This window comes from Aythya fuligula, chromosome Z, assembly GCF_009819795.1.
Source record: "Aythya fuligula isolate bAytFul2 chromosome Z, bAytFul2.pri, whole genome shotgun sequence".
NCBI classification, from domain to species: Eukaryota; Metazoa; Chordata; class Aves; order Anseriformes; family Anatidae; genus Aythya; species Aythya fuligula.
This window is the reverse complement of record NC_045593.1, coordinates 39,611,582-39,677,690: the sequence shown is the minus strand read 5'-3', so window position 1 is coordinate 39,677,690 and position 66,109 is coordinate 39,611,582. Positions and strand designations below refer to the sequence as shown.

The 66,109-nt window shown below is 39.2% G+C and overlaps 1 protein-coding gene across 1 annotated transcript; it reads left to right on the top strand.

Moving 5' to 3' along the window:
• Positions 1–38,044: 38,044 nt before the first annotated feature.
• On the top strand, positions 38,045–65,623 carry GDA (guanine deaminase). The gene is made up of 14 exons (XM_032206618.1): positions 38,045–38,243; positions 42,556–42,644; positions 44,338–44,509; positions 47,960–48,047; positions 49,333–49,438; positions 52,234–52,261; positions 53,675–53,782; positions 54,863–54,970; positions 55,863–55,960; positions 56,912–56,979; positions 57,372–57,518; positions 62,135–62,253; positions 63,620–63,647; positions 64,354–65,623. The coding sequence occupies exons 1-14, from the start codon at positions 38,121–38,123 to the stop codon at positions 64,422–64,424; spliced, it is 1,353 nt and encodes a 450-aa protein (XP_032062509.1). The 5' UTR covers positions 38,045–38,120; the 3' UTR covers positions 64,425–65,623.
• Positions 65,624–66,109: the final 486 nt, after the last annotated feature.

Sequence of the window (66,109 nt, the reverse complement as noted above, 5' to 3'; positions counted from 1 at the left end):
CATACAATGGTGGTTGTGAGCTCACAGAACTCCGAACGAGAGTTTGCATGCATTTGCTATGACAGGAATAAAGAAGTGTCTTTTACTGAATATACTTCTAGCAGGGGAATAAAAGGAAAAATCTTAGCTTTTTTTGTTGTTGTTGTTGTTTGTTTTGTTTTGTTTTGTTTTTGTTGGAACATCTTTGGAATATCACTAAGATTATTTTTATAAGACTTAAGTAACAGTTCTGAATTTCATTTTTTTACTTTTATTTTTTTTCGTGAAGCACTTAACTGAACAGGATTTTTTAGGGGCAGAACCTCCTTTAAGTACTGACCTTTGATAAAATATTTTAATGAGAAAATCAAAGGAAAGATCAAAAGTCACAAGAGATTTCTGAAACAATCTTTAGGGTAGATACACAACAGAAATAATATTTAGATTAAAAAAAGAGATTTTATATTTTGAAAGATTTCTACTTCTTTTACCAAAAAAAAAAAAAAATGTAATCTTTGAAAGACGGGAAATAATATCACCATTAGTGCAGTATATTGAGATGTAGTTTAAGTGATCTGATGACTGGGGGATTTCAGGATTTTAACTGAACCTTGTGGGTGCTTACCTAATGCATTACTGAAGAAGAGAACGATGGATGTTAATAATTAGTAATCTGACAAATAAAGGAAATGCAGTGATGCTGCTGACACAGTTGGATTCCTGTTAACTGATTGTGCTTATGAGTGTTATCAATTCTCATTTAGTGTGACTTAGCGCTGACAGTAATTAATTAGATAATGGACTGTCAGCCTGTCTAAGTAATGCATGCAAGATGATTCTCACTTCACAAGAGGAAATGCTTATCATAGGCTTGAGCTGTCAGAACTTGTCATTGTTGACTTCATCAGGTTTTGGGAAAACAAAATTCCCATATATAAAGATTTCTTAGGACAATCTGAATTCATTGCAGCATAAGAGTCCAGTATGGACACAGTGCTGCTTCCTATCACAATTCCCTAACTATCTTCTTTGTCAAAGTTTGCAGGTATCTCAGACACATACTATATTCAAATCTTTTAAAGTATAAACTGATGCAAAAATCATTGCCAATGATTTACTTCTAGCTATGCGTGGGGCTGGGCTGTTCCTTTTTCGTTTTGGCTGCTGACTAATCTGTATTCCTCTGGAGTATATAATACCAGCCTCTGTAGGCTTATAGGACTACTGGTTAATTAAGAAAAGGATGGGTAGTTTTCTCCCTATAATGGGCATGTACTTGTATGCCGAGATGCAAATCATAGCATTAGCAAGGAAAATAGAGGAAAAAAGTAGCAGGTAGTCAAATATGAGCCACCTAGCAACCCTCTAGCCCTTCAATTATATGTCTTCTTTATTCAGGAGTTCTCACAAATAAATGGACTCTGGTAGAAAATGCAAAGCTACCTCTGCTTACAGGAAGCATCTGGCTGACTTACACAGCTAATGAGGAGGTATTTGTAAGTAGCATGAGGAGACATTCTTAATAATGAGACATTTAGGGAGCTGGTCATGCACACTGTCAGCATCTGTTTCACTTCATTCCTCTGCCTGCCTTTTATTTGAAAGCTATAAAGATCAAAAAGCTATGTATGAAAAAGAAAGTACATGTTCTGCTGTATATGTTCTGCTCTCATCAGATAGAGCGAGTATGGATGTATGGGTCTTGCCCTCAAAACAGTTGAAAACACTCCAGTATTTGAAGTGAGGTTGATCTGTCCAGGGACTGATAATGTATTCTCAGACAAACCACCTGTAGTAGGCTAGAAATGAAATACTTGCCATATTTCAGGTTCCATATTTTGTTGCTGGAACTTCTAAAACAGGATGATAGGTGTTTTTTTGTTTGTTTGTTTGTTTGTTTGTTCCTACAGAAGTCAGTGAGAAAACTACTTTGTAAGTTGAACTCAAAATTCAGTTATTGATAAAAAGTTTGTATTTTAAGACTTGAAAAGAGGGACTGAAGACCATATCCAGCATATTAGGATTTGACCTGAATTTCAGATACATAGCATCTGTACTTTCATTTACCTTTGGCATGGATCTAGAAACCCAAGTTAGAAGGGTCTGGTATAGTCACATAACTAAAAGTGCTTTAAAAGAAGTACCAAATTGTTTTATTATTTATTTATATATTTTTACAACTGCAACACAAGCCATGTTTTTGTACAAAATCATATTAACCCATATGGGTTATGTATGCTGTGAATAGTAGCACTCACTTTAAGCCTCTCTTTTTAGGACAGATTGCATTTCTGAGACTCCAGTTCATCACACCTATGTTTCTATCCCTTGGCTTTCTCTTTCCTAAATACTATGTGAACAAGTGTGGCATAATGTATGAAAAGAGTCCATGAAGAGCAGATACAGTTTACATGTTAATGTACATAGCAATAGTGAAACTTCTAGCATTTATTAAAGCAATAACTGCAAGCTACAAGATAGTTTGAATTGCTTTTTCTCATAAATCTTATGAGTCTCCTGACTATTTTTTCCTTTATCCCACAGTCTGGTTCTGCACTGTGGAAGTTGCTAGTTTGAGTGACATCTGATACAGCCTTTGACTGAGAATAACAATACATTTACTCCAGATTACTCACAGTAACAGCAACAGAGTTGATGCTAGAACCATAAAGCAAACTACTTCCTTCAAAATAGTGATACTTGTGAGATGTATGTGAAGTGAAATGAAGTCACAGGTCTTGCAAAGGAAATAAAAGGACTTACAATGCTCTGTGTGATAGTAGAGAAATGCAGAATAACCCTAAACCTTTCATTTCCCAGGAAAAATAAACCCCATAAAAGAAGACAATATCTGTTCTTTCACCAACAGCAGATTTACTCTTACTTACATGACAATTTTTTTTTTTAAGTCTTTCTCTGGGAATAACATATCTCATGCTCAAAGGTTAATAACTCTTCATCAGTGGCTCAGTCTTCCTTACAATCTAGTGATGAATCCTCCCAGAATGGAACAAGCTTGTACATGCATTATTTGGAGAAAAGACACAATATATCCTTTATGTTATAAAACTGTAACCCTATGCCCTGAAAAGACCAAACCAATGAGGAATTTGGCATAAATATCTAGAATTATCAAGACCTCATACCATTATGCCAAAATGTTCCTCCTTTGGGAAAATGTAACAGGAATGATTAAGTCATCTCAAAGTTATGCAGTGAATAGAAACTTGAAGATACTCTTTTTAATGTGTTTCAGGGAAAAATAAAAATAAAATCTTACACTCTACAGTCTTTATATTAGCTTGGGTTGCATTGGGGTATAATTAGTAGTGACATTACGATCTCTCAACAGCAAGACAATTTCGTATTGGATTGCCACATTCAGCTAGCTGTTCAATTCGCATACTCATTGCTCAGCTTTTCTCTAAGGTCTGTGGAAGCCAAACAACAGTGATGGCTGTCTATGTACGTTACTTCAGAAAATCCCATTAGCAGCAGACTGGCTGTGACTCAAAAAGGGCTGCAGTGCTCACCCAGACAATTTCAGAAATGTGTCCCATTGGGCATTCTTGTCTCCTGCCACTCCAAGCATGCAGCAGCCCAGACCTCTCTCTTCTATAGAGGTTAGAATTAAAAGTGTGTATTGTTCCCTCTCTGAGTGGGGAAGTTTGGCTTGCCATTAATGAGAATGCAGTGCGTGAATCAAAAGAAAGGATAATGTATATGCCTCTAACATGTAAATGGAGAAAAGGGTCTCCATCAAAAATCTGAAGGTGTCAGGCAGGGTGCCCAAGCCAGGTCTGTCCAAGAGCCATTTAGAGGCCAGAGAGAGAGAGAGAGAGAGGGGACACTAACTGAAATATGCACAGCACCAAGCTCGTGAGTATGGAAAAAAACAGAGGTTCACACAGCCTGCAACTGCCTCTCTTCAGCTTTAAAGACTCCAGCTGTCATTGTAATGTGCATGGAAATTAATCTAAATAACAAACCTACCTCTTTAGCATAATTAGTCTGACAACAAGTTAGTGTTTATTGCCCCCTAGCATGCTTAATGAGATTTGCAAGCAGGCTCCAAGGAATGAAATACCTTGTTGCTCTTTGAATTCTTTATTTTAGGTGAAAATGAAAGCACATTTGTAATGGACAGAAACTATTCTGTAATGTAGCTGTTCTCCTGGGGTTTAAGTGGAAATTACCTAGCGGTAATAATTCAGATTAAGAATCCAGTTCCTGAAGTTGAAACTATGAATTTACAGTGACAAAATATAGAGTTATCGCTGTAATTTGATGCCTTTTTTTTTTTTCATTACTTTCCCCTTTCCCTCTCTCTCCCCTGCCCTCATTGAAGCTATCATTAATGTTATTTACACTATTGAGCAAAGTTCTGTTGATCTGCTGTGTTTGCTTCATAAACAATCCCACTAAGCCATGTTATTTTCCAGCTGGGATTGTCTTGTCCCTTCCTAAAGGTAAGTTGTGTGACAAGAGAGCTTGATTTACTGATTTTTAATAGACAATATTGTTGGTTAAAAATATCTTTCCTAATGAATTTAGCATCAAGTTACCAGGCCTTTCTCTTGCTTTCACATTTCTTTCTTGAGGAATCATAGAACCACAGAATGGGGCTGAAATCCACCTTCAGGGATGGGGCATCCACAGCTTCTCTGGGCAACCTGCCCCCCTGCCCTCATAGTGAAGAACTTCTGCCTTACATCTAATCTAAATCTCTAATCTAAATCTATCATTTTTTAGTTTAAAGCCATTACCCCTTGTCCTATCACTACACTCCCTGACAAAGTCCGTCCCCACCTTTCCTGTAGGCACCCTTGGGAACTAATAAGGTCTCCTTGAAGCTTTCATTCTCCAGCCTGAACAACCCCTGCTCCCTCAGCCTGTAGCTTAAGGAGAGGTGCTTCAGTACTCTGAGCAACTTCTTGGCAGAAACTCTCTTACAACACTAGGTGTCACTATAACAAAGTGAAAAAGTCGGCTTGGAAGCTTAATTCACATCATGCGATGATACGAGCTTTTAAAGCCACTGGGGACCTCAGGGCTCCAGGCTATGTGTCCTGAAAGTGCTTTGTTTTCACATGCTGGAGCTCGTTGACCACATTTTGCCTCACAAGGATACATCTCTCCCTGATCTGTGCAACAGGTTAAGGTTATTCTGCACTTCTAGTGAGTGCTTACAGCTGCTTAGGTGAGGGCTGCTGACGCTTAAACTAGGAAATTCTGCTTTTAGTTTTGAATTTGCTTTAAGGGAAAGCTTAAAATGCCATTCCTCCCAGCCTGGCCTCCACACTGGTATCTGCAATATTGTACATAAGCAAATAGAGAATTTTCAAAAGGCAGGGTTAAAGTCCTTATGTAGTACTCTGGCCTGCTGTCATGTGAATTAAAATAAATAAATAAAGATATCAGTCCACAAACCACCTAAAAATCACACCTAGAAAAAAGGACTAGACATTGTTGTTAACCTCAGCTTATGATTTTTTTCAGTAGTCTTAGAAAACTGGCAGAGAGTGGTTGAGAACCTGAAAATGAAGTCTGAAAACGTGAGAATGAAAAGTGTTTCTACCAAACAACATTTGACTGGGAGTATGTATTTTCAGCAGCAGCTTTTCAGGATTACTTTCAAGCTGCTAGTAGGCAGGGCCTAAAGCATGTGTGTGTCAGGACAAAAAAAATAAATATATATATATATATATACAAAAAAAAAAAAAAAAAAAAAAAAGTTCCTCTGACAGCCAAGAACAAGACCATATGAAAAAAGTGAGGCTGACTTCCCATGCTAAACTTTACCTAAATAAGTACTTGCCTATTTATCATGGTGGGTCTGCCTTGGCTAACAGCTGAATGCCCACACAGCTGCTTGTTTCATTTCCCCTCCTGCAGGATGGGAAGAAAGTAGAAGGAAGTGGAGAAGACCTGTGGATTGAGATAAGAAAAGCTTAACAGGGAAAGCAAAAGCTTCACGTGAAAGCTGAGGAAAATGATGAATTAATTTGCTTCTTCTCATTGGCAGACAGGTGTTTAGCAAGTCCTTGGAAAGCCAGGCTCAATCAAGCATTCTAGTTGCTTGAGAAGACAAACATCTTCAAACATCCCCCTCTTCCCTCTCATTTCCTTGAGCTTTTGCTGAGCTTTGTGTCATACGGTGTGGGATATCCCTTTGGTTCATTTGGGTCAGCTGTGTCCCCTCCCACCCCCTTGCCCATCCCCAGCCTATTTCTTGAAGGGTGACAGAATAGGAAAGAAAGCAGGCCTTGTTGCTGTGCAATTACTGTCCAAAACATCACCGTGTTATCAATACTGTGTGGTCACAAATCCAAAGCACAGCAATATATGGGCTGCTATGAAGACAATTAATACCATCCCAGCCAGACTCAATATATTTATATGCCATTTCTTTTCTGAATGGCCTCTAAGTTACACCAATCTCAGTTCTGACTACCAAAAACATAAATATTTATAACATTGTTAATATGTAATTTTTAGGGTATCCACATATATCAAACAGGTGAAATGTTTTTCTTTCACTATAAGTTAGTTGATATATTCATTAAAAGGTAAAATGCATGATAAGCAAATCCTTTCCTGAAAGAAAGATCTTAAAAATAGCAACAAGAACAACAACAACAACAAAAAATCACACATTAGTTAGGTGTTTGAAGGCTCTAGAAAAATAATTATCCATAAAGTGCTGCATGCTTATGATTTTAATATTTGAAATCAAAGGATGATATTTGAGTTTGCAGAGGAGAGATGGTTTGTATTTTCTTCATTTCATGGAAATCTGTCTTCTAGAGAAATCTGAACACAACGATGGTCATGAGCAGGACAAGTTAGAACCATAAATCCTTGGGGCTAGAAATCTATGAATCTATGATGAATAGAAACTATTCATCAGCCATTCCTGAAAACTAAGTTCTTTTTATATTCCTTTCACAATTAATTTTGTACTCTGATCAGTAATCTCTAAAAGTTAGCCGTATGTGTAAGAGCATCCACATCCACACTTATGTGTTGTTTTAATTAGTATTAAAGATCTGTATGGTACTTCATAGAGCAGCACAGCATATTTTTTGTTCTGGGAAGTACTGATGTGTTTTCTGAGAATGACATAATCATTCGTTTACCTTTGGGCATGTCCAGACTATGTAAAAATCAACATGAGTTTGCCTACTAAATCTAATGGTCTGTGGAGCTTGCATTTTCAAATTTGTATTGTGCTAGTGATTATTGCTGCAGAAGTCTGAACACTCAGAAAGAGTAGATTTTTGTGTAAATCTCTTTCCCACCCAACAATTTGATATAACTGCTACTCAATTCTGAAACAAATTCTCTGAGCCAAATCACAGGAGCTGAAGGACATGTCTTCTGATTGTGAAAGACCTGGGAGCAGAGTGGAGTTGGGTGTTTCTGCTTTTTTAGCCATGTTTTTTTTTTTTTTTTCCTTCTATCATTTTCTCAGGGTGTGGCAGCCACAAAGATTTCCAAGAGGGAGGATGTCTCTCTTGTTGCTGACTGGACTTCCACCCCACCCCTGCATGCTGTCCAGTGGCCAAAGTCTGTACAACTTCCCATTGTCCTGACAATCTCTACTTCCCCTTTTTGTGTGGTTTTAATACAAGGAGGCTTGACTATTTTCCTGCTGAGAGTATCTCATACACTGAAAGCAATTTAGATTAAATTTAACAGCATCAGTTAAATTTCCTCTTAATTCCCCAATAATTTTTTTATTTTTTTTTTGTTGTTGTGAACTTAAACCATCTCTATGGTAACTGCAGAACAGTATTTCTATATTTGTAACATCACACTGGGGGTGGGCATCAGTGCTCTTCTCTGTTGAAAGGTGTTTTAAATTGAACCTTTATAGTTATAGTCTAAGACTTGCTTAAAACAAAAGATAGGCTTTTTTTTGTTGTTGTTGTTTTGTTTTGTTTTCCAGAGGAGATGCAGGAGACAAAAAAAAAATAATTTTTGTTCACAGTTTCACTCATGAATCACTTGCCTTAACTGTAATTAATGTAGTGACTGGGTTAGCTACACCAGCAATGATTTAGCTGTCAAAAACTCTTCCTTTATATAGTCAAAAGCATAAAAGTATGACAATCAAATGTCTGGTCGAAATCATAACTGATGATGTCATCATGTTTGTGCCATGAATTATGATGCAAGCAAACATTTATAATTAAGGAACAAACTAAAAGCATGAAAAGAAAGTGTGTGTGAAACCTAAAACATTCACAATGCAGTTTTCTTTTAGTGCTGATATTAATATCAAATATACATTTTAATATATATATTACAATTAAGTAAAATTAACATCTGTTATCACAGAATAAATCTGATGATTATATTCTTTGTGTATATTTTATGTGCTTTTTAAAATCGTTTCCCTCAGGAAGTTCTTCCTGGTTTACATAAAATAACATGTCACAAGAAGACTCCTTTTGCTTTTCAAATAACAAACATTTGTATTTGTCAATTTCTAAATTTTTTAAATAAAAGATAATATATCCCTCTATAGACCTAGACATATTTTAGCCTTGAATCCTGTTGCCACTAGTGCAAAATGTATTGCCTACATATTTCCAATGTAGTCTCACAGAAAATGGTTTATCTGATATAACTGATCAGGCAGGAAATAGTAAAAGAAAACTGTGTTCTCCTTTGTCAATTGTTTCTTTATTAAGTAAGAAAACATATAGCAAGGCGATTATGTTATTTAGTACTATATTTCAGAAGTTTATAACAGCAAGGTATTGAAAAAGCATGCAAATAAACTAATGATGCAATTGCAATATGGAGTTATTGCTACTTGCATTAGTTGGTTCAAACTTTCAGTGAAGAGTTAATTTTTGGACAAGTATTTCTCAGTCAATTAAGCACCTATTAATGAATTGAAGTCAAGGAATTTCTTAAATTCAAGTAGAATAAAGATGGAAAAAACTTCCTTTCCAAGAATCACCAGCTCTTTTTCATCCTAATTAGGAGTGTGTTGATGAATTTGAGAAAGTGACAATAAATAAATAAATAAAAATAAAAATAAAAATAAAAATAAAAATAAAAATAAAAATAAAAATAAAAATAAAAATAAAAATAGTACTTCCTTTGGCTGGTAAATATAAATAAAAAGAAATATTGTTTTCATGGACACTCTCTTAATCATAATTTTAAGACCTTAATTTCTCTCCTAGAATATTTTTTCTGACATGGAAGGCAGCTACAAGAAGAAGCTGCCTCAATATCAATGCAGAAGGCCTAGAAAACATCCCATGCAGAATAAGCTACTCATTTTTCAAGCTTAAATAATCCTCTTGGCCTTGTGTAGAAAGTCTGATGGAATCATTTCACCTTATGAAAAAGAAATCTTATAAATCCATTGTCAACTTAAAAAACAAACAAACAAACAAACAAACCTTGACCTGGTTGTTTCATTTTCTTTTGCTTATGTTATCAGTTCCTACCTTTGGCATTTGTTGTTTTCCAGACTTCAGGAGCACTCTGATTAATTTCTATGTTTTATCACATCTAAAGCAGTTGAATTCATTTGAACAATTTTACTGAGTTGGGGCTAACCCCAAATATAACATAGTTTCAATGGGGTGGGCCACTTTCAGGAAAAAAAGAAAAAAAGAAAAAAGAAAAAACAGCAAAACAAATGGAAAAAAAAAAAAAAAAAAAGTATGTTCCCTCCCTGTTTCTGGTTTAGAGGTTTAGAGGTAAGTAACCATGGTGACAGCAAAAGCTTAACTTCTGCACAAACCCTGTGATTGCCATCATTCACAGCTTTGTTCCCACCTTAACACCACCCCTAAACAACCACCTTGCTGAAATAATTCCATTGCTTTGTAACCTGATGCTGACTGCAAAGCTTGTTATAATTTATCCTTGTTATAATTTATTCTTAAACTGCAGCTATTGTACCATGCAGCAGATTATCTCTAATCTCATATCTATATGGCAATTCTTCTGTTAAACTGAAAAAAGCTGACCACACAAGTCCAAAGAACATTCTCCACAGGCAAGATAAGATGTTGAAAACACTTAAATGACTAGTGAGTCCAAACTCCTTTCCCAGGCTGTGCTGGTGCCTCCACATAAGAAGTTCACTGGTATGACCCTTCAGGTTGCCAATTCACTTTTGATGGGAGTCTGGGGTTTGTGGGTGCTCAGATGTGTGTACCTGCTGAGAAATGTTACATGAGAAATGTCTCTGCTGTGCTGGGAGGCCCCATGTGTAAAGGCCAGGAGGAAGGTGATGCCCAGATTATTGCTGGATGGGGACATAGGGGCAGCAGAAGGAGCCCACCACTTCTCAGCCCTGCCAGCTCTGTGGATGCACAGTGCAGCCACCACCTTCAACAAGGGAACCACCTTCAACAAGGGACACCAGCATGCTGCATGCGTTTGGAGATGCATATTGGTTCTTCTTGTCCAGCGAGGAATAAAGCCTAACACTGACAATTAATCCCCCCAAAGTTGTTTTTCTGTCCTCCAAATCTTTATAATATCTGTGTTGACACAAACACGTTTTGCATGGTGGCTTAAGTGTACCATGCATATTCACTCTATGGAAGATCAGATAGATTTCCATGTATTGTCCCCGTTAGTAGGAGTACAAAGAGTGGGTTATCTGATCTACAAATGACCTTTAGAATCTTTAATGCATATCTCTATAAATGGACCTTACAATAAAGGGAGGCCTACCTGTAAAATGTTCTGCTTACAAAAAGTGCACCCAGATGTATCAGATTATGTGGCTCCAGCAAAACCAGAGCAGCAACCATTCACCTGGTTGGCTGGTCTAGCATTATTATGATGGCTGAGATCAGATTCTGGGAAAATATCTTCTTTTTTTTTTTTTTTTTTTTTTTTTTTTTTTTTTTTTTTTTTTCCTCCAGTGGTTTGTATACCTCTTGGAAGAGTTAAAACAAAAAACAAAAAACAAAAAACAAAAAACAAACAAAAAAAAACCGAACAAACAAACAAACAAACAAAAACACTTAAGAACAGGATTAGAATAAAGGTTCCCTAGTGATTTTGTTGTATATTTGTGCACAACACATTTTTGTCAAACAATTTCAGTACAGTGTTTTTTTAAAAGGACAGAAATTCACCCCAGACTAAACTTCATTGAGCAAAGTCTAAGACAAGCATGAGCTTGCATTTAAACATGCGTTGAACTGAAAAGAGGAAACTGAGGCCTCTTGTTGTTGAAAACCAGCTTTCATTTTAACAGTGAAAGAGTTCATCTCTGTAGGGATGTGACTGCATTAACACCAGCAGCAGAGTGCCACATTACTAGATTTTGGTGCAAGATGACAAATGAACAAAGGATTCTGATAGCTACAATAGTTTTTCCTAAAGCAGCTATAAACCCCACACAGTGCATGCAGACTTACAGACATTATCTGGAGCATTGATAAAATTGTATTTTATTTTTCTAAGTAACAGGAACACAGTATACTATCCTTCCTTCATTACTGGAAATTACGTTTTGTGGCTGTGGAAGAAAGGTCAGTGTGGCTTTGGGAGCCTAAGAAGGCTTTTTGGGGTCCTGTCTGGATAAAGAGAAAGATTCTCCCTGCTTCCCCATGTGTGTTGTGAACACAGTGCTGGCTGGGCTGGGGACAGCTGAGCAGGAGCGTGGGCAGGGAGCAGGAAGAGGTCAGACTAGGTGATCACTTCCCTTTGCCTATGCTCAAAACCACTGTGGAGTAAAACTGGAGATGCATGTGTGATGATAAAAATAGGGGATATAAATTGAGCTCTCATTCTTTTGGGAGTATGCCAAACCCTACCAGCTGAAGATAATCTCTCCAAATACTTTCTGCTGCCTGATGGTTCATTTCTTAACTTCAGCTAAGCCTTCTCCTGCAGCACTTGTCACTGAGCTTTAACACAATTTAAATTACCAGGTGAGAAAGGCCATCTGTCTGGAAAGCCAGTTCCTTGTTTAGTTTCTAATGCAAGGACTGCTTTGGAGATGACAATGTTGTTTTATTTCTTGCATTTCACAAGCACACTGTAATAGAAAACATACATGTCATCGAGCATTTCTGTTGTATGCTCTCTGTCAAAAACATCTAAACCATTTTTTTTAATTTAGAAAGATGTTAAAGTGCTTGACATTTTAAATCCCCTAGCCTGTATGTGTACCAGTCATTTAGTGTAGAAAACAAATACGTGTTTGATTCAAGTATACTGAAGTAATTTTTGAGAAGTAGAAAAAAAAATTCTAAGCTGTGAAAACTTTATTTTTTACTACACTTCCTGAGTAACAAAGAAGAAAAATGGTATCTTAAAAAGAAGGAAGGAAGGAAGGAAGGAAGGAAGGAAGGAAGGAAGGAAGGAAGGAAGGAAGGAAGGAAGGAAGGAAGGAAGGAAGGAAGGAAGGAAGGAAGGAAGGAAGGAAGGAAGGAAGGAAGGAAGGAAGGAAGGAAGGAAGGAAGGAAGGAAGGAAGGAAGGAAAAATGTACCAGTCTTTGAATTAATTAGGGTATTTTATTCTCCACAAAACATGCATGGCTGGTTGATGCAGAGACTTAAAAGGAGGAGTCAGAGAAAAAAAGATGTGAACACAGAAAATCTGTGCTAAATTCTGAGTGTACTCTGTATGTTCCTGTTCCACTTACCACTTCATCTAGCCCTTCTGAAATTAGGGTGTGGAAGATTTCTGGGGGGAAGTGTTTTTGTGGGAGGGAGGGCTTTTATTCTTTCCTTTTCTGTGGAATATTGATCATCAAGTAAACTTCAGATTAGAGCCTTACTTTTTCTCAGGTCGGATCTGGACTGATTTGAAATTATTTCTAGTCTGTCTTACTTCAGCACAGCAGAAGCATCTACATGGCTCAACATGCTTTATTAATGAAATGAAACACTATTCTCACTTGTAGCATCTGGACCTGTTAGTGACTTTGATCTGTTTGCCTCGCAGGCAGACATACCACAAGACTGAGTGATGCAAGGCAAGCAGTGATGGATTTTGTAATATTTGTTTGTTAGTTGCATAAAAACAGTAGAACTAAGACAAGGACATTCATTGCATGACTGTTAGAGGAATTCAGAAAACTGATGCCTAATTTGTCCTTCTGGCAAACCAATAACACACACATTCCACATGGTGGAAGAGACACAATGGACTGCTTTTCATCTCTATAAATAAATAGATAAATAAATAAACAAATAAATAAAGGGAGGGGGGGGGTGAGAGAGAGGGAGGATTTCTTTTCAGATCAAAACAACCAAATTTGCTTATTTTTTTCATCAAAGAGGTCTTGAGCTGGGCCATCTTGATCTCAAGAGACATAAAGCAAGCAAAGACTGTGAACACCAAAGCCAGTAAAGAAGCACGTGGCATGGCATTTGTAAGAATTGACAAGCATATTTGATTAGTGCTTGATTTTCCTCTGTTAACAGCTCTCTTAATAGCTGAACATTAGCAAAAGCATAGAAGAAGTTTTGAGGTTTGTCTGATCCCATCATGTCAATCCACTCCCACCTAATATTATCAGTTGCATGTACTGGGTTTAGTAGTGCGGGGACTGCAGGGACAGCCTCTGTAAGCAGAGCCCAGCAGTTGCCCCATGTCAGGTCAGAGGCAGCTCCAGCTGGCTCCCAGTGGACCTGCTGCTGGCCAGAGCTGAGCCAAAAAACCTGCTGCACAACAACAGCAGGGAAAGTGAGGGGTGAAAAGCCGCCAGGCAACCCCCAAGGTGAGTGCAGCAGGAGGTGCTCCAGGCAGGCAGCAGCAGTTCCCCTGCAAGCTGTGCAGGGAGAGGACCCCGGTGGAGCAGGCTGTCCCCCTGCAGCCCATGGGTCCCACATGGAGCAGATCTCCACGCTGCAGCCCCCCCATGGGTGGAGGAGCCCCCAGTGGAGCAGGTGGATGTGGCCTGGAGGAGGCTGTGGCCCATGGAGAGCCCCCGCAGGAGCAGGCCCCGGGCCGGAGCTGCAGCTCGTGGAGAGGAGCCCACGCAGGAGCAGGGGTCTGCGGGGAGCTGCCGCCCACCCGTGGGGGACCCGTGCTGGAGCAGTTTGCTCCTGGGGGATGGATGGACACCATGGTATGGAGCCGTGTGGGAGCAGTGCTTGAGGAGCTGCTGCCTGTGGGCAGCCCCCGCAGGATCAAATTGGGAAGGACGGCATCCTGTGGGAGGGAACCCACGTGGAGCAGAGTGACCATGAAGGAGCAGCAGAGATGAAGCGTCAGGGACTGACCACAGTCCCCATTTCCCTGTTCCCCTTCACAAACCAGGGGGAGGAGGTAGAAGAGGGTGAGTAGGGGAAAGGTGTTTTTAGTTTGCTTTTAGTTTCTCAGTGTGCTGCTCAGCTAGTGATAGGTATTAAATTATATTAATCTCCCTATGCTGTTTTACCCATGACAATAATTGTTGAGTGATCTCCCTGTCCTTATCTCAGTCCTTGAGCCCTTCCCGTTGCATTTTCTCACTTTTTTTTTCTTGCAGGAGGAGGAGTGAGAGCAGTTGTGGTGGAGTTCAGCTGTGTAGCAGGGTGAAACCACCATGTTGCAACACCACCAAAATGCACACTGTATGGTGGTTACTGTATAGTGGTTAACCACTGTATCTGCCTGTTGTTTATGTCCCTACAATGTTCTTTACGCTTTAATACAGCAGGGACCTGAGATAAATATTACCACAGGGAATATCTGAGGAACAAATGCTCCTCCCACAAATAATGTCTTTTAAAGTTGGTTTTATCAATCCTCGCATATTTATTTTCCAGTGTTATGCACACTAATATTCAAATCTTTCATAGAATTAACGGAATATAATCATTATCATGATTACTATGGTTACATTATTATTACAATTTAACCTTGCAGATGGCTTTTGAAAATGTTGGCATCAGAAGTGCTGCTAATCAGCCCAAGTGGTCTAACTGTAGCTTTTTCTAAATAATAAAACTATGCTTACAGTTCACTCTTGTACAGCAAGACTACAAATCTTCTGATTTATTGGGACTACATTTCTCTTACTGTGTTTCCAAAAACCAAAAAATAAGTCAAAAGTTACCTTATGGAGCCTGCAGGCTGCTGATGTGGGATGACCTGGCATCCCAGCCCATTTGCTAGAGACCTCATCATACACCACATCATCATCATCATGGCACAGCTCTTAACAAAGACCCTGCATCCTGCTGCACCCCTACTGTGACCAACCTCGTGGCCCTCTGAGATGTGGCCTTGGAACCAGTGGGACATTATGCTCAGCCTCATTTGTGGGCAAGGAGGAATCTTATCTCATACAGGTAATGCCTAAATATACTTGTTAGGCTGATGAAAATCTTAGCAGTCTAATTCAAAATTGTTAGTCTTCTAGATCTAGTTATTACAGAAAAGGAAACGATAATATCACAGTTAGAAACTTCTGCATTGAACATTCTCAGTAATAATACAATTGAAATTTTAACACACACTTAGTAGCTACTATTATACTGGGTGTGGTGGGGATGGAGTTAACTTTCCCTGCAGTGGCCCATATAGTGCTGTGCTCTGCACTTGTAGCTAGAACACCACTGGTATCACACCAGAGTCTTGTCTTTTGCTGAGCACTGCTGGCACAGCATCAAGATCCCCTCCAACCTCCCCAAAGCCAGTAGGCTGGGGGTGGGTGAGAGGTGGGGAGGGGACATCATCAGAACATCTGACCCAAACCTACCAAAGGGATATTCCATACCATGTGGTGTGACACTCAGCAATAAAAGGTGGGAAAGAAGAAGAAGGGGAGGTCATGTTATGAAGATGTCTGTCCTCCTATATAACTGCCACGTGTATTAAAGCCCAGCTTCCCAGGACATGGCTGAACATTACTTGTTAATGGGAACTAGAGAATAATTATGTTTTTCTCTCTCTATGCTTCTCTGCAGCCTTTGGTTGTTTTTTCCCTCTTCCTTTTCTCTTTAATCAAATTATCTCAACCTGTGAGCCTTTGAGCCCTGGAGAGAACAATACCAGCAGCTGTTAGCCTCCAGAGTCCTTTTGGGAAGAAAATGACGTCTATGTTGCTCATTGCTTCTTTCTCTCCACTTGAGGTCATTTGCGTATTTGCTAATGTGTTTTAACATCTATCTCCAGTGGTCTGTAGCACCATGCTACATCCAAATTTATCACTTATGATGCTTTTTGCTTATGCTTTTACTATTTCTTTGTTCTCTTTTTTATCCCTAAAGCCACTTCTGGCAGTCTCTGGTCTGTACTTCTTTAACTGATCATGGGTGAGCTTTTCATAGCTTTAGGGTCTCCAGTGCCAAGCCTGTGCCCTATCACTTATCATCCCATGCCTGTACTCCTCTGAACTACATCCTGTGCCTCACTTCTCAAAGCTTCTGCTGACATGCCAGGCCTGATTTACTCTTTGCTGTGCCATTGTGTTAGAGCTGAAAATATCTCATTCTACATGGAAAAACAGCTTGTTACTTCTACCTGTACAAAGCTATGGTTGTACTGTGCAAAAGTAAAACAAATTAATTATTGACATTTGGTCAGTTAAAGAAATTGCTTCTGTGGTCAGGTAAAACAAAGCTGTAGGTCATGAAAATATCAGACAATGTAAGCCTGACAAGCCTCAGCCATGAGGCTTCCAAAGTCAGTACAAAGCGTGAGGCCTGTGACCAGCAAAATCAAGGCTGCATCATAGGGCTGCATGTTCTGACAACTCCTGTGACCATGTCTGATGTCTCTGTTTGCTCTCTCCTGGACACTGTGTTAATGCTGACTTTTAAGACATCTTCTGGACAGGTGACAGCTGAAGCTGCTTAACAGTCCCCGGATGACAACCAAGTACAGACAAAAAAGGGACAAAATCACAGCTTTTGAAGTGAAGACATTTAGCTTAGTCTCAAGAAGCAACAATGGTATATATCTATATACATGCCAGGTCTGCATCAAGGAAAAGAAACAGAACCTGAGATAATAGAAATGATCTTTGGCACATACAACTTCATGATTACAAGTATAAAACAAGCTCTGTGAATGGCTATGCAACATTTTCCTTTGGGGAAGAAAAAAAAATAAATAATAATAAATATATATATATATATTATAATTCTCAGCCTTGTCCTGTCTAAAGTTTTCAGTGTGATTCCAAATTAACTTTAGAAAATGCTCATGTGATAAAGGAGTGTTCCTGTTTTACATTAAGTCATGCTCAGTAAAGAAATAGGAAAAACAGGAAAACAATATTTTTAAGATGAGTGTCTTTTTCCAATACTATAAATCTAGTGAACTCTATGTGGCTGTGCAACTCCTGACATGTACATACAAATGAACAAATAGAAATAGCAAGTGGCTCAGTGATTTTGCTTTACGTTTATATGTTCAGGATTAAAATAGAAAACACAACCCTCTATTGTGTTAAAATAAAACGAGGGAGGAAAATGTCAAGCTGACAAATTGTGTGTGTTCAATGTGTCTTATTCAGTTCTGGTAAATTAGTATTATCTAAGCAGTGGCTATATCACTTCAAACCTTCTAGAAAGCGTGAAGCACAGATTTATTTCCTAGACAAACTTAGTTGAGATAATAGTAGAAAATTAGTTGGTTGGCTGTTTCACAGAAATTTCTTGTGGAGGAAAAATGCATGTGCTTATATTTTCCAGTTTGATTTTAGGTAGTGATTGTGCTTAATGCTCTGTATAACCCTTTTTCACACTGCAAATTGGACAGATTTTATAAGGGGGGAGGAGGAGGGGAGGAGGAAGAGGGCAGAAAGAACAAACAAAATAATTCTTAAGAAACAAAGTGTGTTCTCCTTTTTTTCCAGGAACTGAAAATTGCAAAGCTAAGTACTTTGAAGACAGCATTCTTTTGGCATTTTGGCATTATAACTGGTCGAGCTCTTAAATAGTGCTCAAATGCCTGTCTGACATTAATAGCACTTTTTTTCCCATATGCATGAAGGTAAACAGCCGGGCACAGACCTTGGGCATCAAGCACAAAAACGTTGCTTTATTTAGGGAACTTGTATGTAGGATCCTATAGGAGACAGCTTTGAAGGATAAAGGAGCCCAGAAATGCTGGTTGGCCCTTCCGGACTGCATACTCCAAGTGCAAGAATGGTCCATCCTCAAGAGAACAAGATGTCTCAGCAGGCCAGCTTGGCTAAGAAAGAAAGTCACAGTACAGTTCCAATGCAAAAAGGCATCATACAAGATGGGAAGCAAGGAGAGGCTACAAAAGTGAAGTAAAGAAACACAGCAAGAAAATACAGGCATATAGGGACAGTGTCAGGGAACCCAAAATTCAGCAGGATCTGCAAGAAATGAACTTTTGCTGCTACATTAGTCATAAAAAGCTGATCAAAAAAAAAAAAAAAAAATAATGGGGTGCATTGCAGGGTGTAATTTAATGTGAGAAGACAGATAAGGCACAGGTTCTCACTATCTTCTTTGTCATCACCAGCAAAGTCTGCCAGGCTTCAGTACTTTGTGACAAGCTCAAGGAAGAGAGGAGCTTGCAGTTGTTGGTCAAGCCAGGGATTGCTTTGGACCGCTGAATCCACACACATGTCCCTGGGACCCATTGGGCTGCACCCCAGGGTGCTGATGGAGATGGCTGATGCCCTTGTACAGCTGCTCTCCATCACCTCTGAAAGGATCATGGAGATAGCTGGAACTGCAGGCCGGCTGGCCTCCCTTCAGTCCTGGGTGAGATCATGGAGTGAGTCCTCCTAGAGCCCATGTCTGGGCACATGAGGGAGAAGGCAGTGACCAGGAACAGTCAGTGAGAGCTCACCAAGGATAAATCATGCCTGTCCCACCTGACTGCCCTCTGTGGGTTAAACCCTGGGGATGAGAGGAGAGCCGGGGATGCCATTTACATCACTCCAGCTGGGCACCAGGCACAGCTCCCCAGTGCCTTGTGTCTGGGCTGGGATGCTGCAGTCCAAGGGGAGGACACCCACAAACAGGCAGGAGGGAGGGGAGGCACCAAGGCGGTGGTGCTGGAGGCCTTGCCCTGCATGGTGAGGCTGCGAAGTGGGGCCGGTTCAGCCAGGAGAAGGGGCAGATGGAGGGGATGGAGGAGACACAGCTGGGCTCTGCCCAGCGGTGCCTGGCAGGAAGGTGGAAGGCAGAGCATGGGATGAGGCTCAAGCTCATGATGGAGACAAGGAGTAGCTTTTTCCCCACCAGGACAGCCCAGCCATGGAGCTGGGGCCCAGGCAGGTCTGATAAAGTCTGATCTTGTTCCTGTCCCTGCTTTGAACAGGAGGTTGGACACGAGAACTGAGGCCTCTTCCATTTGAATCTCCCAAGATCCTGTCATCCTGTGTTGTGTGCAGATTCTGTGTTCGGAGAAATGCCCCCTCCCATGGTTAATATTTTAACTGCTGTGTTAACACAAAAGCCCCAAACATGAGCCTGCAGTCCTTCCCACAAAAGCAACAAAAGCAAAAGCACATAGTCTTGCAAGGAAGACTTCCCTATTTTCTTTTTTTTTTTTTCTTTTTTTTTTTTTTTTTCCATTCTTTCAAATGCGTTCTGTCACACAGTGCTTTCAGCACATTCAGTTTCATACAACCAGTACAATAGTTAAAAATCCTCAAGAAGAAACTTGGGAGTACTTGTTTGGGTAGGACCTTGCCAGGGCCTGGTGGACACCTGGATCACAATGAGCACAGGCACGGGTCAGCTAAAGCAGACAGCAGTGCTAAAAATCATTGTTCTACATCTGAGCAATCAGGTAATTTCAAGGCCGGTAATGCAGGCTGAACTGTTTATTTCAGGAAAAACTAGATAGCATGCTGGGCATTTACAAAACTGGGCTATCATTGCAGTGACAGCAGGGGCAGATTTTGACATTGGTCTGACGCTGCAGATGGCTCACACTGTGCACAACTGTTCTCCAGAAGGTATGAGACTCAGACTTCTGTGGAAATCATAGTAGCTGGGGCAATATGGAAGATATCCCAGTGGAGAAATCGTGGGAGAAAACAGTCTGTACTGATTAACATGAGCACGACCATTTATAAATATGATTTCAACTCCATTTTGTCCATTATCTCCTTTCTCAGCCCCATAACCACTTCTTATCATTCAAGCATCCCTTTACTATGATGGATAAATAAGAATGATAAACTGTGAAAAAGTTTGCCACAGACTGACAAGCATCACTATACATCAACAAAAGGGAATTACTGTTGTGAACCTGAAGGTTATTAAGTGCCCAGTCAGACCCCTGAGCAACTCTTCAGACCACAAACTGTGTTTGAACTGCCTGTATCCAAGAAGGTAGATCTGTGCACATCAAGAAAATGGAACTCTTTGGGGAACATTAGTAATTTTTCCTTAGACAATTATTTAGATATGTCCTTGTGAGAACTATTTCTTTAAATCTGACTGGTTTACCTCGGGTTTTATTCATTTTTTATCACCATGGAAACCCACACTGCTGATCAAACAAAATGCCTCTATGTCTATTCAGCTTCTATGTTTGTTTATTATGTTAGCAGTTGTAACTATTTGTCCTTCTAGCTATTAAACAAATGAAAAGAAGACCTGTTTTTGCGCCTTCAGCCTTAATACAAGTCAGAAGGAGAAAACAGATGGAAAGTCTGTCGCATATCTGCAACCACAGAACTGCACTTCTAAGGGCAGCAGCATAAAACAGTGCAGTCTCTGAAGGCACGATCTGATAGTATGCTCTTTTCATGCTAACAGGCCTTACTAGTTTTCATCTAGCCTCTAAGTTTCAGTATGTAAGAAACTTAGGAAAAAAAAAAAAAAAAAGAAAAACAAACAAACAAACAAAAAACAGTGAACAATTTTCTCCCCCTTCTTTCCAGAAGTAGAACTCATCTACTCCACAAAATTTTAAGAAAATATGGATGGCTGTGGTGGTTTTACTCAAGTGGGCAGCTGAGCTCCACCACAACTGCTCTCTCACTCCCCCTCTCCTCAAAGAGGAAAGGGAAGAAAATACAACACAGAGAACTCAATGTTTGAGATGAGAAAGGTTTAATAAAAGGGAAAGGTAATGGGGAGAAAAAGAAACAAAAGAAACAATAAGTCCGCATGGAAGCACAGAGAGAAGGAAAAAAAATTATTCTCTACTTTCCATTAACGAGCGATGTTCGGCCACATCCTGGGAAGCAGGGCCTCAAAATGTGTAGTGGTTGTTCAGAAGGAACAGCCCCCTCCCCCACGAGAGCCCCCCTTTTTATTGCTGAGTGTGACATCAGGTGTTATGGAATATCCCTTTGATTGGTTTAGGTCAGCTGCCCTGGAGATGTCCCCTCCCCATCACTTGCCCACCCCCAGCCTGCTGGCTCTTGGGGGCTTGGAAGGAGTCCTGATGCTGTGCCGGCACTACACAGCAATAGACACAACACTGAAGTGATATCAGTGCTGTTCCAGCTACGAGTGCAGAGCACAGCACTGTGTGGGCTGCTGCGGGGAAAGGTGACTGCATCCCAGACAGACCCAACACAATGGCTTACCGACAAAATCTAAGATGAATAAATATATAGTACATATAGGCAGAGCCGAACTGGCACTGTTCTTTCACAGTCCACAAATCTCCTACTATTTCTTGACCAGTAGCAGGAGAAGTTCATCTACACAGCCTTTTACTGCAGCCTCTTGAGTGGTGACATTATATAGCATCTGTAATCATGGAGACTGAGCTCTAAAATTCCCATTCGACCCTGCACTATGCTTTTTTCTGTGAGTGCTCTTAAGAGCCTAGTACTGAGTTACAGAGGCTCTGTGTCCTCGTACCATGTTTTGGGAACATTTAGATCTATGTTACTCTTTCCTTTGTAATAACTAAAGAAAATAAAATTGTGTGAATTTTGATAGAAATGTCTAAATTTGGAAATGTATAAAAAGCAAATATCAATGCAGTAATAATAGCTGAGACACCTAACTACAGTTTTTGTGTTGCATGAATTGAAAAAAACAGACAAGCAAAAAAAAGAACAAAACAAACCCACAACAGAGAAATATAAATCAAATATTTTAATTAAATGTTAACAGAAATTATTGAGATTTCAAACCTGTTAGTGCATGGAAAGATTTGTATATGAAATATATTCTGTATATGAAGAATTTTACTTAATTCATAAACTAAGAGACTTTGCTCACTTGACCTAAGAGATGTCTTTGAATACATTTGGGCTAGAAATCAGAAGAATCCTTTCCCTTGGAGAAATAAGGTCTTGGGACATCTGCCACTTCACAGGAGTCAGGACAGAAATCCTACCTAGTTTTAAGATGGAAATTGATATTACAGGGATTTATTGGACTTCATGAGGTGGTATCTGGTGGCTGATCTCAGTGATTGAGGATGTCCTTCCTACTGCTATGTTACAATAGAAATAATATTTCTTTAAGTGATTATAGAATTAAATCTGAGACAATAATAGTTTTAGATATGTTGGAAAGAAGGTTACTGTTTCCACCTAAAAATTAGTACACAGATATTCAAGGATGTAACAAACAACAGGAAGTATCTGTCTTTAAGCACTTAACAGAGATTTTTCATCGATGATTAAGTATGATGATGCTACTAACTTTTTGAGCTAATTCCTCCTCCTGTTCCTTAATAATGACATGAGCTGTTCTGCTTTCCCCTATGCTGTTTGATTTACCTTTCTGCATGGGGCTGGTGAGGCCATACTTGGAGTATTGGGTCCAGGTCTGGGCTCCCCAGCAGAAAAGAGATGAGGAACTGCTGTAGAGTCCAAGGAAGGACCACAAACATAACTGAGGGACTGGAGCACCTCTCCTATAAAGAAAGTCTGAGAGAGCTGGAACTGTGCAACCTGGAGAAGAGAAGGCTCAGGAGAGATCTTATCAATGTCTGTAAGTTGATAGGGAGGGTGTAGAAAGGATGGAGCCAGGCACAATCTTTTCAGTGGTGTCCACTGAGAGGACAGGAGGCAATGGTCACAAACAGGAACACAGGAGGTTCCTTCTGAACATCAGGAAGCACTTCTTTACTGTGCAAGTGACAGAGCACTGCCACAGGTTGCCCAGACAGGCTGTGGAGTCTCTCTCATTTGAGATCTTCAAAAGCTGCCTGGACACAGTCCTGGGCAACCTGCTCAAGGCGTCCCTGTTTGAGCAGGGGGGTTGGACCAGCTGGCCTCCAAAGCTCCCTTCCCAACTCAAGTGATTCTGTGTAAGAGTCATATTGAAAGGAGACTTTCACATATCAAGTCTCCTACTGGTTTGAACAGTTACCAAAATATGTCTAAGCCAGCCATACAAACGCAGCAGAGTCAGATCTGCCTTTCAGTATAGGTCAGTGGTTGAACAACTCAAAAGTAGTCACATATAAATCTTGTGCAGAAATAAATAAGGTATCCTACTGAAGTAAACACACAGTTAGATATATAATGTTTAATTCTGCTGTAATACTTAAGTTATTTATTTATTTATTTATTTAATTAGAGATTGCGTGACTGGAAGCTATAAACCACTGTCCATTTCTTGTAACTCCCAAGACTAGACATTAGATCACCTGTCTCTGACTTTTGTTTTTTTTGTATTCAACAGATTTTTTTATTATTATTTTTTTTTTCTGCATTTTATTCTTTTGTATGCAGACTGTGCTATGTGGGTTGCTGAAACACTTGCATAGTGTATGAATGCTTAGGGTTCACATTATGCAGAATGTCTCTTTTGCTACTTTCTACTGAGTTTCCCTGGATACAATGAATGAGTGTTCAATGGAATAGTCAATATATACCATCCCAGTAGCACTAACCATTCTCATTTCTACTTACAGACAGTAAGAGGCAAAGTGGATTTCCATTCTTTCTTTCTATTGAATAAGAACTGCAAACTCATGATTCAATAAAAGATATTGTTTTTATAACAAAGACAAAGACTGAATTAAAATCTATTTATGCTTCAAAATAGTTAGCAAAATAAAATAAAATAAACAACAACAAACACCTAAAATAATGATACTGTGAAACAGAAGAAAGGTACGGAGATACCATTTAATGGAAATTACATATTCAGTAATTAGAGGGTGATTTGTTATTGCAGGAAGCAACAGCTTACATATCAAGTAGTGTTTGCTCAAATATCTACCTCTTCATATATAGAAGTTAGATGGGGAAGAAAGAAGAAATAGTTTTATCTGGATTTCCGAGAAAGAAAGAAAGAAAGAAAAGAAAGAAAGAAAGAAAGAAAGAAAGAAAGAAAGAAAGAAAGAAAGAAAGAAAGAAAGAAAGAAAGAAAGAAAGAAAGAAAGAAAGAAAGAAAGAAAGAAAGAAAGAAAAAGAAAGAAAAAGAATGAACAAACTTTAATAAAGAAAGCTTGCCTTCCATGTCTTCAAGGACATAGGGATGATTTTTCCAGAAAAATATAGCCAGATTGTTTATTTAGTCCTTCTTCATTGTAGTATTCATCATGCTGTTCACAGATCCTATAAACACAGTCTTAATCAAACAACTCTTACTGTCATTGCTACAGGTGCATGACATGTGAGAGAATTGCATTGCAACCTTTGTATATGAGACTTTTAATGGGAAACAAGGCATTTATTTGGCATGTGGAAAACAAGGATAGCTTTTTCTCTTCTTTCTTCCCCTCTTCTCGAGTTAGTGAAAAAGCAGAATCTTAAGCCAAAGTTCACCCGATGGCAGATTGTTGTAATTAGGGCCTTGAAATCACTTAGGGAACAAACATGTGATCTGAAGCCAGATCTTGACATGGCAGAAATTGCTGTAGCTTTTGAGTCCAAGGGAACATAATGATTATGAAAGAACAACTTATTAGCTGAAAGAACTAGCTGAAAGAACAACTAATTGTGGAGACCACTCCATTATACGGGGCAGGGTGACCTTGGTTTGTCTTCCTACACAGTCCTTAAACTCTCTTGCTAAGGCAAAACTGAAACTCAAATTCTTAAGCAGAAACCTCATAAATCCTTTAATAAAATGCTTCAGTGGCAGGAATCACAGGGCTAGTATAGTAAAGTGTTTTACATCTTCCTTATTGAAATCACATCTCTGTAACTTTTATATGTCTATTGCTAAGCAAAAAAATATTAAAACTATATAAATATATATATATATATTGGTGAAAGCTAGCAGCCAATGAATGTTGGACAGAGCCAACAAAATGAATTACTGCTATGAGAAACGTGTAATTAGAGGAGTTTAAATCAGAATGTATATAAGGAAAAAAAAAAAAAAAAAAAGAAGAAAAAAAAATAGAAATAATAAGCATCCCAGAAAACATAAATTAGTTTTGCATGTGCAAGCTTGGCTATGCCCTTTGTGAAATTAGAAATTTTGTTAGCAGACAGACTTCTACTGTAAAAATGTATAATGCATTATAGCTCTTAGAATAAAATAGATATAAAATATTTATAAAATAGAAAACCTTAAGGCTATTTAAGCTGGTGCATCTGAGCATGATTTCAAGGAATGAGTTAAGAACAGAGTGGGAGGCTGCATGTGGGAAGTGAATGAAAGTATTTGGGGGTGAGAAGTTAAAGAATATTTGTGTATTGTTATTTTTGTTTAAGGGATGTGGACTGAGGCTGGTGTTAGTATTAATATAATCTTCAACTGGTCAATTGCTTAATCTTTAACTACTGCAGGTTGTTAGAAAATGTCTCTGCTCAACCTCAAAACTATTTCAATTAAGTTTCTTGGAATATGAAATACAAGCTGACTTTTCTGATTAGGACCTTCACTCTACAAAATCATTTGACAGTACAAACATTCTGTATGAGTCTTTTCCTTGGAGAAATAAGCTGGTGTCTATCCATAAAATAATATATATATATATATATATATTTTTTTTTTTAATTGAACACACATAGAATCTTGTACCTCTCTTCTACTGTCATTCACCCCAAAAGTATAGATACATGTAACCTTCCCCAGTTTCATTTAGTGATTAAAAACATCCTCAGTTGACCATTTCCTCTTCTTTTGTAGCTTGCTAGCAGCAACGTACTGGCTTTTTCAGTTGAAGTTTGACTGTTCAGGTGTGCAGTTGTGGTTTAACCAAGCAGGCAACAAAGCACCACACACCTGTTTGCTCACTCCCCCCAGCTATATTCGTTAAACTCACTTTTGTAGTTACATAGGTAAGGGTAAAATAGAAGATATACATGTAAACACAATTATTTCAAATTGCTACCATTTAATTAGGTTGGTCATCTCTGGCATGCCTCAAGAATTCCAAATGTACCTGGATCATATATTTTGCAACAACAGGGCATACTTTCAGGTCACAGTCTGGAGAAGATGCACCTCAAATTATCTGTAGGAGTAGCTTGAGAAGTACATGAAACTTTTTGGTTAGAAACTTGGATATTTTACTTGCTTGGATATTTTACTTCTCTGCACTGTTCCTTTGGTGTGACCCACCAAGTCTGACATTACTGGAACATGGCAATTCCTACGCTGAAAGCACTTAAGAATTTGCTTGCACATGGCTCTGGAATATCCCAAACACTCCTGACATTTCAGTTTCTCAGTGTCCCTTGGCACACTGGCTGTGCTGAATGAAAGTCTCTGAAGTATACAACACATTGCCTAGAAGACTAGAATTTAGCACTTTTCACCAGACAACCAGTCAGTCGGTAGCTACTTGTGATGGTTGTTTCATGGAATTATTCATTCAGGATGGAAAAGACCTCTAAAATCACCTCGTCCAACCTTTAACTTAGTACTAAAGTCCACCACTAAACCATGCTACTAAGTTCTACATCCACACGTGTTTTGAAGACCTCCAGGGATGGTGACTCAACCACTTTCCTGGGAAGCCTGTTCCAATTCCTCACAACTCATTCAGTGAAGAATTTTTTCCTAATATCCAAACTAAACCTCCCCTGGTGCAACTTGAGGCCATTTCCTCTTGTCTTGTCACTGGGTTCTTGGGAAAAGAGACTGATCCCCACCTTGTTATAGCCTCCCACTGGATATTGTCAGTGCAATTCTGCACGAAGATTGTCCTCCTTTTTGTAAACAATTGCTGCAGTGCTGGAGTCCAGGCATATTACAGCTTCAAAATCTCTGCAGCTTTATCCTGGAATCCATCCACACAGGGACTCCACTGAAGATTGAGGAATGTATGTGACACCTGATCCTTGGTCCTTGGGAGGTATATAGCTGCTATACTGTGAGCTCCTTGTCTTGCTCTCCAGCTTTTTAGCAAGAATTTTTTAAACCTAAATATTTTGAAAATTAACCAGTTAAAAGCAAAAGGGAAAGCTGAGCATTTTCTCTGCTATCTCTACCATGTTGAGAAGAAAACTAGAGGTTTTTACTGATGCTGTGAATGTATGGGAGTTTTTTTTTTTTTCTCCCTCAGCACAGCAGGTCTTTCTGCCAGCCTTGAGAGCTGTATGATAGGGATACATCAAAACTAGTTTGGCTTTAGGGTCAAAGTGTAGAAATGTCCCTCAGATGACACAGCCAGACCAGAAATGGTTCTGTTGGTTGGTACTTGCTTGTTATCCTAGTGATCCATTTCTCTTGCACTGACAAGGTGATAGGTTAAATTCTTCCCCTGAACAATAATGCGTTCACAAATAATCCTGTCGGTGCCTGCAATGCTGAGTGTGTGGAGGACTGAGGAACAGGAGCCCATATGAAGGCTTATATTTTTTTTTATCTGTTGCATCTAATCCTAAAATCTACAAAAATACAGCAGTTTAACAGTTGTCTGTGTGAATGAGTGTGACTTACCAGGGACTAAGATTCTCGAAGGAAAAAAGCCACTTTGCCTGCTCCTTCTTTCTGTCACAGCTTACTATTTCAGGCACCGTACTTACATATCAAAAGGGCCTATGAGTCATGAAAAATCATTCTGAATCACAAAAAAAAAAAAAAAAAAAAAAAAAAAAAAAAAAAAATCTTGCTTGTGTCATGGATGAAAAAATAGCTTACCTGTGAATGCTACAAGGCAGCATATAATTAGGTGTGTATGAGTATGCAGGTGGATGTCTGAGGCTGAACTTCATTCCCAGTGAGAAGCCTGCCTTTTGCTAATTGCAACTGGTGTGGGAAACAGTTGTAAATGTCGTTAACACCTGGTCTAAATAAAAGTGGTACTTCCTGAATCCTCCCATTGATAGAGGAACACAAGCCAGAACCACCGATTAAGAGGCTAATCATATGTCCTGCTCCTCTACACAAACCATTCAGCCCTGGAAAGGAACAGCTGAAGATCTGTGGATCCAGGTGGGGGAAAAAGCCTGGATATCTGGGACAGATATCAAATCTGCACAGAGACAAATCCCAGGGATGCCCAGCATCCTTAGTCATTTGCACCCAAGACAGCAGCAGTGCTGACATGACTTTCTGCCCAACCATACTGGATCACCAGTAACATCTCTAGTGGACCTTGGGAGTGCTGCGGGAAGTGAGGGAGTAAGTTGTGTGAGGAAGCCTTACTTCCTCTGGGTCTTAAAAATATCTGGTACTCAGCTCCACTATGGATTACCATTTAATTTGCCTCATTTGTGACAGCTTGACAGGTTGCTCCATAGATTTTTTTGGCTGATTCTGAAAGCATTTCTGAGCTGACATTTATAAATATGTGCCTGCTGATACACACAGATGCTTTGGAGAGGAGATCCCACTGCTCTTTTACACAAATATTAAAAAAGTGATAAAAAAAAAAAAAACACAAACAAACCCAAAACAATATCCCCTGTGTTTGTTATTGTTTTATTATTATTATTATTATTGGATTAAGTAATTTCTGCTATAGTGAAGTAATAAAAAGCAAGAAAGAAAGCAATCTCTGATTTCAAAATACTAAAAATTCAGGAAACAAAAAAAAAAGCTTTACAATGAATATTTAGCAAATGTATTTTATCAGCTAAAACACAATATGGGATATCATACACAGTCTGCTGTTGACCACCAGCTCATATTACAAACCAGACAGATCTCTAGCTGTACTCTAAATATAGCAGTACATTATGGTGCATCTCTTCTACAATTGTGCAGATATTGGTGGTTTGCTCTACGCTATTATTACCAGCCATTTGGAAGAAAATAAAAAATCATCATTAGTAAACTTTGTAAAAGACATAAAAGTAGGGAGAACAGTAAATGACAGAGAATACAGTTCCCTGATTTGAACCATAAAAATGCCTTATCTCAAACCAAAAATATGTATTTCAACATATATAAATCTAAGGTATTAGGAGTACCTCAGGAATATAGAACACAGTGTATTTATTCTGCCGCTAATCATGCCCTAGGATTAATAGTGATCAATAATCAAGTGAATATGACTTCTCAGTGCAGTAGCACAAGCAAAATTGCAAATATGCTTGTTTCAGATGTATAAATAGGAACATTACATAACCTCTGCATTTGGCGTTAGCATGATTGCTTCTGGCATACTGTGTCCAGTTCTCAATGTCCATGAAAGACACTGAAATTAGAGATGATCCAGAAAAGAACCATTAGGAACATTTAAGGATAGGAAAACAAACTATACAGTGAGAGACAAGAAGTGCAATCCATTTAGCTTGTCAAAGAGAGAGTGAAGGGATATGCTTCATCACAACCTGAAAGCACCGCTTTCATAATGGGTTCTTCCAAGCAGTATAAAAATATTGCGTGTCCTGAAATTCAAGGAAAAAAAAATCAAACTGCAAATAAGAGGCTTTTCTTTATTTATTTATTTATTTTATGAAGGGTAATTGGCAATAATAACAATTTGGCATATCTTATTAAGGGTCGTAATTAATTTTCAATTACTGGCAAGTTATTTATGAAGATCTTCCTAGAGATATACCCAAACATGCATAAGCTCATGGTACATATTACATAGATGATCAAACTACATAATTGCAATTATCCCTTCTCCTTTAACCCTGTAATTGTATCTGCATGTATCAGTGAAGAGAAAGCATGGAATTGTCATATATATATAATACAGTATAGTGAACTTCAGCTTACAGTCTCAATTACAAAAAGAATCTCTTAGTATCTCTAATATGAAAAAAAAGGCTTTTTTTTTTTTAAATGGGAATGTTACTTTAAGTTTTAAAAAGGTCTAAAGAAAACATTATAGAAACCACAGAAATCCTTGACTACTGCAAGACAACAAATTTGAAAATAAACCCTAATCTTATAGCATCCATAAGCAGCAGAAAGACTGCATCATAAACAGGAGCCATATAAAAACAGAATTGGAAAATAGATTTTTTTTACCATGTTCATCAGTAAAATGATGAAAAAATAATGTCAGGCATAACAAAACAAGACTTTGCTAAAAAGGAGCCCTAACCCTAAGCAGTCATGAGTGGAGTCTGTGCTTTATCTCTCTTCAATCCCTACCCCTAACTCTAATCCTATCACAGGTACACAGCTGTCACAACACATCTCCATGTCATGATGTCATGTCATTCTGCTGTGTGAGAGTATGCTGTCTGTGTACATGGCTGTGTACATAACATTCCAGTCAGTATGGCATCTCCATCTTTTGCAGGTGCATTTCCAGAAGGACTGTTTTGCCTTGGCATTGATTTTGGGAGAAACCTTGTGATGCTTTTCTGAATTCTGTCAGGATTCCCTTCTGGAGGTGTCAACAACAGCGTGGGGTGTACAACTGTGCTACTCAGACATGAACTTGAGATTCAAGGGAAATGGTACACTCTAAAACTCTGAACACCATTATTCCCTTTGGAGAGAAGAAAAAAAAAAAAGAGAAAGATTGGTATCTCCAGAAGCAGGCAGATAATTAATGGCTTAGGGATCCCAGTTTACCAGAGTGTCTAAAAGGGATGGAAATTTGATTTGATGCTCTCTGTTGTAGTGCTAGGATTGCATAGACGTAGTATTTCCAGCAAGAGTTTAGGCCAGTTGCTGGTCCTAGGTACACACCACATGTCCACAGCTAGTAGATGATTCCCAGCTGAATATGTCTTTACTTGATAAGTGAAATCAGATTTCTCTAGGAACATCCCAGGCTGTCTAGTTATAGCTAAAAGAATTCTGTGCATGTTTAAAGAGTAAACTGCTGGAGGACTTTGTAGACATGCTAGAAGTGGGGATCTCTGTATGCATAAAATGTATGCAGAGATCTCATGCATTCAATGTCATCATGGGTTCCCTCCCACCAAGAGGGAAACTATACCAAGCACACAAGTGGTGTATGGAATGGACACTGCATGACTAAGTGTAGACACCAGACAAATCTGCATCAAAAGTGAATTTGGGTCTAGGAAATTTGCATGTCCAGCACTGTAAACTGCTAATGCAAACATATTGACTAGGTGCCATGTATAACATACACATGTAGCACTGCTTTTCATGTTATACCACTGAGTGCTTGAGAGTCAGCGAGTAAGACCAAACAGTAATTTTTAAGTCTCATAGCGGTGAAAACACATAGCAAAACACAAGAAAAACAGGCAAAAACTAGAACTAGGGAAATGGATACAGAGAAGGTTAAGGTCTGTCAGCATCTGTTCTTTGTCAGCCTAAGGAAATCATGCTTTTTGACATGTCCACATGACCCCATGGAGAACCCTGACCAGTGCTCTAGGTTGTAGGGCTTCTTAGTCAGTAGGCAGCATCCCATAAAAGCCTGCTAGGAAGGAGATGAGGATGTGAAGCATTTGTGAGACAATGCAATTTTTGATTAACCTTTAAGTGATGGAAATTCCAGTTTTTCCCTGTCATTGTGCATTATTTATTTATTTATTTATTTATTTATTTATTTATTTATTTATTTATTTTGAGGGAGGGGGGTAAGAGGGCTCTTATCATCTCAGATTGTCATAGGTAAATAACATGGACATGTTATGTATACAATTGTTATAATCAATAAGTTCCCTTCTCTTTCCCCTCTTCCTCCTTTCCCCTCTTCCTCCTTTCCCTTCTTCCTCCTTTCCCCTCTTCTCTCTCCCTCTGCTTTCGTAAGAGGAACTGTCAAGAAGTTGCAAATGGTAAGTACCTCAAATAAGAGAGTGACACGTAGAGAAATCCCCTCCTATGAATGAAAGAAATAAACTTTTCAACAACAGGGCACAGAAATAAAATCCTTTTCAATGCCAGAGCTGGTAATTCATTAATCTATGTACCTGTGAATGCATATATTTGTTATTTCATTTTACATACTTCACTATCAACACTGGAATTCAATAACTGATTTCTATTTTTTATTTTTTAGATTCTATTTTAGACAGACTTTTAGACTTTTAGATTCTATTTTTTAGATTTATAAATTTAGATTTATAAATTTAGATTTATTTTAATCTAAGACAAAGTGATGAAATCACCATACTGTAATATTATTTTTATATTTCTTGTAGAATTTCTCCAACTTGATCACAAAATCTTTCAGAATGATTTTACTACTTCTCTAAATACTAGTACACATGAAGAGATCCTTTGTAAGAGGATTAAAGATTAAAATGCAACCACTAGTTAACATATTGCAATTATTAAGCAATTTTACAGGTTTGGATGCATATATTATTAATTACTATTATTAATTAATTTTGAAGTTAGATGACTCATTTTGGTTCACAGATCACAAATCAGTTGAGAAGAAAATTAATTCTAGCCTTAACTGGAATTGCACAGCTGAGCTCCTCAGGATTATCAATCACCACTGTCAGACAAGGTTACAGAAGCAACCATTTGCTCCTCTCTCAAGCAGGAAAGGTGTTTGTGCGGGGACAATGTTAAAAGAGAAAAACAGTAAGAACGGTTCCTTTCAATTCCTTAAGAGAATTTATTTCTTGCTTACATGTCTTAATGGTTTTATCTTCTGCTAGCTCTACAATGTTAGATAAAAGTCTCACTCATCACCAATAAAATGTCGAAGCATATTTGGTTTTATGGGGTTTGAGCTTGAAAATAAGACTGACAAGTGAAACAATTAATAGTGGTTTACGATGATGTCATGACTAGAAATCAACTGATCCTTTTCTCTCTATTATGTGTGTTTCATTTATCAGATGATGGTATTCTACAGGTTGAATTTTCCAGATGAAAGGGCTCAGGCAACTACACCTAGCCCCAGTCCAATTTGTTCCCAACAAGGTTTGGTTGCAACAGCAGACACCCAGGTTTTGTTCTATTCCCTCTTAACATAATCAGAGGTAAAATCCAGCAAGTCTATTGATCCATCCTGTACATCTTGTGAAACCTAAAACCAAAATCTTTTGGCATGCTTCACCCATTTGTGCTTGTAATTCTAGTAAAGGATGAGCTTTACTGATAATTGTGAGTTTTACTGATATTCACGTAGTATTTCCTGGCTTTTCTTAAAAATTCCTCTGGCTTAGTTACAGTACCTCCTATTAGGGACAAGCCTTGGTAAGGCTTGTAAGCCTTTCTGTAATAAAACAGAAAATCTTTATCAGTGTTAAGACAAACATAGCCAATCTGCTCTTCAGATAAATATACATCAACAAACAAGACATATGATCTTTAGATTCTTATAAGGGGATGCTTTATATATATTTATGTATGGCAGTACTATGCCAGCACTGGCCTCTTTTGGAGGTGAAAAGTGTCAGAAGTTAGCTTTGGCAACCCTTGCAGACGTCTGAGCCTTGCCTTCCTGAGTCTTTGTGTACTTGAGAAACCAAGGCTGAGGACGCGCGGGGAGCTCTGCACGCAGTGGTAGATGAAAGGGACCTTGTCTGTAAGGCCATTTGTTCTTACTCTTCTTGAGTGGGGTAATTTTCAGTTTCAGGTGGACTTGGAGAAGTAAGGTATTGTAAATTGAGGTTGATGATACAGATGTTTCAAGGGAACATGAGGTGTCTGAATTGGCCTGTACCGGGTTAACTCTAGCTCCCAACTTAATTTTGCGCTTATCTGAGAGTAGATACTTGTCATGCTTCACTTCTTTCTTTTTCTGAACAGCTCCAAGTATTTGCTGCATACTCAGCGCTTTCATTTTCGGACAAAAATCACTCAGTAGCAGATAAATCAATTATATTTTGTTTCGCCATTGACTTAGTTGCTATGTTACAAATTATACATGGGGTACATTTTGGCAATCAAATGAAATAAGAACAAGCACTTCTGTATTAGAACAATAATTATTGTACCCTTGATGCTCAGGCTTTGCAAGCACTTATCTCAGCAGAGTCCTGTAGATAGAAGCTTTTGTGTGGTGACATGTACCTTATCAACTATTTTTTTTAAATCGGGGGGAAAAACAAATTCCTTTTTCTTGTTTCTCAGAATTTGAAGGATCACCTTATGTGCTCTGAAACTTTGAAACAAGGCATTGAATTCTGGCTTTGTACAGTGTACCAGGTGAAACAAAAGATCAGAAAGTGTAAATGTTAATGGGAATAAACACATTTTAATCCAGTTAAAATCTGTCCTTGTGCTCCTAGAAGAACAGTGACTGAACATTCTACTGTTGCTTAGCTTCAGGACGTAGATGAGTTTCAAAAATTGAGTAGAAGTCAATGACTCAAAAGAAAAGAGAGTCTGAAAAACTTCTGAATTGAGAGACGGTCTTTTTTTTAACAGTAGATGGTCAAAGTACCAGTGTACTTTAGGTACTTTAACACTGTACTAGGTACTTTAACATGAATGTGTTAACCCAAGTGTGATGATTTTAACACTTTTTAAAGCTAAGGTTTATTTTCAAGTGCTATTTAAACAACTTTTCTGTAATTTGTAGGAAGCTAAATTTCTCACTCTAGACCCTTAACCATTTTGAAAAAAAAAAAAAAAAAAAAAAAAGTAAAAAAGTTCTTTCAATCACTCTGAGTTAATCAGTAAGTAGCAATCATCCCAGAGCATTAAACTGTCCTGGGAGGTAAAGTGCCAACCTTTGTGTACCCCAGTGAAACAAAACATACTTCAGTGTCATCCTTTAATATTATCTTAGAAGAATGGCTTGGTTTTTCATAGTTGGCAAAGGTCTTATCTTGAGTCATGTCAGTATCTTAGGGCACACATGTGTGACTGTTGCAAACTAATAACTAAATAAAGTCTGATTAAGGACTTTAATCAGCTGGGAAGGCTGTTAGCCATTAATGTTACAACCTTCTTAAGAGTTTCCGATGTTCTCTCATGTTGCAGCTTGAAACAAAAAAAGAAAAAAAAAAAAAGAGATATCAATATTTCTTTTAACAGTGAAATTATATAACTTTGAGGGTTTTGGAACCAATTTATGGCAATAAATTGATCATTAACAGTTTTTGTTATTAGTGTTTCTCCCTAAATGTACTAAAAGAAAACACCATCAGTATTTTCAAATTTCTTCTCATGCATAAATATAGGCTGGATTCAATCTCACTGTGACTGTAGGAGTAAATATCACCTTTATGCAGGATAGCTGGAGGTAATCCCTGAAATATTTAACAGAAAACCTTGGTTGAAACATTCTGAAATGAGGAGCAGCACAAATCCCCACCAAAGGCAACTGAAGGGCTTCCCAGGAGCACTGAATTAGCATGAGTGTCGAACTCTGTGAAGTGTTACTTTGGACAGCAGTGCACCCATACAGCATGAGAGCTCTGGCTTTGAAGCCAAGACCCACATATATGCTGATTCAAGTTAAGTAAAGCATACATATCCCTTAAGGCAGTGTACTGGAGAGGTAAGCATGTAGTGGAGCTTGGCTATGCCTTGGAAAATGAATTGTGTGCTGCTGCCACAAGAAAAGAGGCGAGTTGTATGGAACAGTAGCTATTGCTGCTCACTCCTTATCCATTGTACAGCAAAAGACAATTTTTCTTGCCTGGGGTCACAGCCTGGAATACAGGTGGTTTCAGCTGCAGCCTTAATAAACACGGGATTTTCACCCTGAGAAACATCTTTGCAAGAAGGGTTCTGCAAGTGCTAATTTAAGAGGCTTTCTGTTTGTTTTTGGTTTTGTTTTATTATTACTCTGCTGTTCAAGGAAGCAGGAAGTATTACAGTATTGAAAGCAAATTAAATTGCATGAAAGATTCACGTGACAGTTTATTTTCTAAACTAGATTAAACTGCAAGGCCATTTTGAGTTTTATTTTGTGAATTTTGTGAATTTATCAGGTTGAAAGGATCAGAAATACAGTGAAAAATTGCCATGCATTTTATTAAAAGACATTTCTTGTGAGACCTCTCACAAGAAATTAACACCACCGGCATATAAGAGTCACTTTCACATGTCTGTTTTATTTTGGACAATCTTTATGGCCTGCAGATGCTTACAGCAAAGCCATAGTAAGATCTTTCATTTGGCACCAGTATGTCCACTTATTTAAAACTTGCTTCACAGTAACCTAAAACATTCCTATTCAAAAAAGGCAAGATAAAGGCTGATGATGTGCCCACAGCAGATTAAAATTAAACTCATTCTGTGCTCTCCGACTGTATCTTTTTCTCCTCCCATCGTTGATCCAGAGATCTTGAATGAAATACTCCTTCTACGTGTCTGTGTAGTGTCAACACAGTGAGAAGGACAAAGATCTTTTAATGGTAAACTAATTAACGGCTAACTTTGCAATCCTGCTTCAACACTAACAGTGCCAGCACCCTTGATGGCAAGTTCTTTCGCAAGAACTGCGAGCGAGATGAGTGTACAGTGAGGTGGATTGGCAATTGGCTGGGTGGCAGAGCTCAGAGGGTTGTGCTTGGTGGAGCCCTGCCTCTAGCTGGAGCCCTGCTGCTAGCAGTGTCCCCCTGGGGTCAGCACTGGGTCCAGTGTTAAACTTACTGATCAACAACCTGGACCATGGAACTGGAACTGAGTGCACTCTCAGAAAGTTTGCTGACAACACAAAGCTGGGAGGAGTGGCTGATACCCCAAAGGGCTGTGCTGCCATTCAGAGGGACCTCAACAGCTGGACCAAGAGGAACCTCATGAGCAAGGGCAAGTGCAGGGTCCTGCACCTAGGGAGGAACAAACCCAAGCACTAGTACAGGCTGGGGCCCTTATCTGGGGGCTGACCTGCTGGAGAGTAGCTCTGCAGAGGGAAACCTGGGAGTCCTGGAAGGCTGACCATAGGTCAGCAATGTGCCTTTCTGGCCAAGAAGGCCAGTGGTATCCTGGGCTGTATTCGGAAGTGTTGCCAGCAGGCTGAAGGAGGTGATCCTGCCCCTCTGCTCAGCCCTGGTGAGGCCACGGCTGGAGTGTTGTGTCCAGTTCTGGGCTCTCCAGCACAAGAGGGACATGGAGCTACTGGAACGAGTTCAGAGAGGGCTGTGAAGATGATGAGGGGAATGGAGCACCTGTTGTACGAGGACAGGCTGAGAAAGTTGGGCCTGTTTAGCCTAGAAAAGAGAAGACTGAGGGGAGACTTCATCAATGTGTATAAATATCTGACGGGAGGGTGTCGAGAGGATGGAGCAGCTCTCTTCAGTTGTGCAGAGTGACAGGGTGAGAGGCAATGGGCACAAACTGAAGTGAAGGAAGTGGTCATGGAATTGCAGTTCTCTGGGTTAACAAAATCCATTTTTCTCTGCCTTTTGCTTTTCTGCAGCCTTTTTCTCCTACCCTGTTGACCATCTCCACTGAATGAGCTTTTTCGGGTATTCCAGGTGCCTCTGCTGGCATCCTGCCCCCGTGCCCACTAGAACAGCGTGGGAGCTTAGCACTGAGGGGGTACAGCCTGTGGGATACCCATCTTTGAGCACCGCGTACAGCCGAGAGGGCTCACCGCGGCAGTCAGGAGCCACCTCGCGACACGCATTTACCGACCACGGCGTTTACAGGCGGGTCTGCTCCAAAAACACCCGACAAACCACCAGTTGCACGGGGCACGGCGCCACAGGTGCTCCCACGGACTGCCGAGAGCGACCCCCTCACGGGCACCTCGGCGGGGACCCGAAGGCCGCCGCCGGTCCGTCCGTCGGTCTGTCCGTCGGTCGGTCGGCGTGCGGCGTGGCCGAGCCCGGCTCATCGAGGCCGGGCCCCGCTCGTCGAGGCCCCGCCGCCATCTCGCAGCCCCGCGGGCGCCTCCCGTGTCCTCCCCCCCCACACCCAAAGCTCCTTCCCCGCGGCGGAGGCGGGTGCGAGTCTGAGCCTCCCGCCCCGCCGGGCGGGCCTCCCGCAGCCCAAACCCCTCCCCGCGGAGGAGAAAGTCACCGGGGGGGTGGGGAGATGATGACAGGTCCGGGAAGCCGCCGTCGGCAGCGGCAGACCGCGGGTGCTAGCTGCCCGCTTGCTCCGGCCCCCACCAAGCCGTCCCCGCCGCCCCCACCATGGGCTCCCCCCAGCGCCCGCCGCTCGCCCACGTCTTCAGGGGGACCTTCGTGCACTCCCGGCTCTCTACCCCCATGGAGATCCTGCACGGACACCTGCTGGGGGTGGACGACGGCGGCGCGGTGAGGAGCGGACGGCGGCGGGACGGGAGGGAGATGCGGAGGGACGGGGGGAGATGTTCCGGGCTTCCCCGTGCCCCTCGGGCGTCGATGTCCACCCCTTAGGCTCCGGCCGCGGTCCGGAGCCCGTGAGGGAGCCGCCGGGGGAAGCGCCCCCCGTCGAGGCAGCCCGGAGGGGCCCGGAGCCTCCCCTGGGTGCCCCGTCCCGTCCCCGCGGCGCGGAGAGGGCTCCTCGGCTGCGTTTTGGGGAGGTTGTGCCGGTGGCGAGTGCCGAAATAGCAGGAATGGCGCTGCCGTCTCTCTGCCCCCGCCCCCCCTCCCCCCCCCTTCGGTACTCGTGCACATCCGAGCGAAGCTTTTACTGCTCGTCGCAGGGAAAAGAAACAACAAAAACGTGGCACGTACCCGTAGAAAGTTAGGAAAATGGTAAGGTTGGGAGTGTTAATGGTAAGTTTAAGAACGAGCATAACACTCACTCACAGGTAGTGCAGGACTGATCCCGGCAGGGAAGCTGCACCTTTCCCCTGACAGGGTCAACAGTGGCACTGGGTTTCACAGCACACACTGCCTAGGTGGGCTGTTAATTTCTTCGAGGCTCAGCAGTGTACATAGCCACCCTGTGTGTAATAAAAAAAGTCATTTTCTTTCCTTCTGGTGACTAAACTACTCTGTCAGGCTTCAGCAGCATTTGAAATACACACAAAGCACACTCTGGGCTCTTACAGCTTGTTCTCACCATCCACACGGGTTCTCGAGGGCCTCTTTCAAGACGGTTCTTATAGCTGCTCTTGGGGAGTCTGGTACAAGCAATAGCAAGGCCTCTGAGAAGCTGTATGTTGGCCTACAGGAGGTGAATACAAACTTTCAAAGCTCTCTATTGGGTGGTGTCAACTAAAAGCAATAGACCTGAATGAGTAGTTTGGTTTGTGTTACTCAGGTGCAGGAGGCAGAAACTTGTATCTTGTCTTGCTCTCTTAAATGGTAACGTCTGCTAAAAAGTGACTACTCCATGCTCTTAGGAAATCAAGACCTATAAGGGATTTTCTTGGAAACCAGACAACTTAGTAGGTTGTATCTAGTAATTTCTGCTCTCAGGCAGAGTCACTCTCTCCCTTTCTCCTAGTGAACGAGGATTCACTGGGTAGTGTTTTTCATGCATTAATTGGCACATTCCCACACAGTTCTTTAAAAAAATTCCAGAAAACACTGTTATCCAAAAAGGAAATTTCCACCAGAATAGTGCAGCAGGGACTTTCATATTTTTATCTTTTTGAGAATTCCTGTCATTTTACTATTTAAATTCCAGGATCAAATACAGTGAGTTTTGGTACCCTCTAGCTTTTTTTTTTTTTTCTTTTTCTTTTTTTTTTTTCATAATTTTGCCTCATGCAGCACTTCCAATGGAATCACTGAAGAGGTGCTTTGCAAAGATGGTTAGAAATTTTTTTACCTTTGTTGTCAAAATATACACCAATACTTTGTCAGTGTTACTCCCAAATAATTAAACTTAACTATGCAGCTATCATTCTTTTGCCTCATGTTGCTGATTCCATCATGGAAAAATTGTGCATGATCTCAGAAGAGGTGAGCAGACCAGCTTTTTTGTGCAGCCAGGTGTTGTTCTTCAGTATTAGTCCCAGTCTGTCCTCAAAGCAGCAGGAGCATACATCTGGTGCCATAGAAACACTGCCCAGGCCCCGCAGCAAGGAGGGACAGTTCTCTGGTAAAGGCAGGAGATGAAGTGTCAGCTCTGTGTGCTTTACCTGTAGATGAAAAGGGAACTTTAGCAGAGAAAACATTGCTGTCAGGTTTGGTGACCCAAGTTACCACAAGTTAACAAAATAAGCCTATGTTTAATTGAGTGGTTTGTAGGGCGCTGTGGTGCTGCTCTTGAGGAACTGCCAATAGAAAGAATGGTATTCCCTGAGGCAAAGAAAATAGAGTCAGCTGCAAAATGTGAGCTGCCAGTGAAACATTGGTGTAAATAACATAGTTGAGTAAAATATTAAGAAAATAGAACAAAGATAAAAGCTCCTGCTGAAGGCATGGAAAGAGCAAGAGCTGTGGAATGAGTCAGTGTTATCAAGTATTGCCAAACATGAGTGTTTAGCTTAAGCCAGTTGGGATAGCAAGTGGCATGTGTACAGGGAGGAAGGTACCAAGTCAACATCAACCATTTGGGGTTCATTGCTTGGTCCTTCCCCACAGTTTGGCCTATTTGCTCAGGAGCTGGGTCTAATAAGTGCTCCTGTCTCTCATCTAGCCTCCTGTTCCAGTTCTGAGAACATGACAAACAATAGGCATTGCATCTCTAATTGTAAAAGTGCTGAATATGGTAGCCACATTAAACAGTGCTGGCAGCAGCTCACTGAGGCTGAAAATAAGACAGCATGATGGTCAGTGGCAGGAAAGAGATACATGTTAATGCTGGTAGCTAATCATTGTGGAGACAGGGAAGGTTGAGAAGGATCATAGAACCGTAGAATTAGAGAATGGCTTGGGTAGGAAGGGACCTTAAAGATCATCAAGTTCCACCCCCCTGCCATGAGCAGGGGCACCTCCCACCAGATCAGGTTGTCCAAAAACCCATCCAGACTGGTTTTGAACACCTCCAAGGGTGGGGCATCCACAGCTTCTCTGGGCAGCCTGTGCCAGTGCCACACTGCCCTCACAGTGAAGAATTTCCTCCTAATGTCTAATCTAAATTTTCCCTCTTATAGTTTAAGACCATTCTACCTTGTCCTGTCATTACCTACCTGAGTTAAGAGTCCTTCTCCATCCTTTTTATAAGACCTTTAAGTATTGAAAGGCCACAGTGGGGTCCGCCTGGAGCCTTCTTTTCTTCAGGCTGAACACCCCCAGCTCTCTCAGCCTTTCTTCCTCTGAGCATCAAAGGATGTGACATGAAGAGAAGAAATGACTTGTTACTCATGTTCATCTATGAGTGTCAGAGCCAGAAACAAAGTTACACACAGGCACTGCTGGATTAAAAAAAAAAAGAAAAAAAAAAAAAGGCATATTTTTAGGGGCAATATAATTTACTTTCCACTCTTATGTTAGCAGAATTATTTGCACTGTGATGCTTGGAGGCAGTCAGTGTTTACTATGTCAGGGTTAATATGTAGTTGGCTGGACCAGCTATGTGTTGATGGCAGTGCTTTAGAAATCACTTGGAATAAAAAAAAGGGGCTGAGCTAGGCACTAGGACAGGGACCACACAGCTCCTCATTTTTGGATCCTTTAGCCCCATCACATGGATGACACATCAGAACTGATTGAAATGTTAGAGCACTGGTCCTAGCAGCTGTTGCTTTTTGTGATAACTTTCTAAAAGTGCTTCATTGCAAGCAGATAGCCAGTCTTCTTATCCATGCATTTCTCTGATTCAGTAGTGACTTTGGCACAGGGTTTCTTCTTGCCTTTATAGTGTTAAGGTGCAGCACCAATTTAAAGGTTTGGTTCCCAGGTCACCAGGGCAGTTACCTGGAATGTACGAGCAAATACTCAGGAAAATGCCCAAACATGGGACCTCAAGAACCTTAGAGTGTTAGAAAGATGTCAAGAACAAAGGCCTACTAAAGGATTGAGGAACATCTCTTGGAAAACCAAGCAGTCCTGCTGGGAAATTTGTTTGGAAATAATATACATGTGTTTCTGATTCATCTACAGCTGCATTTGGCAGTAATGGCCCAGGTGTCAGGGTTAGGTTTATTTCATGCATTCAGTTCCTTTGAAAAATATTTTTTTCATTCTTCCATAATTTAAGTGTTTTATTTATCTGCGCTCTAAAAGTATATAATAGTCACTTCTTTTCCATGGCAACACCCGTTTCCAGCATTTGCCATCTGGTATTGCATGTTTCTCTCTCTCCCCTTCTCCTTTTTTTTTCCTTTTTATTTTTTTTTCTCCTGGTTTAGCAGCTCTAACATTAGTCATTCTGCATTCATTTTGACTTCAGTGTCTGAGTGACATTTTCTCTATTGCTCATCAGAAATTTCAGCAGGTCTGTGTTCGAAGCCCCATGCAGATAGATATCTCATTCAGCTGGCTGAAGGGCCTAAATACTTTTAGTGAATTATTAGTTTTAGTGAATTAATTCTTTTCTTCCGAGTTACAAATGGTGTGGTGCTATTCATGAGGTTGTGAGTAGGTATTTCAAAATCAAACCCAACAGTCAAGAATAACAAGTATTTCAATGCAAACCTATCACTTTGTAGTAAGTGTGTAAAATCTGTTCTAAGATATGACTTCTGTTGCCTTCATGTAAAGTAGGATATATACTTAAAGTATATAACTATCTTTTCCTTTCTTTTAGATTGTGTTTTTGGAGCAAGCTGATCAGCAAGAGCAGCTGGCTAAGAAGTGGGGCTTCAGAACATCTGACATAAGAGAACTGAGTCATCAGTAAGTGTTGTATTCAGATTAACTTCAGCAAATGCATTTTACTCTCTAAGCAAAGCAGTGCAGGTGTGAATAACTTGAGGCAGGGAATATATTAAATCCCATCTTATGGGCAAAACTCCCTTTCAGTTCTGCAAGAGCTCTTAATCCAAGGGCTGCCTGCATTCTGGGTGAGGCCTGCAGTGCAAGCCATCTGTGTACTTTTTGCATTCCTTGGTTTGGGACTGCAGCCATCACTGAATTCTGCTGGCTGACATGTACTGTGCACACCAAAATGCTGTATTTAGTTTTCATGCGTAACTTCTTCAGTTCATACAAAGTGTAAGACCACGATCTTCCTTGAGAAAATCATTTACCTAGATGGTCTTCTTCATTTTAGATTGCATATTCTTAGCAGCAGGCTGTGCCTGCTCGAAACTCTAGACTTAATAAATGTAGGTAGCCTTGATACTGCAGATATAAAACTAAAGTGCTTGGGCTTTGACACATTCCCTAATAAAAACTAATAAAATTAGAGTATTAAACCCTCTAAAAACAGAGCCATGTATTTCTGAGTGTTTCTTTTTTGTTCAGCCAACGAAATCCCCTGCCTTTCTAGTGAAGTTTTGGATTGTACCTACAATGCTTTACACACAATAGCACAACCGTAAGCAACTTGTAGTTGAGTCTAGATTTGCAGCATAGTTTTAGTGTTCAGCTGTTAAAAAATTTGTATGCTTTGTTGGATTACTTATCGTACAGCGTACATGAGTCATCAGATGTTTTCTCCACTTGAAATAGCCTGGGGAAAATGGAAGTTGCTGGGAATAAGGGTAAGATTGAGAAAGATCTTTCAGCATTTCTAGCATACAGGAAAACATGAAGAAGGGAAATTACAGAGACAAAATCACTGTTTTTTCAGTATCCAGGGAGAAGGGGGGAAGGCTGAGGGAAATTTGATCCTATATGGAGTTCCAGCACAAAACAAAATAATTATAGGAACCTCATGGTGATGTTGATGTACTCATCCCTGTTATTATATGAGTACTGCATGGCAACGAACCTTATTGCACTTTCATTGTAAAGACACCTTTCCTGTCAAGACACTGAACAGAGCTCTTTTTTTTCCTTTTCTGTCCAGCATCTATATATGCACTCATAGACACGCTGTTCTTTCATTAAACCTTGAAATTCACTGAATGAGTAATATATATAGATACATTTATATAGTAGTAGAAAACTGGGATGCAGAAAGTTCTAGTTTTGTAGCTGTGAACATCTCACATCTAGAGGCATTACAAATATATCTATGCTAGGGATCTAGAGTGAATCTTCTCTTGCTCAGGTGGATTCTTCTGTGAAATAACTTTAATTATTGTGAAATCAGTTCGGCTTTACTTACTGGTATTCAGTCTGGGTAAACATTACAGACAATTGGATTCATCATGCACTTACATAAGTTTCTAGCCACAGATTTTTTCCTTGCAGGTACCTATATAAATCGGTATAAAAGTTAAACAAGTAATTCATATAGTAAAGGAGTATGGGTAGGGGTGTAGTAGGAGTGGATATGCTGGTGCCGAAATAGTAAGGTTGATCTGTACTTGTCATTTACTCTGATGGCTTTTGCTCAAACATACTGCTTAATTAAAAACTACTTTTCTTGGAAAAAGTTTTGGATGTTTTGGACTATTGCTGTTTTCTTTTCTTTCCCTAGTGAATTCTTCATGCCAGGATTGGTTGACACACATATTCATGCTCCTCAGTATTCATTTGCTGGAACAAGAGTAGATCTACCTCTTTTGCAGTGGTTAACTACTTACACATTCCCAACGGAAGCCAAATTCAAAGACAGTGATTTTGCAGAAGAAGTGTACACCAGAGTTGTTGTAAGTTTTTCCATATTTCATTTACCTGCTTGACAACATTACTACTTGTAAAATATACATAAATTTTCAGGTCAGCAGAAATAGGAGAATGTGTCTTAATGTCATGAAAACCAGATAAAACTGACAACACATCCACTGTTCTAGTTGATAGCCAAGATCATTGCCTGCTACTTCCATTCTTGTTCTGTTGTTGCTGGTAAGACAGTTAATTTAATCATGTGATTGATTAAGAACCATCTCATTAATCATCTTTTCTCATATCTGAGTACACTGACAAGCATCTAAGAGTACTTTCAGAGGTAGCATTGCCGGTAGGTGCTGACAACCTTAATTCAGAAATGATCAAACATGATAAAAAACAAAACAAAAACAAACAAACAAACAAAAAACATTTCAGAGGTTATTTCCTTTTCTGCACAAAACGTCTGTATTACGAACATATCTTCTGCAATGATTTTGTGAAGTAGGAGACACTTCTCACCAACAAAAAGTCTGAGGTGTTTTGGAGCAATTGAGTGAGAAGATTCTGTAGCTGAGGACCCTGTAGCAGGAATACCTTTCATTGCTGATAGAAGTCTGTTGATGGTATTGTGAATTAAAGAGAGAGGCTGTATTTGAGCTAGTCTGATTTTGAGCAATATAAAGGCTTTGAGGTCAAATTCCACTTGAACAATAAACAGCAAGGTCACATTGCAGAGTAGGTTCTGTGCTATAACTGAAATGTACCTCTTAATACATACACTGAAGTATTTTCTTAAGATCTTAAGTCTTTCTTAAGTCTTAATGACCATTATAAACTGTCTTGTGTTTGTCTAATACTCTGACAACGTGTTGTCAAAATAATAATGTAATGAACCTGTAATAAATACTGTCCTTGCAACACAAATCTTAAAAATAAAAAAAAACAGCTTTCTGCCATCTAGCACAATCACAGCAGTAGGAGCAGCTTGGTCATAAAATGTAGTCACAAGCACACGCCTTCAGCTACGTATAATTTACAGGTGATCTCACCTCATTTCAACATACTGTCTCCATTGGTTCAGATGTGGTGAGATTAGCCCAGAACAAGCACTCATTTTGCAGCATGTTTAATAACATTACCTGGAAAAGAATTGCCAGTGAGAATTCAGTTATTTGGAGAAGTTTCAACACAATGGTTCATCTCTCCCTGGAGATATAAAACAGGACAAGATCAGAAAAATGTTTTCACCCATAATGCTGCAGAATACCAGTAGCTCTGCAATGCTTCATGGCCAGATGTGTCAGAACAGAATCCAGCCATCTAAATAACTAATATTTTCTGCATTGCTAGTTGTTGTTTTCTTGTTGCTAAAACAGTCTTTCTTATGGAACCAATAGTTTCCTGTCCAAACTGGAAAGTACAAAATGGCTTGAGGAATATAGGTGTTCTGAGAGCCACCTTCTCAGTTTCACTATAGTCTTAATCAAGTTGGAAGACAAAATGAATGTACTGCTTTGCAAGTAACTTGGACGTAATTGCCTTAGCTCAGTAAATGCCTCTCTGAATCTTCAGCGGTGATTCAGGGAAAGGCATTTGAATGAGTAAGGATTTTTTATTTTTATTTTTTTTCTATAAATCAGTGCCACAGCTTTATATTGAATATCTCTTGCAGAGCTCAGAGGGGCAAGAGGAGTGCAGAGTGCAGTGGAGATGCAGTGGAGATGGAACAGCAGGAAAATCAAAGACATGGGAAAATAGAAAGGGAGACTAAAAATAGTTGGTTTGTTTATCTTATAAAAGTGACAAATAAGGAGTAAATTAAAAGTATACAAAAAACAACTGGCCTAGGTGAGATAGACCAAAATTTATACTAATTGGTGACGTAGAAACAAGGAAATGGGTGCTAAATTTAAAAATGATGAGCAGAAGTAATCTTTTGTGCAATATGTACAACTCTTTCGCATGAGTTGAGGCCAAAAACGAGTTAACAGCAACTAAACAAAGAATGGGTTTGAAAAATGTACTAGCTTTTAACAATTTAAGGATAGTCTTTTTTTTTTTTTTTTTTTTTTTTTACAGAGCACTTATCATGCTTTGGGACTTATAATAACCTTCCACTGTTAGAAATGGGACTAAACCTGTAGGAAGCAGATATGTATCTATATTTTTGGACTTGTACTTAAAACATAGTGAAATGTTTCAAGCCAATATTCTGTGTCCAATAAATACTTTCTGTAGTTGCTAAAACAAATGAATTAAGTGAAATTTGCCATTTTGTATCTGGAACCACCTCTGTCCCTCAAATTTTAGAAAAGCTGATTTTTTATGCGGATGTTTTTGGAAAAAAAAAAGTTTTTGGATTTCATTAAACAACAATTCTATGAATAAAAAATTTAATATTTAGGAATATTTAATATTTAGGAATAATAAAAAAAATGAATTAAAAAAACACATTTGGGGGTCTTAAAAACTAAAAAAAAAAGATGAAGGTAGTTTGTCTCAGCAGTGACATTATTTTTGTGACTCATTTTAGGCACACCCATAGACATATTTTTAGTTTAATTAAGATTTTAATTTGAATGTTTTATGAAAAATACAGAGCTTAGCTTCATGTTTGTTAAATAGCTTGGTGTAGCCATTCTTAAAAGTTGCATTGTATGTCTCACCTTCTGGCCTGTTAAAAAAATATGTATTCTCACATTACATTCTAGCCAGAATCCAATTTAAGCCCTTCTGGTAGATAGGACATCAATATCGTATGCATTAGTCTCAAGATCGAGTGAAAGTATAAATGATTTGATGACTTAATGTAACTTTACATGACTCTTCATCATCTGGTATGTCCTCCAAAAGTAATATGAACAGATAGCAATGCACCCATTCCTTTCAAACTATATAATTAGATAAATAATTAAATTACACTCTGAGCAGTGGTTCTCAGCTTCCTTCTATTCTGGAGTTTGTTACTTTGGCCTCAGGGATAATGAAGAATTTGTGTACCTGAAAGCCTGGTTATTTTTCCCAGCCACATCAGATAGCCAAATAAAAAACACTACTTTCTCCCAAAGGTATTACTTTGCAGTTACTTACAGTGCTTCACTATGAAAACTGGAGAGCTTTTCCAAACTAGGAAATAACATATATGACTGGTTGTTTGTATTTCTAAGTAAAAATCAAGTTAGACATAAATCAGAATTTTATTTCTACTTTGAGTGAAGGAAATACAGACTGGTTTCCATGGGTTTATTAAACCATTGTTAAAAACCTGTATAGCTTTGGAAGAGGATTTTTTGTGTTTATTAACATTCAGACTTTAAAAAGCTATTATGAAATTAAAAATCTGTATTTTACCTTCCAACTTCACTGTAACTCCCATGGAATTTCACAATAACCAAATGTTCTTGCAGCTTGAAATCAGACAGCCTATTCTGCATTTTGGCAGCTAGACTATATTTTTCCAAACTGTTGAAACTGATTTCTTTTTATAGAGACGAACTCTAAAGAATGGCACCACTACAGCTTGCTACTTTGCTTCAATTCACACAGATACGTCTCTTCTTCTGGCTGAAATTATAGGTAAGATGGTACGAGTGAGTTCTCAAGGATGTTATGCAGACTGTTAGTTGAAGGAAACAGAGCTTGGGAGTTTTAGAGTAGCTAAGGATCTGTCTTTCAATTTTGTTAATTTTACTTTTTTTTATTCATTTTCTCTGTCATACCACATCCCCCAAATCCTGCCTAGTTACCCTTTGCTTAACAATCTCTCCTCTACTGTCTCCTCTTCCTCTGCCTCTGCTGGACTTCATTCCCAAATCAGCTCCTGTCTGAGCTTGAGAGAGGTCTGCTGGAGTTTTTCTACAGGGCAGTCCTCTGCTATTTCTAGCCTTTTGCTGTTTGAGGATTAAAGGGCTGAATGGCAAGAGGTGCAGTCAGTGCTTTAACTTCCTGATACTCTGATGTTTCAGTTGAGAATCAACATCAAAAATTTCCACACCCCCTTTGAAACCAGAACAATGGGAGTTGCATCAGGACCTTATCCCTTCTTTCTGCTCACTGTTGCAAATCCCTGTCATTTCTTTTCAAGTTTTGTGTTTCTTGCAAGAATTCTCAAAGCTCAGCTTCCATAGGAGAGTGAAACAATAAGAATCAGCTTCCACCAAAAATTTCATAGTCTTTCTGATTTTTTAGGAAACCCTAGAACTTTGAAAGTGGTGTACTCAACATCTCAGATGTTAAACAATGGGCAAAAAGATTTAGGAAAACATTTACAAGCTTAGAATTTAATGTTACATGTATTTCTGTTGTGTTACACCTAAGTTCTGAGTCACAGCATTGATAAATCTCAATAAGTAGGCCAGAAGTAGCTCTAGCTGCAAATGGGAGTCATTTTAGGACTTCTCTCATTACCTTCTCTTAAGGAAACAGGGTTTGCTGACATCTTCATGCATTTTCTTAGCTCAGAGTGACCACCTACTGCAGCTACTGTACTTTGATGCGTTTCTCCCTGCTGGGGGACATTTCTCATCCTCTGCTTCACAGTGCTCATCTTCATTCACTACCATTATGAATTCTGGTTGTGGTTAAACTACTGGTAATTCAGTCCTCAATTATAACACAAAGTTGGGTACTAATGTGGAAGAGGAGAACTCTTACTTAAATGCAGTTTTTCTCTTTCCTTTTTGGCTTTAAAGATCACAAGTATGGCCCCAACTTAAAGACAAGAAAACAACATAAATTCTGTTCATCTTAAATGAAAGTGGAAGATGTGAAATTTACTATTTTCTTTTCAATTCAGGTTTTTCTAGCAGTTTTTGTAAAGAACAAGTGATTTTGAGTTTTATTTTCTTACGCATCTCAACAGATAAATTTGGACAACGAGCATTTGTTGGCAAAGTCTGTATGGATATAAATGACACTGTACCACACTACAAAGAGACTACAGCTGATTCTGTTCAAGAGACAGAAAGGTAAGACTATTAAATTATTGGCACAACCTTTAGAAATAAGACTTTAATGCACTTGAAAGTGAGGGTGAAGCCGTGATCAAGGATTTACAGGTGTAGGAACTATCCTATTCTTCTTACAGTATTATTTTCTACAGTTCTGGCAATACATGCTTACCCAGCTGCTGCACAGCATGTTCAGTTTCTCCATGGCTTTGCCTAAGGAAGTGAGAAGCTGCAGCATCACATTTTGGAGAAGACCTGTGTGTTATGGTCTGGCTTCTACCTCTTCTTTTCCCTTCACAGCTGTCTGGGTAGAGGTTACGTGACCTGACAGGGGTGGAGAGGTAGAGAATCAGTTCCTTTGCCCCCATTAACTTCTGAGCTATCTCCTTTCCCCATTTAGGATAAAGCTTTACTCCAGTGGTAGGAGTTGGCTTTTCATTTTTTTACCCACTTCTAAATGTGCTCTGGTTCTCTTCTTCTCCAGTGAAACTACTCTAAATTGCAAATGAGTGAATGAAGGATAATCAAGTGAAGATAATGTGCACGGTGGATTTGTTGTACATTGGAGGGGAATCCAGGGCTGAAGCATGGGAGCCAGCTGTCTCAGGCTTCCCCTGTCTTCTGTGTCCACCTTCTGAAAATGCTTAGGCAGATGTAGGACTTTGCTCACGGGGTTATTTATACAAATGTGTAAATGTTTCAAATATCATGCTGAAAGAGTAAATACCTAACAGTATTGTAAACCTCTTACATCACTTGAGTGAAATTGCCATCTTATTTTTGCAAGTCATGCTAGAACAATGCTCTTAAAAGTTAGAAATAGTCATGGGTTATAAATCGTGTTTGTATTTAGAGACATTTTGAAACATATAGTATTAGTCACCTGCACTGTACCAACAGTTGCTTTTGTTCACCTAAATCCCTGGTTTTTGTAATACAGTGAATCCCACTGAATGGGCCTGAGCGTGGTAGCACTTCCAGTTCTGCCATTTTTTAAAGCTTCAAAATGATCTAAATAGCTTTTCAATTCCCATCTTGTGCCTCTACTCCCTTCCCGTGCAATTATATTAATAACAAATGTTCTTCAGCTTTGGATGAGAGTGTGCCATAGGTACTCGACAGCTGTCTAGAGAAGAGATCTGTGCTTGTCAGCATAGATCAGGAGTACTCACCTCATCAGGCCTGAATCTCCTCACCAGTACAATTTCAGAGGATGAAAAAGCTCTCCCTTTAAGAGGGTGACTTTTTTATTAAAAAAAAAAAAAAAAAAAAAGAGAGAGAGAGAGAGAGAAATGTGATCTATCACACTGTCAAAAAATTTATTACACTGATTTCAATTCTTTGCAGTTAACCTACAGAAATGTTTGTACTGTAGGCACAGAGATAATATTCAGTTCAAAGTGTTTTGTTTCAATCTACCCTTCTCATGTGAACAGGATTGAATAAAAATTTCATGAAATGAAAAGCAGAATATGTTATATGCCACTAGCAGTCATCTGGAAGTGGAACACCCATGTTCAGACCTGTTCTGAAGAAGTTGGTTGTTTGAACCTGAGCTTATTTCCTTATAGAGAAGTTATAAATCAACAAAGCACAGGTTATTTAAAGCTAGTTCTTTAGGTTTTAAAACCATGCTGATTCTCTGTAATGCACGTGAAAAAATGAAAACAGCCATCCTAAGGTTTTGTATTATCTCTTGAGAATGGTATTTGCATTACAATTTCTGATCTGGTATATATTTATTTATTATATCTGGTGAATCAGTAGGAGGAGAGATGGACAGACAAAAGCCTAATTCACCCTGCAAAGTTTAGCAACGGTGTGTTAAAAGTCCTTTGTTCATTGCAGAAATTTAGCTTATATCTCTCACTTTCAACTGGTGATATGGCACTAGCCACAGTGTTGTGAATCTAGTCTCCAGCATTTATTTTCTTTTCCACCTAAACATATTTAACAGATTTGATCCAATGTTTATTGTGACTAAAACTATGGAGTTTTTGGACGGTAAACTATGGCATAAAATTTCAGAGACCCTGATCAGAATATATTGTAAAGGCTTTTTGAAATTCTATGCATTATGCATACAAGTGTTTAAGGTATTTCTTCTCTTCAAAGTCAGAGGGAGCTTTATTTGCTCCATATTGCTCCATGAACAGTAATGACTGTCCATATTGGCTGCTGGGAGCTTTTCAAAGAGTTCTGTGAGGTAGCTTATGTAGATTTACCTCATAGAAGGTAAATATACACTAACATAAATATAAACATATCTAGAAAATTAAGGGTCCTTTAAGTGCATGAGGACATCTGTAACTACTGTAAGCAATGTACAAAATATGGCGGTATCTTTTACAAATGGGATTTTAAAATCATAATATGTTTAACGCTGTGGTTTAAATTCATGGGCATATAAGAGTGTTTTTGTTTTTTGTGTGTTTTTTTTTTTTTTTTCTTCTGAAGTTGCAACAGTAGGATGTAATTATGTTTAAAATTAATTTAATGTTTATGTGTATTTGGTTTCCGGTGGGAACACAAAGTAATTACCATGTGTCTAAAGTTAATTATTGCAAATGGAAAAGATTCTGCATATTCAAGGTCAAATTCCAAACTAGCATATTTTTTTGTAACTGTCCTGGCCTGATTGTGTTGCATCTTCTTATTTCATCTGAGAATCTGGCACAACTTCCTGTAAAAAGTTGATAGATGCCTGAAATGCTTAACAGAACATTTAAGTAAATATTTTCTCTATTTTCATAATTTATAACACAGATCACAGGTGACAAATTTATAACAGATTTTTCCCTATACTTTTTCAGGTTTGTTAGAGAGCTAACGGAAAGGCAAGTAAGTAGACTTCTCCTTTCTGTTCACTTCTGTATGCAGAAGATGTTATGTGAATACATGAAATAGTTAATCTCATTGACAAATTCTACTGACTTAGTGACAAGTCAATAAATATAGATCTTCCTGTATAGCAGACAGAAATCATCAGTCTGCAAAGTGTTCTTCTAGTTGTGTTGCTGTGAAATTGACTTCTAGCAGCACAAATTCAGATTTGTGTGGTCTGAACACAGCAGAGTAATGTTCTGTGAACATTCTTTATTCACTTAAAAGTGTTCAGCTTCTTGCAGAGGAAAATTTTCTGTTAAAGGCAGATGGAAGTCAGTCCATCACTCTATGGTATATAAATAGACAAATAAAAGAAGTTTTCACCAACACAGATTGGTGTCTTTACAGCACAGTTACTAATCCATTACCATGTCAGTGTTTTGGGTCACCACATGTCTTCCAGTGTATTTCTAAAGAAATTCTGTAGGTACAGGTTGACACTCCAATATTAAAAGCAGGGATATAATTTTTCTTGTCAGCCCTTTCATTTTGATAGCTCCATTTGTTAATGTTTATGGCTCAAAACATGCAAGAGTAGATGCCTAGAGTTTAATGCCTAAATCATATGTATTGGTAGAGTAAGTATACTAATCTTCAGAAGTCCAGAGCTGCTTGTGTCTGGGAGATGGTATAAGAAACTGCAAGACAAGATATCACACACTTTCTTCTAGTGGTTCCATGTGCACAAAGAACGGTAGGTATTCCCTGTATCTGAAGGCAGAGTTGTAAAGCCATTGTCTATATGTGCAAATGTGCAAATTACATTGTGCATAGTAAACACCTGTAGCTCTAGTCCAGGTATCCACAGCTTCCTACTGAACAGCATATCTGGTGTTACCAATAGCCTTCCTGTCTGTTGAGTATAGGGACAGCAGAGTATAGGGACAGTTTGCTCCGCTCCATCACGAGCAGAGAAGATCAAAGATGAAAAAGGTTTTGGCTTTACATATCTCTGCATCTTTACATCACTACCTCTTTGATGCTCACAGAAGTACAAATCAAAAGAAGGTCTGGTTTATCTCTTATAATTCATACTTGACTGTGAGCAAGTGTGAAGAAGCATCCAGTGCATCTGCTGAAGTCTGATAAAATCTCAGAGACTTGAGGAAAGAGTTCTAATGAAATGAACTTCACTGAGTTTCATTAAACCGGTTTTCAGCAGAACTTCTGTGATGAAGTTTCAGGATTCTCTTACTTTGAGGAAGTTTCTGATAAAAATAAGAAAATGACTGTGAGCTTTATTCACATTGGCAAGTCTGAAGAAAAGAATAAACAATAGAGCTAAAATCTAATTGTGTAAACGATTGTCTTAATTATGGTTGCTGATACATATGTGGAATCACAAACATGTCTTTCTAATATTTTCAGTATCCAAGGGTACAACCTATAGTAACCCCCCGCTTTGGCCCTTCCTGCACAGAAGATTTGCTGCGTTCACTTGGTGATTTAGCACAAGCTCATGACCTACACGTGCAGGTAAATTCTGAGAGCTCTGTTTACAACTTAAATATTTTGGATAGAAAGCATAAAGATCAAGCCATTTTCACAATTTACACAAAGCACTTAAACCACATTCTTAACTTGGAACCCGTCTTTTAAATTCTTCTTGAATTATTAGAGGTACTCTACAATAGTACTATGACCTCCACAGCAAATGAGAAGGCTCATAGCTTGAAGGATGCACAATTCATCAAGCCCCAGTGCATGGTTACTAGGAAACTGGCACCAAGTATTGTAAGTTAGAGTAACCCTTGGGTTGCTAAAGGTTGCTGTCCCTTGTCCAAGGTTGTTATGTCTGCCTCTCAGCCATCTGCTGTTTCTGTACAGGGCAGATTTCAGAAGAGAAAAGAATTGCTCATCTTTTGTCTCAATTACTCATATTTCTATCTTATTTAACATTGTTAATGTTGTTGTAGAATTTCCTCTACAATAAAGTTTCTGCATTTAAAAAAGGCATATTTTGAAGCTTATAGGTGTGTTGAACCTTTGAGATTTTTCTTTTTTGGTTAAACAGTCCTAGTATATGTTGCTTTAAAGCTACACTACATTAGGACTGTTTGTCATTACAAGGTGAGCATTTGAAAATACAGAAAGTACATGCTTCAGCCTCCACACAGGAGGAACCAGGTTTGTGTCTGAGACCAGAAATTGATCAGTCTGTCTGAAGATACATGGAGCAGTTACCCTGTGTGTTACCCCGATCCCAGGGTCCACTCTGTGGTAGGCTTCTATCTTTCTTTTACATCATGGTCATATCTATCATTTTATTTATTACTTTAACATTTGCTAAATACCAATTTGGTTGTTAAGTCATCATGCTACAGGGACAGACTATCCAGGTATACCTCTTCAGATCAAGTTTAAAGGAAGAAATTGAGCTATTGTTTTGGATCACAGGGATCTCTCCAATGAAAATAGAAACCCAAGGACAAGATCTAGCTATATGCTTTAGAAAGACTATTTTCTATCATTATGTGCTTGCAGCAGGTTGCTCAGAAGTTTGAAATGCTATAATGCTATTTAAAGGACTCATCGCTATTTATTTTCTCATTGCAGAGTCACATAAGTGAGACTGAAGAAGAACTCAAACTTGTGGAGAATATGTTTCCTTCCTATCAGAGTTACACTGAACTGTATGATAAAAACAAGCTGCTTACCAGCAAGGTAGCTGCATATCAACTTCACAGCATAGCTTAGATTTATTCATGTATAGAATATTCTGGTTAATTGTAGTTACCTGAAAAGTTTGTACTGTTTTGTCAAAGTCAGTGGCATCTGGGAAAGAGTAAATTGTTTCTATGTTCTTTGTTGCACAGGTGTTGGTGAAGGGACTGAAACTTTAGACAAGCTTATACTTTATGTAGGCATTTTAGGGGAGATGAACAATAAAGGTATTAATACTCCCTGAGCCTATTTTTAAGAGTCTAAACAGGGCTGGGAACAGTAGGATTGGAAGGATAGATAAAGCTGGTGATGTAGGAGCTGGTAATTCTGGGGCAGTAGCCAGTTATCCTCATATTACAGTGTTCTTGCACACTGCTTTTTCCTGTACATTTTTTTTTCTACAGATTTACAGCAAATGAACCAGTTTTAATTGAAGAATATTCTAGATGCAATCTAGTGCAAAACTTTAGAGAGACAATGAGAAACACACTAAGTACATACATCTTTCCATTGTATCTGTTACACTCTTGGCCCCAGTGCTTAATCTCTATGATATGAAATACACATCATAAAGTTACTACAGTACTATGCCAGATAGGCAGTTCTTTCTTTTGCTTCTTGCAGCTAGTTCATAAGTGACAAACACAACCACCACAAGATACCCCATCTTTTTATATAAGTAAATGAAAATAGGCAGAGGGATCTCAGGCTTACTGAAGTTAATGAGAGTTCCTCCCTTCTTGATTTCAAAAGCTTCATTCAAGAATGGCATGCCTTTACCCTTGACAGTAACAGGTGCCATTTTGGCTGTTAAAAGCAGTGCAGCAAAAAATTTACAGATACTGAAGAAAATGCTATTTTTTCTAAAATTGTTGGTTTTGTTTTTATTTAGACAGTGATGGCTCATGGCTGTTATCTTTCTGACGAAGAGCTGGAACTTTTTAATCTTCGTGGATCTGCAGTAGCACATTGCCCCAGTTCTAATTTTTCGTAAGTAAATAAAATAAGTTAATGGTGTACAACTGGAAAGAGCTGTTTTTCACATAGTGTGAAGATACTATAGAATCATAAAATGTCTCAGGTTTTAAGGGACTTTAGAGATCATTTACTTCCAACCCCCTTGCCATAGGCAGGGATGCCACCCACTAGATCAGGTTGCCTACGGCTTCATCCAACCTCGTCCTGAATACCTCCAGGAATGGGGCATCCACAGCCTCTCTGGGCAACCTGTTCCAGTGCCTCACTAGTCCAGCCTACAGAAGGAAGGCTGCATATATCATATTCCGTTTCACCAGAAGTGACATACTGGATCAAGCATGGCTGTTCATGTTCTGCTTCTATGTGGTATGCCCTGGACGGACGTTATTTTTGAGTATAATCACTACGAGTATTTCTTTTTTTAAACTTAGTTTCTTATGACTGTCCTATCAATGGCAAATTCCTTCTCACCCAGAATACATATATATTATTGGGAAATGGGAAAGGCTGAAATATATTTATATTCACAGAAATTATATACTATACAGTATCCTATTGGGGTACTAAAAATGACTGCTACGGGCATTTTGCCTGTAACATAATCAGTAGCTTGTTTGCAATGGCTTACTGGAGCTTGTGAAATGATCTACCCTCTCCTTGGATTACACTTTACATCATATTTAGATTTTTTTCACAAACATACTAAGAGCTTATTTTCAAAAGATAACTCTGAAACTGTTTTATTAGAAAACTAAAAGTTTCCTTTAGGAAAAGTTGTTTTAGTGATTAAGACCCATCATCCAAATTTATGAATGTAAATGGTTCATCCCTGTTTAATAAACATGATCTATTACATGCAGTCTAAGAACTCTTGTCCTGAAACTGCCCGAAGTCCTCTTACTGAACTGCAGAAATAACTTTCCTTCGTGTATAATACAGAAGACATCTCTTTTTCCAATCCAGGTTGAGCAGTGGCATCTTAAGTGTACAAAAGGTTCTCAAACACAATGTGAAGCTTGGCCTCGGCACAGGTTGGTAGCTTTCTTAGAAAATGGTCTATTTTAGAAATTGCTGGAAGATACAAAAACATACCTTCATGTGTGTATTGGAAAGCCATCATGCCACCAATTTGTGGCTTAATATGTAGAGGTGGTCAAAAGATGTTTGAGCAGTTTTGTTCCTGCCTTAACAGTAAACTGCCTCAACAACAACTTTTCCAGATCAAGTTTCAGTTCTGCATTGTATTTTATTTACCTGACCTTGTAGAACTCATGTCAGGAATCACCCATTCAAAGACAATGCTTAGCAGTAAACCTTTTCATGTTTACTACCTCTTGCACTTTGTAACACTTAAATCAAGCTCATAATAATTTAATCCAGAAATATTCCCAAAGTTTGTTTCTAAGACTCTTATCCCTTCTAGATGTTGCTGGGGGATATTCAGCTTCTATGCTTGATGCTATCAGGAAAACAATGATGGCATCTACCACCCTTCAAATTAATAAAGTCAATGAAAGAGGACTTACTCTTAAAGAAGTTTTTCGACTTGCAACTTTAGGAGGAAGCCAAGGTAAGAAGAATTTTCTTTATAATATATAGAGAGAACTTTCGCTTTTTTTTTTTTGTGATATTATGTCTCCTTGTCTATAAAGGATGGCTGAACTTAAAGATTTTCTGATTCCAGAGTGAAGTCTAAAATTATATTTGCTTGGAACAGATTTCTTTCGCTCTCTCATAACAATACCACTCTCACTACAGAAAAGCATTTGTACTAGTATTGAGAGTTTAATAAAGGCATCCTAATGATTTTTCAGGGCTGTACATTTTATTTGAAAAGATCCTCAGACTTCTTAATTATTGGTGCTTGTAAATTTGTCACACCAATTGGAAAGACTTTGTTTTCTCAGCAACCAAAATGTAAGAAAAAGCTGTGCAATTACTGTAAAATCACGCATCCTGTTTGTCATCAGTTTCTAATTTTGTTTCTTCTTGTTGAGATCTCAATGAGGCAGCTTTTGACTGTCTTTTTAGCAAATCAAAACATTATGCAAATTTCCCCATGGTGAGAGTACAGCACAAAGTTTAAGCACGATATGTATCAGAGTTATTTATGACAAAATTGCATCTGCAGAATATAGTTATATAGTATATATGTTATTCTGTCTCACTGAAATGTTTTGCCACAATCAGTATGCACATATGGATTTATACAATTAGTAAAGTTTTAGCAGAACTTGTGTCATTTCACAGAGAGCAAATCCACATATTTGCTCCCAAAAATTTGTTAGAGTTTTAGTCAAAAGAAAAGCACCCTCCTCCTCATAAAGAACTGGTCCCAAGTCTTTCAATGTAACATTTTTGTTGTTGTGAAAAAATACCAATTAATTGGAAACTATTAGTGGAAGCTTGAAAGATGTAGTGAAAATGCCTTCAAATAGGTCCTGTCTGGACTGTGGACAAGGACTGTAGGGTGTAATGTAGGTAAGAAATGTAATGTAGGGAATGTAATGTAACGTAGGGAAGTAAGTAAGAAAGAAAATGGTCAGAGGACAAAAAAGAGAGTGTGTTTGTTTTTTTTTTTTTTTTTTTTTTTTTTTTTCCCCCAGAATATATACGGTACTCATCTTGGTTGAGAGTAAGTTAGTTCATATACAGAATGGAAAAATAAAATCCCGGACTTGTATATGGTTCCCCTCCCAGCTACTCTTGTGCTTGTTTTATCTGGGTTCTTAAGCTTACAATAATATAGTAAGATTGTTTATGTATTGATTTCAACAAGTTCTACCACTTGTAAGGGTAGAATATAAATTACTCGTTCAGCCTTCCAGTACTCCAGACAAGTAGTCTGGGCAAATTTAAACGAGAGATTTTTTTTCTTGTCATACTTTGCTGAGACCCTAAACACTTATCACCCTCTTGTGTTTATTTTAAAAACTGCATTCTGTTCACAAACCTAAAAGAATATGACAAAATTGTAGTTGACAGTTGGTAGACAGCCAAAACATTTCACCATTTTGAGGAGTTTCAACATTTTTAATGTACTGTATGTATAATATGTATGTATATTATGTATTATATTACACATACATATTATAGATTATAGTTATATATGTAAGTGTACACCATTCATTAGATAAGGAATTGACTGGATGGCTGCACCCAGAGTTGTGGCCAATGCCTCTATGTCCAAATGGATACTGGTGATGAGTGGTGTTGCTTGGGGGTCCATGCCGGGACCTGTGCTGTTTAATATCTTTTATCAATGACATCGACAGCGGAATCAAGCGCACCCTCAGCAAGTTTGCAGATGACACCGAGCTGAGTTCTGCCATTGATACAACAGAAGGAAGGGGTGTGTGGTGCTTTTACCCACCTGGGCAGCTGAGCTAACCACAACCACTCTCTCACTTACCTTCCTCAAAGGGAAGGGGGGAGAAAATAGAATGAAAGGGCTCAGGGGTTGAGATAAGGACAGGCAGATTGCTCAACAGTTACTGTCACAGGCAAAAAAAGACTCAGCATAGGGAGATTAATAAAAATTTATTACCTATTACTAACAAGATAGAGCAGTGAGAAACTAAACTGAACTAAAACAAAACAAAACAAAATAATAAAAGCACCTTTCCCTCATCCACCTTCTACACCTCCTCCCCCAAAGCAGTGCAGGGGAATGGGGCTGTGGTCAGTCCCTGATGCTTCATCTCTGCTGCGCCCTCAGGGTCCCTCTCTGCCCCTGCTCCCTGTGGGGTCCCTCCCATGGATGCCGTCCTTCCCGAGCTGAGCCTGCAGGGGCTGCCCACAGGTAGCAGCTCTTCAAGCACTGCTCCCACACAGCTCCATACCACGGGGTCCATCCATGCCCCAGGAGCAAACTGCTCCAGCACGGGTCCCCCACAAGCAGCAGCTCTCCCCAGACCCCTGCTCCTGCGTGGGCTCCTCTCCACGGGCTGCAGCTCCGGCCTGGGGCCTGCTCCTGCAGGGGCTCTCCATGGGCTGCGGCCTCCTCCAGGCCACATCCACCTGCTCCACCGGGGGCTCCTCCACCCGTGGGGGGGCTGCAGCGTGGAGATCTGCTCCATGTGGGACCCATGGGCTGCAGGGGGACAGCCTGCTCCACCAGGGGCCTCTCCCTGCACAGCCCGCAGGGGAACTGCTGCTGCCTGCCTGGAGCACCTCCTGCTGCCCTCCTGCTGAACTGACCTGGGGGTCTGCAGGGCTGCTTTTCACCCTTCACTTTCCCAGCTGCTGTTGTTCAGCAGTTTTTTTTTTCCCCTTTTTTTCAATCTGCTCTCCCAGAGACACAACCAACATTGTTCCCTTGATTGGCTCCAGCCAGCAGCGGGTCCTTTTGGAGGTGGCTGAAACTATTCCTTATCTAACATGGGGCAGCTTCTGTATTCTTCTCACAGAGGCCACCCCTGCAGTTCCCTGCTACCAAAAACTTGCCATGTAAACCCAATACAGGATGCAATCCAAGGGGCCCTGGACAAGCTGGAGAAGTGGGCCCACATGAACTACGTGAGGTTTAACAAGGCCAAGTGGAAGGTGCTGCAGCTGGGTCAGGGCAGTCCCAGACATGAGCACAGGCTGGGAAAAGAACTCACAAGGAGCAGCCTGACAGAGAAGGACCTGGGGGTTCTGGTGTACAAAAAACTTGACATGAGCCAGTAGTGTCTGCTTGCAGCCCAGAAGGCCAACTGCATCCTGGGGTGCATCAGCAGAGGGGTGGGCAGCAGGTGGAGGGAGGTGCTTGTGCCCCTCTGCTCTGCCCTTGTGAGGCCCCACCTGGAGTTCTGCATCCAGGTCTGGGCCCCCACCACAAGAAGGATGTGGGGCTGTTAGAGTGGGTCCAGAGGAGTGGCCATGAAAGTGATCAGAGAGCTGGAGAAATTTCTCTCTGTGAAGAAATGCTGAGAGAGCCGGGGATGTTCAGCCAACAGAAGAGGAGGCACCAGGGAGACCTCATCACAGCTTCTCAGTACTTAAAGGGGGCTTATAAAAAAGGAGAGCAACTTTTTACTCAGGCAGATAAATGATAGGACAAGGCGAAATAGTGTTAAACTAAACGATGGGAGATTTATATCAAATGTTAGGAGGAAATTCTACACTGTGAGGGTAGCATGGAAAGCTTCCATGCTTACCATGCTTCCCAGGAGAAGCATGGGAACAGGTTGACCAGAGAAGCTGTTGATGCCCCTTCCCTGGAGGTGTTCAAGGCCAGGCTGGATGGGTCTTTGAGCAACCTGGTCTGGTGGGAGGTGTCTCTGCCCATGGCAGGGGAGTTAGAACTCGATGATCTTCAAGGTCCCTTCCTACCCAAGCCATTCTATGATGTTATGATATAATATGCAGATAAGTTAAAAACTTAAAGTTATCCTAAATTATTTTCAAGCAACCTCAAAGGTCTCTACTTAGGTATTCAATAAACCCTTTCACTTAAGATAAAATTGTAGTTTTTCAGTGCTTGTGTACCCAAAAACGAGAGGCTGCAATGAAGCATGAAATAATAAAGCTGTATAACAGAGCATAAGACAAGTCTTACACCTGGGTATAGGACCTGCATATCTGGCTATGACTTTTTTTCCTACCATATTGTTCTTTGTTATTACTAATTACCCTTAGTTGAGCTCTCAACAAACCTTTTATTATCAAATTATATATTACTATTGTAATATGTCCATACAACCTGTCAACATTGCTTAAAGTGTTTTATAAACATAAACAATTTAATCTTACACTGCCTTTGCAACGTGAATATTATTATCTAATTTACAGTTTCTCTGACTTTCTCTCGACACCCCTGTTGGAATATAGTTTTTGCAACGTAAGCAATTATTGTTCCACTTTAAACAGTTGGTGGTCTATACATCAGTTCCGAGATGACATAAAATCAAAAGAGAACATTCAAAGAACAAACATTAAGATGGGTTCAAATTCTTTCATAGATTTCCTTTATGCTTAACAGATGCCCTTCAAAAATTCACCAAAATACACATGCTTTTTATGAAGAGTTGCATAAAAACTCAGATGCTAACCTACACATTCTATTTGCTTTTATTTTTTTCTTTGCAGTCATCTAAATATTTTTATTTTTCATGAACATCACAAATAGGTTGCTAGATGCTTCCATATAATGGAAAGAGACTTGCATGGAGGATCTGTTTGTGAGCTTATTTTCTCTTTCAGCTCTAGGACTAGATGATGTGATTGGAAACTTTGAGGTTGGCAAAGAATTTGATGCACTGCTCATCAACACCAAGGCTTCAGACAGCCCTTTTGACTTGTTCTCTACCGATACTTTTGAGGTAATCTGAACAGGATTAATGATGCAGAAAATTACTGGAAATAACGTGGGGAAGGTCTGTGATACAGGCAGAATGTAAGTCTCTTCAGGGTCTTTCCTGTAACAGTAACTTGGGTATAATGCCCTACTGCTGTCTGTATCTCAAACCAAGAGGTACAGGGATTTTGTCAGAATCTCACTATCTCAATGACGGGCATATATATCACCATGAAAAAAAAAAAAGGCAAAAAAAAAAAGCATGTAGCATTTAAATGCAGTAGCTCTAGCTGATAATTACAGTTAGCTAATTGCAGTACCACAGCACCGCAGCCAAGGAAGAATAATTACTTTTAGTTAACTTTTGGAGTTTAAACTCAATAATGGCAATCCGTTCCTAAGTGAAAGCTGAATTACCTTGGCTTCACTAGTGAAAACTGAAGCTAAATTCCTGGGACTATAAAAATGTTTACAATTTTGCCTTATTTTTCCAAAAATAAGAGAGCTCTAAAAAGAGGAAAGCACTGTTTTAGCCATATACTTGTTTATACTGTCAAATTTCTGCAGTATTTTCTTCCGGAGACATACATCCTCCCTACTGAAAATTAATTATGACAAAACATGTATATTAAGTTTTAATTTTACTGTCTGCAGGCAGTTGTCCTGGTTTCAGTTAGAACAGAATTTTCTTCCTAGTAGCTGATGGAATGCTGTGTTTTGGCTTGGGATGAGAAGAGTGCTGATAACACCCCGATGTTTTAATTGTTGCAGAGCAGTTCTTATACCAAGCCAAGGACATCTCAGCCTTTTGCTCTGTCCTGCCAACAGGCAGGCTGGGGGTGCAGTAAGAGCTGGGAGGGGACAGACCCAGGACAGGTGACCTAAACTAGCCAAAGGGGTATTCCATACCATCTGACGTCATGCTAAACAATATATAGAGGTGGCTAGCTGGGGGAGGGGGCCGGACTGCTCGGGGTTAGGCTGGGCATCGGTCAGCGGGTGGTGAGCAATTGCATTGTGCATCACTTGTCTGTACACATTAGTAGTATTAGTACTATTATCACCATTGTATTATTATTATTATTATTATTATTATTATTATTATTATTATTATTATTATTATTATTATTATTTTCCTGTCTTATTAAACTGTCTTTATCTCAACTCACGGGCTTCACTTTCCATTTCTCTCCCCTGTCCCAGAGAGGGAGGGGGAGGGTGAGCGAATGGCTGCGTGGTGTTTAGCTGCCGGCCGCGCTAAACCACGACAGCAGTATATAGGAATATATAGGAAAACTCTTTTCATCAGTTGTTTTCATCAGTTTTTAATAATTATCATCTGGGTTTGCAGATACTGCTTTCTGAATTTGCTTTTCTCCCATTTTTTACAGGACAGTCTTGAGAAGTTCCTTTATCTAGGTATGTGCATAAAGCTCTCGTGTTGTTGTATATGTCACAGATCTTCTAAATCAATGTGGAGGTTGCTTTGCATTCATTTATAACTGCTAAATAAGAATTAAAGAGTTTTTTTTTTGGGGGGGGGGACAAAAGAACAAAAAGTAGTCAGTTTAGCATGAACAGGTGTATAAGTTTAATTGCCAGATTCATAACCTCATCTGTCTTTATAGCAAAAGCTAAATCATATTTCACAGAAAAGTAATACTGATTTTTTTTTATGCAAAGCCTATCACCAGTTCAGAACAAAATCTGATTTCTGCAGACCAGTTGCTGTTGTGGTACCTGAGTGGTACTGCTGCCTGGTACCTGAGTTAGTTCAGATAGTATGCAACAGCTATTTCTGTACTGGTATATATTTGCAGATTTTAAATCTGCTAAATACATAGAAAATACACGACACCACTGCAGCAGCTGAACGCTATGTGTTTTTTTTTTTTCAAAGAAGCATGAGTAGTTTAATGCCCATTGATGTTTATGGTGTTTATGGCGTCTGACTATTTCTCTTGAAATACACTTTCTCAGTCTTAGGAAATGGGTAACTGAAAATGATATATAAGAATACAAACGATATATAAGAATACAAGTTTTTGTGGATTGCATCATTTTAATTAATAAAATCAGTGCATAGAGTTATGTGCAATTCTCTCTTTTGACTATGTTATTTCAGGTGATGATCGGAATATTTCTGAAGTGTACGTGGCTGGAAAGCAAGTGGTTCCTTTTTCAAGTTCAGTATAAATCCATTTTTCTTTTGCAAAATGTTCTGCTGACCTCTCTGCCTATGATTTGAAAAAAGATTGGATAAACACGGTGCCTGATCATCAGGAATGACATTTCATTTATGTTTAATGTTTTAAAACTTTCAAATGTGAGAAAATTTGTTAGATCTTTCAAGAATTATGTTACCAAAATTGTCACAGTTCTAAGATGAAACAGGCATTTAAATTTCTCTGTAAAAATAGTATATGTGCATCAACAAGGGATTTGCTAAATATCTTACTTGAATAGGACAACTGGTGTTCCTTTTAATAATAATGTAAGAAGTATTAAGGAGAGCAAACAAATTCTCACTGTCTATAAGATGTTTAAATTGAAAAAAAGGCCAGTGCTGGTTAACAATTTCTGCAAATAATGAATATCACAAACTAGTGTAATTTCCTTTGTATTATCACCAAGTATAGAGAATTTAGTGTCATTTGAGGGCATTCAGAACATTTTTCATTTTTGTTTATGTATGTGATTAGTTTTCAAAATTTAATTTTAAATATTTTTTAATTGAAATTAATTAAGAAGTATGTACTTATAATCAATTAAGGGTCCTTATTATCAACAAGCTCAGATTTCTCATTAACAGTCAGGCAGAAGAGAACTGGTGGAAGAACCAAGTAAAAAATACAGAATTGGTCAAACAGAACAAGAGCGGAAGGGCTGCGCCATTCTGTGATGCTGTGAGCTGAAACTACATTTCCTCAAATTTCACTCTGATGTTTAGAAGCAGTCTGCCTAATCTTCCACCCATTCTCTTATTGAATCTCCTTCAGTTGAGTGACCGCTGAACGAAACACGCATAAAACCAGAAGCAGGCACTGAGGTGTCTGTGTGCTTCTCAGTTGCAAATACTTTTTTTCTGGACTAGAGGGCATGCTTCCTCTAGTTCAGCCTCTTGCAGAACCTTACTAAATTAATTTGCTCCTGATTATTCAGACTATGAGTTATAAAATATCCCTTCTGCTTTCTGTACTAGAAGTGAGTATGTTTAAAGCAAAAGCTGCAAGAAATGGTCTATCTCTCGTTTTTACTACCTTTGACTTGAGATGTTAATTCCTCTCTGGAAAGAAGCAACTCAGTTTCAATGTGTTCCTTTGTGTCTTTCAACACTGGAACAGTAATTCCAGCCCTGTACAATGCCAGCTAAAAAAAAAAAAAAAAAAAAAAAAGCACTTTTTATTTTATTAGTCCATGTAATTTCCTTTCTTTAAAAAGTGTATTTCCCTGCTTGTTATTGCAGGTTTTGTTTTGTTTTGTTTTCCCAATAGGATTAGTTTGAGAAGGGAGTTCCTTTTTCCTTTGTTATGTTTTTTTTTGTTTGTTTGTTGTTATTTTTTTTAATGCAAAGAATGTAAACTTTAATTTCAGTGCCAGTGGAGACAATATTGCACTGAATTACTATATGTATGTGTTGAGTATGGTTTTGGGGATTGCTTCAAACTCCTTCGATTTCAATGAGCTTAGTTTCATACTTTTATCTCACTGTCTGGTGATACAAGGGCGCAAGACCTCCTTGTGCTCCTAAAATACAGTAACTGCATGAAAGTCTCATTCTGGGTCTATGTACGAGGGAACATGTGGCCTAGTATCGCTAACAACTTGCTCTGATTTTAACAAGCATTTTCAGAGCTTACATACATTTAAGGTTATGCCTA

What these genes read in the sequence shown, in the direction of transcription:
- GDA (XM_032206618.1), top strand. Translation starts at nt 38,121, where the DNA reads ATGGGCTCCCCCCAGCGCCCGCCGCTCGCCCACGTCTTCAGGGGGACC. An exon ending in ACAAGCTGCTTACCAGCAAG is followed by an intron (nt 54,971 to 55,862) that starts GTAGCTGCATAT and finishes GTTTTTATTTAG; the next exon opens with ACAGTGATGGCTCATGGCTG. An exon ending in AACTTTAGGAGGAAGCCAAG is followed by an intron (nt 57,519 to 62,134) that starts GTAAGAAGAATT and finishes TTTCTCTTTCAG; the next exon opens with CTCTAGGACTAGATGATGTG.